At 41.1% G+C, this 70,771-nt stretch overlaps 5 protein-coding genes and 1 long non-coding RNA gene across 7 annotated transcripts in view; 2 read left to right on the forward strand and 4 right to left on the reverse strand.

The window, feature by feature from the left end:
• Positions 1-11,156, reverse strand: part of rpe65a (retinoid isomerohydrolase RPE65 a) — a 12,710-nt gene extending 1,554 nt beyond the window's left edge. Inside the window, exons 1-9 of one of the 2 annotated variants that reach the window (XM_085388046.1) lie at positions 10,693-11,156; positions 2,506-2,588; positions 2,204-2,354; positions 1,765-1,872; positions 1,474-1,615; positions 1,242-1,389; positions 752-833; positions 287-419; positions 42-181 (exon numbers count right to left, since the gene is read on the reverse strand). In XM_085388046.1, the coding sequence (XP_085244172.1) occupies positions 42-181; positions 287-419; positions 752-833; positions 1,242-1,389; positions 1,474-1,615; positions 1,765-1,872; positions 2,204-2,250 (800 nt within the window). In that variant the 5' untranslated portion in view covers positions 2,251-2,354; positions 2,506-2,588; positions 10,693-11,156. Of the gene's footprint in view, positions 1-41; positions 182-286; positions 420-751; positions 834-1,241; positions 1,390-1,473; positions 1,616-1,764; positions 1,873-2,203; positions 2,355-2,505; positions 2,589-2,979; positions 3,506-10,692 lie in introns of those variants that run through there. The other variant, XM_085388045.1, reaches the window with a different exon arrangement.
• On the reverse strand, positions 7,788-9,300 carry LOC146648035 (uncharacterized). The gene is made up of 2 exons (XR_014908538.1): positions 8,065-9,300; positions 7,788-7,817 (listed from the first exon to the last, which is right to left on the reverse strand). It is a non-coding gene; the product is annotated as an uncharacterized LOC146648035 (long non-coding RNA).
• A 7,141-nt stretch (positions 11,157-18,297) lies between the features above and the next one.
• LOC146648036 (uncharacterized) lies at positions 18,298-27,377 on the forward strand. The gene is made up of 12 exons (XM_085388048.1): positions 18,298-18,603; positions 19,986-20,119; positions 22,950-23,065; positions 23,787-23,864; positions 23,950-23,987; positions 24,152-24,285; positions 25,375-25,453; positions 25,559-25,678; positions 25,783-25,872; positions 26,205-26,288; positions 26,414-26,576; positions 26,699-27,377. The coding sequence occupies exons 1-12, from the start codon at positions 18,482-18,484 to the stop codon at positions 26,888-26,890; spliced, it is 1,350 nt and encodes a 449-aa protein (XP_085244174.1). The 5' UTR covers positions 18,298-18,481; the 3' UTR covers positions 26,891-27,377.
• Positions 27,378-28,377: 1,000 nt separating this feature from the next.
• On the reverse strand, positions 28,378-40,161 carry LOC146648037 (ankyrin repeat domain-containing protein 13C-like). The gene is made up of 13 exons (XM_085388047.1): positions 39,355-40,161; positions 39,221-39,262; positions 37,567-37,671; positions 34,997-35,082; positions 34,730-34,775; positions 34,461-34,527; positions 34,164-34,308; positions 33,930-34,061; positions 33,207-33,368; positions 33,042-33,121; positions 32,800-32,898; positions 29,842-29,942; positions 28,378-29,743 (listed from the first exon to the last, which is right to left on the reverse strand). The coding sequence occupies exons 1-13, from the start codon at positions 39,713-39,715 to the stop codon at positions 29,613-29,615; spliced, it is 1,557 nt and encodes a 518-aa protein (XP_085244173.1). The 5' UTR covers positions 39,716-40,161; the 3' UTR covers positions 28,378-29,612.
• Positions 40,162-40,204: 43 nt separating this feature from the next.
• znf830 (zinc finger protein 830) lies at positions 40,205-41,915 on the forward strand. The gene is made up of 2 exons (XM_085388050.1): positions 40,205-40,798; positions 40,885-41,915. The coding sequence occupies exons 1-2, from the start codon at positions 40,297-40,299 to the stop codon at positions 41,439-41,441; spliced, it is 1,059 nt and encodes a 352-aa protein (XP_085244176.1). The 5' UTR covers positions 40,205-40,296; the 3' UTR covers positions 41,442-41,915.
• On the reverse strand, positions 41,682-49,802 carry efcab14 (EF-hand calcium binding domain 14). The gene is made up of 9 exons (XM_085388049.1): positions 49,093-49,802; positions 48,389-48,537; positions 48,092-48,237; positions 47,269-47,367; positions 47,056-47,163; positions 44,747-44,899; positions 44,521-44,629; positions 44,291-44,422; positions 41,682-43,229 (listed from the first exon to the last, which is right to left on the reverse strand). Exons 1-9 carry the CDS (start codon positions 49,266-49,268, stop codon positions 43,051-43,053), a joined length of 1,251 nt encoding a protein of 416 aa, XP_085244175.1. The 5' UTR covers positions 49,269-49,802; the 3' UTR covers positions 41,682-43,050.
• Positions 49,803-70,771: the final 20,969 nt, after the last annotated feature.

The following is a 70,771-nucleotide window of genomic DNA, read 5'->3' on the forward strand; positions in this document are numbered from 1 at the left end:
GCTGGATCAAACAAATGCGGTCGGTCGAATGCTTCAGTTACCCTTTCCAAGCACAAAGGTCAACAACAATGAACCCCTGGTCCTCGAAGGTATTAATATGATGAAACATGCCAATAGGTGCTCCTTTAAACTTGAGATCGATGTACTCTCCTGGGTCTTTCTTGGCAATGTGGAACAGGGTCTACAAGAGAACATCAGAGCTTCAGATGAGATTATAGAAGAAGAGCAGCCAAAAACACCAGTGTGGGTTTTTTGTGGATTTAAAGATATTCGTTTGGCTCCTTACTCCTTGGCTCTCATTGGATTCGAAGCAGTCCATGTAGTTGCAGCCACGGATACTCCAGGCACTCAGGAACTTCAGCAGGTTGATTTTCACAGGAGTCTCCACAAAGACAAAGTAGTTGTCTGTCTTGCCGAAACTGAAGTAGATAAAAACACAAAACAATAAAAACCCATCAACTAAATTCAGTTCAATTCAGTTCAGTTTTACTTACATAGCTCCAAATGACAACAACAGTTGCCATAAGGTATTTTATATTGTAGGGTAGAGACCCTTCAATAATACAGAGAAAACAATCAGTAGACCCCCTGTGAGCAATCACTTGGGCGACAGTGGGAAGGAAAAACATTTTTTAAGAGGAAGAAATCTCCGACAGAGCCAGGCTCAGGGAAGTGCACCCATCTCAGAGTGTGAGGCAGGACAAAAATAACACTGAATCACGCACACAGACTCACAGACATGTGGACACACCTGTGCACGTAGGAAGGCTTGAATCTCTGATAGCTGGGGAACTGCACCACCACCTTGGACTTGTCGATCGGATCAGATTTATCTACAAAAGAAAAAGTTGTGGTGTTTTAAAGGGATCACTCACTGTTTCGAAGTCTCTGCTTGGTCCAACACTTCATAAAATCTATATGATGTTTACACTGACAGAAAATACAACCTTTTTCATAATTTATATTTTTGCACTTTAACCTTACTTTCTATGTCTGGGGTACTCACACTGTTGTATTTTAATCCGTGGGTATATATATATATATATATATATTTTTTTTTTAATAAAAGGTAGAAATAGCCATTGTAGAGTAGATTAAGCATCATAAGTACATTTACTTATTCATGTTATTTGGAAAATAACCATCTTTTTAAATTCCATCTTATTTTTTGTACAAAATGAACTGAATTTAATGAAAAACCAAGTGTTTGTGTTATTGTTGCATGCGGGGTTTATCTAAACCTTTCTGCGTGGGTGGGATCCTGACAATATTGTAGGCCAGTGATGCTCCTTTCCCCATGCAGTTTCCAATGTTATACACAGTACCGTCCCTCTCAATATGAGGGTGGGCAGTCACTCCATTAATATTGACATAGCTGCACATATCGACCTGCACAGAAAATAAAGGCGAAAGCTGTAAAGGTGAAAAGATTGCTCGCTCTCGTCTCAGATTCAATGTACTTTATTGATGTACCTTCTTCAGAGTCTCCAGCGTATCTGTGTTGACTTTAGTGATGTAGTTGGTTTCTGTTGCAGCATAATAATCCTCACCAATAGGGTAGACATTCACCAAGCAGTTGTCTGTGACCTCAACACCTTGGAAGTAAGTGAAAAACCTGCAGCCGAAGAAAAAACAGGAAAAGACTGCAGTCTATACAGGATTGTAACAAAAAAAAAGGGAACTTGGAGGTAAAATACTGCAAATATTTGCAAAGACATTGAGACATTTCTAATTTGCTCTCAAATGTGTGCATGTGGAACCAACCTGGAGAAGATATTCTTGCAGGGATCAGGATATGCGAATGTACCAAACTCAGTAATGACCACACGCTTCTCTGTAATGGCTCGCACATAAGCATCTGTCCTGATAAACCTAAATGGAGGAAAGAGAGAAAATGCAAAATCCACTTTATGGGTCATTGACTACCCCTCAGACTTCCCATACATGCAGCAAGTGGACGGGAATGTGCTAAACGAAACAATCATGTGTTTGCAGGAGTGTTTCATGCAAATGTGTTTGGTATCTATGAGTCAAAATCTCATGTCAGGACTCAACATGAGCAAACTGGCTCGACTGTGTTAGGTAATCCATGACACCATCCAGTCTTATGGCAACATATGATGTTTCACACGAAATCACACAGCACCGGCTACTCAGCTGCAGTTCAAATGCAATATGTGACACTGATAAATGACCGCCTTACTTCCGGAAGTAGGTGACCTGGCCATTCTTGAAGTCAAATTTGTGCATGAGGGCCTGGCCATCGAAGAGGTGATAGAAGGGTTCATCTCCGACCTCAAAAAGCCCGGGTCCCAGACGGAGAAGGCTTCCCTTCAGAAACGAAGGAATCCGGCCTGCAGAATGAACGTGGATCACAGAAAGTTTTCAGTGTGCTGAGTTATAAACTAGAAAGTATAAATTTCCAGAAAAGTGCAGTCGATATGCAAATGTCAAAAGAGTTATTTTCGTGTCTAGTCTATTTCTGTCTGAAAGATGTAAACAAACCTGTGACTGTTGTGGGAAGAGTCTCAGACAGCTCTTCACATGTCTCAAAAAGCTTCCTGTAGCCACCAGCTGGGTGTTCAAATCTGTTAGCAAAAAAAAAAGAAAAACAAAAGAGCAAAGACATCAAGAAACACTGCCAAAGAAATTATTGCCGATGGGTTTTCAGCAGGTTAAAATTATATATCTTTCAGCTTTAAGTAATTTTAGGATTTCTGATGACTCGTTTTTGGTCAGAAACCCAACCTGCTCCTGACTACCTAATCCTGTGAAAAACACCACAGGATTAGGTTAAAGATTTCTCTACCAAAAGTCGAAATAATTAATTGCATTAATTTCCAAAAAGTACTGAAACAAACATCACAGTTTTCACCTAACAAATCTCTTTAGTTCATTTACTAAAAAAAAAATACTACCCTGGTTGTCATTCAATGTAATAAGAAATATGAGATACAATTGAATTCATTAGAAACTGACCGGCTGACCATGGTTCCTTTTTGCTGTTGAATATAAAACAAAAAGCAAACTGTAACAAAAGCCTGTGGTCACTGGTTTAGTAACTGGAAGCCTCTGATCTCCCACTGGATTTGAGGTATTTATTCATCTGGGCCTCCTCGGAGTCAATCTACGCAATCAGCGCTGTAAAGCTTTGTCCCAGCCAATCATGTCACATGGGGAACAAGTATCCCATTGTGCCAATATCCTCTTTTGGGTGACCCAATGGCTACACCTCTCAACCTGGATTTATTGCAGAGAATATGCACTGCAAAAAGTGATGCTTGGCAAGAGAGTTGCGCTTGTGTGTTGGATTTCTTTTTCTTTCTATTTTTAACTGTTCTGATTTATGTGTTAAGATAAAATTATGCTGAGTCACAGACAGTTTATTTTAGCACTCATGCAACATGTAGGTCAACTACCCATTATGAAGAAATATCAAGAGTAGGAACTTTGATCCACATAACACTGGTTTTGCACATTGTGTGAAATAAAGACAAACACCTTTCTCATCTAAACTGCAGCTTTTATCCCAAGTGCAGTCCGTATTAGTGCCAAAACGTTTATTTACTACACTTTCACTATTTTAATTATGTATGTATGTATGTATGTATATATATATATATATATATATATATATATATATATATTTGTAATTTCAAGTATACATAGGGTAAGTAGAAGCTAGGTGCTGCTAATCAAATGAACTCTAAATGATCATCAGTAATCTGTGAGCATCTCTGTTAAAGGTTTTGGCAGTTTGCAAGTGTGGAGCATTGAGATGTGTTAACACAATGCCACAATTTTCCCAGGAGTGGACCCCAAGGTCAGACTGTGTGCCTCAGTTAGCATGTTAAATGTTAAAGTTCATGGCAGTATAAGACCGTTTGGAAGCAGTAAAAAGAACATGGTAGCACAGTTTAGTTCAGTGTCCTCTGAACAAACCATAAAACTCCTGGAATGCTGTCCCGTATATCATCTCAAACACCTCATACTAACCGTGTAGCACAGCGGTGGAGGGGTGCTGATTTTGGCTGTTTTGCAGTCACAGGACTTGGACAGCTTTCATCACTGAGTTGACCATGAACTTCTCTGTATATCAAAGTGTTCTACAGTCAAATGTGAGGCCATCTGTTCAAAAGCTAAACCTTGTCCAAAACTGGGTCATGCAACAGTATAATAATCTGAAGCCCAGCAGCAAATCTACAACAGAATGGCTGAAAAAAAGATGTTGTAGTGGTCCAGTCAAAGTCCAGACCTTGACCTGAGTGAAATTTTTGTGGCAGGACCTTTAGAGAGCTGCCCACAAACCTCAATGAACTGAAGCAACGTTGTAAAGAAGAGTGGCGTAAAATTCCTCCACAACAGTGTGAAAAACTGATAATGTCACACAGAGAACAATTACTTGCTGCTAAAGGTGATTCTACAAGCTACTGAACTATATGGTGTAGTTACGTAGTCTCATCCCAGGACTGCAGTCAGTAGTCAGTATGTGGGGAAAACAAACAGGTAATTTTGACCCAGAAATGAAATAAATGAGATAAACTCACTGCTATCTGCACTTTAACACTATTTTTTTCCTTTTTGGACATTAGTACTAAATAAAAATAAGAAATGTTTTCAGTTAAACCTCACTGCCATCATTAGGTGGGATTGTACAATGACTGTTATACAAAATGCTACTTGGATGAAATGTGGCCAGTTGTTCTTTGCTCTGAGCACAAAATGCCTTAACTTGCTTGTCTCAGCGCCGCGATAATCCAGGTGAAAAGGATTATCCTGAAGACAAACGCTGTATTGTTCCTCCTGGGGGAAAAAACATCGTTAGGAGAGAGTTGTGTCACTGCTGTGTGACGTAGCGGCCTCAGCCAACACATGAACTGAATGAATGGGAAACGCAAAACATTGTTGTGATAATCTCTCGGGAAAGAAACAAAGCATCTCTGAGTTCTACGGTGATAATCGCAGCTTTAAGGGGTCGGCACAAGTAACACATCAAATATAATCAGCACCCAAAACAGTGAGTATAAGAAACAAACAGCTGATTAGACCACAAACAAGTCAAGTAAATGCAAAGAAACAAAGAACAAAGAACACCTTTTAACCTCCGTCAGTCTGCAGACTGCTTTACGATGTTTGCACAGAGCATCAAAATGGACTAATATCGAGCACACTACAGCAAAGATTAGAGATTTTTTGAGGATTGATGCCTTAGAGCATGCAGTCACAGTGAAGCAGCTTAATCTCTGCGATCACAAGCAGCAAAGGGTCTTTGATGATATCGCCAATACAAATGAGACAGTACTCGTCTTTGAACTGAAAAACAGGTGGTAGACTGTTCATTATAATTTCAGCCTAATGAGACTCTGGGCTTGAAAAGAGATCTTTTAGTGTATGATGTTGCTGCACCTTATTTTATCCAGGCAACAGAGTGGATCGATGCTGAGAAGCTGGTCGGTTTTAAAAAGAGTTTTTAAAACAGAGCCTTTTTAGGATGTGATTGCATTTCATTGTGAAAATATAAAAAAGATACACTGGATGAGCTTTGGAAAGAGTCGATGCAGCTGATAACTATGATTTGTTACTGCAAATGTGTTCATGCTGATACAGCTGCAGTGTCTGCAATAATTTAACTTACCAAATCCAAAGTGCGCTCATTCAGCTGTTAACACCGGAAGTCTTTAAACGAGATCTCACAGCTAAAAAAAACTGTTAGAAACGCAATATGGCCTCAGGGAGGATCTGCGACAGTAATTTGGCTTCATATTTTTTCTTTTTTGTATTTTAAATTTAATGATTTTGTAAGAAAAGAAAGAGTAAGATAATGTTTCAAAATCAAAACCAGATCAGTGAGATTTTAGAATAAGTCACGAGACTGCAAGTATGACTTAGATCTGGAGTTTTTCATTTTTGAGGAAGTTGTAAGCTTTGGAACAAAATAGTTTCAGCTTCATTGAAAAAACAATGTTACTTTTCCCTCCTCTGGCTCTCAGCTACATCCCCCCGGTGGCGTTTGTTCAGATGTCAAGTCTGCAGGTTATTATCACCAATCAGATCCATCTCCAGACAACTTCACCAACTTCTTCCACTTGCTGAGGCCATTTAAACCACGCAGTCTACTGAAAGTCAGTAAACATAGTCTAAAATATCTGCTTTAGATTAAACTCATGAGTGAAACAAGTCGTCACACCACTCCCACTTTTATATTTTCTTCCATCTAGATAGTAATGACTGCAAGGTGAGGATCACCATCTTTAATTTCTCGAGTTCATGTAACAAAAGCCAGGAGCTGCGACTGACAGAGATGAAACATGTCCACAATCTCATGGATTACTGACTACCTGACAGGTAGGCTGCAGTATGTGAGACTGTCTGTTTTATTGATGGGCAGTACATGCCACCTACAGAAATACTCTGACTGATTGTGGAGTGGATGGATCTATTAGTGATGAGCAGGAAAAAGAGTACAGAGCACAAGTTGATGATTTTGTTGAGAGTTCTGGGAGGAATCATCTGCTTCAAATCCGGGGTGGCTGTAGCTCAGGTGGCAGAGCAGGTCAGCCACTAATCAGAAGGTTGGTGGTTTGATCCCAGGCTGTCTCCTGGCTGCATGCCAAATATCCTTGGGCAAGATACTACCGTAACCCCATGTTTGCCTACTGGTGGTCAAAGGGCCCGGTGGCGCCAGTGTCCGGCAGCCTTGCCTCTGTCAGTGTGCCCCAGGGCAGCTGTGGCTACAATGTAGCTTGCCATCACCAGTGTGTGTGTGAATGACTGAATGAAGCGCTTTGGGGTCCTTAGGGACTAGAAAAGTGCTATACAAATGCAGGCCATTTACCATTTCTAAATGTGAAATGGAACAGAGCGATGGTGTTTGACTTCAGAACAAAGAGACATGTCCCACGACAAACACGGGTCAAGATGTTGATGTGGTGGATGAGTACCTGACGACAAGAGGATGAATTTGAAGACTGACACAGAGGCTGTGAAAAAAAAGTGGATGAGCAGCCTCTTTTTCCCATGAAACTGAAATCCTTCAATGTGTGCTCAAGGTTTTCTATCACTCAGTTGTAGTGAGCACATTGTACTTTGCTGTGTTCTGCAGGGGGAAGCAGCATCTGAGCTGGAGACACCAGCAGACTGGATAACCTGAAGAGGAAGACAGGCTCTGTGATTTCTTGCAAACTGGACCCTTTTGAAACTGTGGTGGAGAGGAGGTCACTGAAAAAACTGTAATCCATCATTGTAATCCTGACCACCCTCTGTACCACTTACTGCGACCGTGGCTCAGTAGGTTGGGAATCGCATCTGTAACCGGAAGGTCGCCGGTTCGATCCCTGGGCTCTCTGTCCTGGTCGTTGTGTCCCTGGGCAAGACACTTTACCCTACTTGCTTACTGGTGTAGGCCAGAGGGGCCGATGGCGCGATATGGCAGCCTCACTTCTGTCAGTCTGCCCCAGGGCAGCTGTGGCTACAACTGTAGCTTGCCTCCACCAGTGTATGAATGTGAGAGTGAATGAATAGTGGTATTGTAAAGCGCTTTGGGTGCCTTGAAAAGCGCTATATAAATCTAATCCATTATTTTTTTTTTTTTATTTTTTTTTTCTAAATGACATCAGAAACAGCAGTATGCGACATTACGTGATGGCAGAGCTTCAGTTCATCCTTTGTGATTTTTTTTTTTTTTTTTTAATAAATAGGACAGGGGGAATGAATGAGAGAAAGAGGGGGAGAGAAAGAAAGAAAACCAAAGGGGAGAAGAGACGGTGAGAAGGGGGGGGAAGAGAGAGAAAAAAAAAAAAAAAGAACTCCTGGGTCACCTGTATGGAGAAAAAAAAAAAACAAACAACAAAAAAAACAAACAGAGGAGACAGCAAACAACAAAGAGCAACATAATAATAGAGAAAACAAAGCACCATCACAATAAACTAGCTAGTCATAGATATCAATATTTACTAAATAATAAACGATATTGTGCAGCACGCAAGATAGACAGCGCACAGTGTGCTTTGAGGCAGCAGCCAAGAAAGCTTTAGTCCGCGTCTGTGAATACCCATGTGTGCATACCTGTGTGGATCAGCATGCTTGCATTCCAAAGGTTTCTCCATGTAATGATCTGCTAGGGAGTGTGGGGGGGCCACAGCCCCGTCCTCCAGGGTGTGAAGCGGGTATGGAGGAGATCAAAACTCCAGACATCCAGAGGCCCCCAGAACACAAGAGACCATGGAAGACCAACAGAGGGGCAGCCGCGCCACTGTTCCAGTAAGAGCCGAGGAGAGTCCCAGATGAGGGCTCGCCCAGCAGCCGCGGAGCAGAAGTCAGGGGGAGTTGCAGTGACGCGCCCGTGAGCTCCGCCGGCCCCCAGCTGTGCCTGAGTGACCGAGCCCCAGGCCGAGAGGCCGGGGGCACCCCACCTCCAAAGGGGGCCCGAGCGAGCCCCAGGCCCCGACAAGCGGCCGCCAAGGAGTGAGCCGGTGTGTACCCGGACGCCCACCCCCAGACACAAAGAACCACCAACACACCGACACCTGAGGGAGTCCGCCACCGGCAGGGGAAGTGGTGGTGGGTGGAGATAGGCCTCCAAACCTTGGAGGGCCTGAGGTGTCCCCAGACAGGTGGCGTCTGATACCCAACCTGACATATAGACACAGACATACAGGCACACACAGACACAAACATCCATTCCCACCCTCATGCTCTCATATGCACTCACTCCACACTCAACCAACGTGGAGACAGACATAAAGAGACGCTGTACACACAATCACACTCCCCAAGCGTACTCTACAAACCGGGTCTAGGTACCCTTGCCCCTGGAGGGGGGAATTGCACCCAGACCCAGGTGGTGTTACCCTTTTCCCTGCGGTGGGGAGAGGCAGACCGCCCCGACTCTGCAGCAGCAGGGAGGCCCCACACCCCAGACCGCAGTCGGACGGCCAACTCCTCCTACTAGCCCTCCCGCTCCAGCAGGCCGCAGAGAATGGGGGTGGGAGAAGACTCCAAACCTCCCTCCACCCGCTCATTGTAGTGTTGATGCATATGTGTTCTAAGGTGCAATTAAAACCCAGGAGGGCATGGAGCTACCTGCCAAGGAGCAGCAGGTAAGCGCATAGTCCCTCCTGCTAGCCCTCAATGACTAAGTGTATTTAAAATTGAGAGGTGGGCAACGACGTCAGGGGTGAGGTATACACCCTGATGGTACTTTGGACTCCGTGATTGTGCCCACCCCCAAGATCCTATATGTATGTGTAATGAGAGTGTGAATAATGTGAATGTCTAAGTTGTGGGATAAAATTGAGGCAGAGGCAGCCAGAAGGGGACGGGGGGGGGGGGGGGGGGGTAGCCTCCTCTGCACCCTGGTGACATACCCCCACTCCAAGGCCCTGCATGTATGGGTGGTTGTGGAGGAGCGGGAAGAGGGAGGCAGCTGGAGATGGGGAGGGAAGGAAGGGAGGGGCAGGTAACCCCTCCCTGGGGCCAGCTCCCCCGCTGACCCCAGTAGGCACTCCCACCCTTCGCGACCCGCCAGGGAAGGGGGGCCCAGGCCCATCAGACCGGGGCCCAGTGCAGTAGCGCCCTCCGGCTCCACAGAGCCCTGGACAGTCCACCCAACCCCACCACAGAGAAAACTGCACCCACCCCACCATCCACACATCTTCCAGACTACATAAGACGGTAAACGCCCAGGCTGAGATCTTCCTCCACCTCTCCTGTATCTCCCCCTCCTGCAGAGAGTTCCTGAAGAGAAGAAAGCTCCTGCAAGATGTGACCATCCCCCCCACCAGTTGAAGAGCCCCCCAGGCGGCTCGACGCACCGGCGGCACCCTGCTCCAGGGCCGGGCCCCCATGCACCCACCCGCCCACAACCCCGGCAACACACCAACCAGGACACAAGCCCCCGAGGCCCGGCCCGGGCCCCAGCCCAGAGACGGAGCGCCCCCAGAACCTCACGCCCATCCCGGACCCACCCAGGGGCAGCCAGGTTGCCAGGTCAGTAACCCACGTCCGTCAGCACAGACCCTCCCCTAGCCCCGCTGGAAGTGATTGTCTGCCAAAAACTGATTTCCAGTGTTTCTGTGTATTTTTTATGTGTAATATCTTTACGTATGTTCGTAAATAGACTTCGGTGAACAGGGGATACAAAGGGGTTACATAAAGAATTAAAAAATTATCTGTTTTTTAAGTATCTTTACAACTTGTACTTACATTATAACCAATCCGGTCCTTTATCCCCACTTAAAATATTTTTACAGAACTATTGTAATATTTGCTGCCATTTCTGCTGTCCTGTTGGGCAACTTACTCTTACAAAATACATTTTTAATGTTAATGAGATTTTTTTTTACTGCATAAATAAAGGTTATATAAAAGTCGCTGCCAAAAACTGATTGCGGCTTGTATCTTGCTACACGAATGTTGTTTGTGGCTCAAGATGACTTTATGTCATCCATAAGGGATGCATTTGACATATGTTTAACATATTATAGCCCAACAAGTTACTTATACCACTTTAAATATGAGCAATCGCTTTTTGGCAAATACCGGAAATCAGTTTTTGGCAGACAATCACTTACTATACAGGTCAACTCCGCTAGCAAGAAGATCGAGGGAGATGTAGGAAACTGCTTTACCGAACCTTTATTTCTCCTCCAAGGTACGAACACCGCGTACAGTGGGCTGAAACAGTTTACTCACAGCGGGCATCGCCGATACAGCTCTGGCTGTCGAGGGAGTTATTATATTCCTTTTATTTACTTTCTCTTCGTCTCTTCTGTAGTTAACCGTTACTCTTCCTTTTTCCTTCTTTTTTTGCTCTCTGCCCCGCACACATTTCCCATCAGGCTCATCCTTAAAGGGCCACGCCTGTAACAGGTGTAAAGCACGCTGCCACTGGATTCTAGATCAGTGGAGACATGTTCTCTGTCGTGACGAATCACGCTTCTCCATCTAGCAATCTGATGGCCGAGTATGGGTTTGGAGGCTGCAAGGAGAACTGTACTTGTCTAAATGCACTGTGCAAAAACTAAAATTAGGTGGAGGGGGCATTAGGGTCTAGGGTTGTTTTTCTGGAGATTTGGTCAATCTTCATCATACAATGAAGTATTACATGCTCCCAACTTTGTGGGAACGGTTTGGGGATGGCCCCTTCCTCTTCCAACATGAGTGTGCACCAGTGCTCAAAGCTAGTGTAACAGAGTCATAAATAACATTGTTATAATTACACAAAATGTGTTCTAAACCCCCAAACTTCTCCTTTTATACCTGACTTTTAGGACCTCCAAGCCTGTAGTTGTGTTCATTATCAGTTAGAGCCCCTCCTCATTCTTTTCTTCTTCTTTGGTGCAATACTATAAATACAGTGTACCCCTTTTGCCTCTCCCCTTTTTCTACAATTCCCCTGTGGGAGAGGTGGGTGTCATTTCTTTCCAGCACCTTAAAGCACACATAATTCATATTTAACCACCCTGATGTTTATGATTGCGATTTTAATTCAGTTATTGTCATTATTGAGCCTGTTTTTTGTAAGATGTTATAAGTGTGTAGTATGTGTGTGTCATAAATGTGTTTTAGGCGCCATAAATGATAGCATGAATATGTATTCCTTGCTAGCTTGGGAGCTGTGGTGGGTTGAGCTAATCCTCTTCCCCACTGTCTGTATTTGGTCGTAGGAGCTGGAGTGGGCAAATTATTTACTTGGAGGTCTTTCTTTCTTTTACCTTTTTTATCAGGTATGTCAGATTTCATGTTGTTTTTGTTTTATCTTATGTCAAATATGTTACGTGTAAATGCATATTTTATGTTTAATGTAAAAATAAATGCCAGCCCCTTTTTCTACAATTCCCCTGTGGGAGAGGAGCTGGAGTGGGCAAATTATTTACTTGGAGGTCTTTCTTTCTTTTACCTTTTTTATCAGACACAACGCAGAATCACACCGGTTACACTTGGTGCCGTTGACCCGTCACATCGCCAATCCGCGATCCACCCCTCCTCCTTCTGCTGCCGCTGTTTTCCCGCCTCCTCTCTGCAGCTGTGTGCCAGAATCCTGTGCCCTGCGCTTTGACTCACAGGTTTTTATATCGCGTGTGTGATCGATGCCCCGTAATTTGGCTTGCAGGCATCTCTGTCACGTGTGAACTTAAAGGGCAAATACGTAGGTGATCATTTCTGTCACTGTTTCATATTGTTGCCTCAAATTATACAGGCACGGATTGTAATTTTTTTTTCTCTATTGATATTGGCTTTTACAGCCTGTTTTAATTGAGAGGAGAAAACAACATTTTATTTTCTATGGTGTTTTGATTCTTTGATGTTTTTTTTTCTTCTCCCCACATTTCATTGTTTTGTGAAGTTTTGCATAATTGTGTGTGGGGGTTAGGCTCGTTTTTTTTGCTGTTGAACAGTGATATCTCACTTGGGCCAACATGTTAGGTGAGGAAACTGTGGATAGCGCTTTGCCTGATCTGTTCTCTTTCTTGTACCAACATTTGTGGTTCCTGGGCAAAACGATGAGCTCATCGTGGGGAGCAATGTGATCCGGCCCATCATTCAGAAGATGAAGGCTGATACAAAGTACTGGGAGCTTATTAACTCCAATTACACTGGCACTGATTGTGAAGACTTCCTGCAGTTGCTGAGCTGTATCTCACGGTGGTCTGCTCCTGTGTTGCCAGATAAAGTAGGTACAGTCAGGTTGCGGAAGAGTGTCACTCTCCTGCCACAAAAAGAATATGTAGTTTGGGGAAAGCTGCCACCTTCTGCCCTCGTGTCTCCAGGAAGTACTGTCGTTGTGGAACCCACGTCAGCCCGTTCCACTCCAAAGAACATAATGGTGGGGCGCATTATAACACCCATGTGGGGAGATCGTTGGGTCCCTATGAAAGTCCTTAACCCAACAGAGAGCCCTGTGACACTTCGTCGCAATGCTAAGATTGCGGATGTCTTTCCTTGTATTGCTGTGGAGGACCTGCCCATCACTCAAGGTCTCTGCGAGACTCTGACTGACCAGCATACCAGTTTTCCCCCCTCATCAGACTCTGTGCCTGACTCTGCACAGCTACTCAAAGATGCTGGGTTGGCTGACATTGATATTGAGGGCTGTGAAGTGTCAGATGGGTGGAAGAGGAAATTGGTGGAGCTTGTGTTGACTTACCAAGATGTGTTCTCTAGAGACAAACTGGACTGTGGTGAGGTGAAAGACTTTGTCCATCGTATCCACCTCACTGACGACCGCCCTTTCAGGCTTCCCTATCGCAGAGTACCCCCGGCTCACTATCACAAGTTGCAAGAGGTGCTGTCAGACATGGAGATGAAAGGCATCATCAGTAAGTCCACCAGCGAATACGCCTCGCCACTGGTAATGGTTTGGAAGAAGTCAGGTGACTTGAGGATATGCACTGACTTCCGCTGGCTCAATGCCAAAACCATTAAGGATGCTCACCCACTGCCCCATCAGGCTGACTGTCTTGCTGCCCTTGGTGGGAATGCTTTCTTCAGCACCATGGACCTCACATCTGGGTTCTACAACGTTCCCCTCCATGAGTCTGACAGACGGTACACTGCTTTCACTACACCTCTTGGCCTGTATGAGTACAACAGACTTCCCCAGGGTCTATGCAACAGCCCAGCATCTTTCATGCGGATGATGCTCAGCATCTTTGGTGATTTGAACTTTTCCAGCCTCCTGTGTTATCTTGATGACCTGCTGGTGTTTGCGCCTGCAGAAGAGGAGGCCCTAAGACGTCTTGAGATTGTTTTCTCTCGCCTGAGGACCAGCAATCTGAAGCTGGCGCAGAAAAAATGTCACTTTCTCAGACGCTCTGTGAGGTTTTTGGGTCATGTCGTGGATGCTGGTGGTGTCTCGGTTGATCAGGATAAAGTGAGGGTTATCGCCAATTTTCAGAAGACTGACCTTATGGATGGTGACGGTTGCACCCCTTCTCAGAGGAAAGTGAGATCCTTCCTTGGCATGGTGTTGTTTTACCAGCATTTTATTCCAGGGTGCTCTCGTATTGCGAAGCCACTCTTTGCTCTAACTGCCGGTCAGAAGAGGACTAAAGGCTGCCATGGGAGTCGGAAACCTGGAACTTTTCGCAAGCTCACCCCTCAAGATTGGACTCCTGCTTGTGAGAAAGCATTTGAGGGACTCAAAGGTGCACTCCTCAGCTGTGCGGTGCTGGCACATCCTGATTTTGAGAGGCCATTCATCCTTTCAACTGACGCTTCCATGGATGGGCTGGGTGCTGTCTTATCCCAGGTGCCAGCTGGTGAGGAGAGAGCAAGACCTATAGCCTTTGCTAGTAAGTCTCTCAGCCGCAGTCAGGCCAAATACCCAGCACACCGGCTCGAATTTTTGGCTCTGAAGTGGGCTGTGTGCGATAAGTTCAGCCACTGGCTCAAGGGTCATCGGTTCACTGTCTGGACTGATAACAATCCTCTCACATACATTCTGACTAAGCCAAAGCTGGATGCCTGTGAACAGCGTTGGGTCTCTAAGCTTGCACCATACTGCTTTGAGATCAAATATGTTCCTGGAAAGCTGAACATTGTGGCAGACACCCTGAGCAGGGAACCGTTTGTGAGGCCGTTGGCCCAGCGGCTCCTGTCGGAGCCCTACTTTGAGCTGCTAGAGCAAGTCAGTGGTGTGAAAGATGCCAGTGTCCAAGATGCCTTCCGTTTGACCTGTCAACCTCAATCGATACGCAGTGCTCCACCCTCTGCTGTGCTTGATGTGTCTCTGTCAACTGATGACGTGTCTTCTCTCATGTCTTCGCTCTGTGAGTGGGAGTCTGCTTCTCGCCAGCGTGCAACATCCCTCGCTGGTCACCTAACCTCCATCAGTCCACCTGACTGTGATGTTACTCATGCGCTGTCCCGTGCTGATCTCCTGTCTCATCAAACAGGGGATCCTGTGATCTCCAGAGTAGCCCGCTATGTTGAGCGTAAGCGCAGACCCTCCAGACGTGAGCGCTGTCATGAGAACCAACATACGTTGCGGCTCCTGAAACAATGGGATAAGCTCACATTCCTCAATGGTGTCCTCTACAGAGTCGTGAGGGACCCACTGACCAAACACAAGAGATTCCAGTTTGTGGTACCTGACTCCCTAAAACAAGTGGTGCTGTCTGGCATACACGACAATGCTGGTCATCAAGGTCAACCTCGCACACTCTCCTTGGCTCGTCAGCGTTTTTTCTGGTATGATATGGAGAAGGATGTGCGCGGTCATGTGAGAAATTGCCGCAGGTGTGTTCTCAGCAAGACCCCAGAGCCAGCAGCTAGGGCCCCGTTGGAAAGCATTAAGACCTGTGCTCCACTGGAACTTGTGTGCATTGACTTCTGGTCAGCTGAGGACAGCAACAACAAGTCTGTGGATGTCCTTGTGATTACTGACCACTTCACAAAATTAGCACATGCATTCCAATGCCAGGATCAGACAGCTAAGAGAGTCGCTAAAAAGCTCTGGGATGGATTCTTCTGTGTGTATGGCTTCCCTCAGCGCATTCACTCTGACCAGGGAGCTAGTTTTGAGAGTGAGCTGCTTGCAGAGCTTCTGGTTTTGGGTGGCGTTGCCAAATCCCACACTTCACCATACCACCCCATGGGTAATGGTACCACAGAGAGATTTAATCGCACCCTTGGAAACATGTTACGGTCCCTCCCCCCCAGATGTAAGCAGAAATGGCCGCAGATGATACAGTCCATGACGTTTGTGTATAACTGTACGGCACACGAGACCACCGGCTTTGCGCCATTCTACCTGATGTTTGGGAGGGTGCCAAGGTTGCCAGTTGACCTCATGTTTCGGGATGTCCTTCATGATGACACCATTTGTGACTATGATACCTATGTCAAGTCACTGATGGATGACCTGCGCTCTGCCATGCTCCGAGCCCAGGAACACAGCACAATGGAGCAGAGACACCAGTCTGACCAGTACAACAGAAAAGTGAAGGGTCTGCCTCTTTCACTAGGGGACCAGGTGTTGTTGGCAAACAAGGGAGTCAGAGGAAAAAGGAAGCTCTCTGACAAATGGGAACCTGTTGTGTACACGGTAGTTGACTTGGATCCTGCTCTTCACATCTGCCGTATCAGAGACAAAGAAGGTCATGAGCGTGTGGTGCATCGCAACCTGCTCCTTCAAGTTAACTTTTTGCCCTTGGACACAACACTGAATGACGATGCTGCACATCCTGCTGTGAGCGTTGTCAGTGGCCCCGCTGAGTCTGACCTGGATGGGTCTGTGACATCTTTTGGGGGCACAGGAGCTGTACCTCCTGCCACCTGGACTGTGGATTCCGTCTCCAGCATTGGCGAGTGTGATGACCGCACACTATCATGGATCCATCAGCAATCTGCCGCTGACCCGGTCGAAGATGGCGTTCATGGGACCCCTCCCATAATGGGTGTTTCTGATCTTGGTGGGCTGGCTGGTGATGGAGCCTCCCCAGGCTCCCCTGCTGCTTTCCCGTCCCACACTTTTCATTCTCTTGAACCCAAAAATGTGGACGTGGATCAAGGACTTACCACACGTTTTGGTAGAATCATTAAACCAGTTCGTCGCTTGATTGAATCAATGGCTCAACTTGAAACACTCCTTGGTGTTGAACCTGTTCAAGCAGCGGTTATTGATGTGTGAATTTGCTTATTTCTGTATGTTTTTAATTGCTATTGTTTTTGGAAAAAAATAATACAGGCACAGAGTTCATTGTATTTTGTCAGTCTGTGCAGTCTGATAGTGACGCCCATAGATATTATGGCCTGTTTTGTGTGGTGTAAATGGCACCTCATTTTGTCTATAGAAAGTCCTGGGATCTTGCTAGGCGCCGAGCAGGTCTCAGGTCTCTTATCCTCCTTGGAGGAAGCTATGTTGCTGATCTAATTCATTGTATATGCGATGTGAATTTGTTTGAGGCCACTGTATCTGTTATTGTGGGTTTATATTTTTTTTTGGTGTACCCTTTAGGATTTTGTGTAATTCTTGGGGGGTGAATGTAACAGAGTCATAAATAACATTGTTATAATTACACAAAATGTGTTCTAAACCCCCAAACTTCTCCTTTTATACCTGACTTTTAGGACCTCCAAGCCTGTAGTTGTGTTCATTATCAGTTAGAGCCCCTCCTCATTCTTTTCTTCTTCTTTGGTGCAATACTATAAATACAGTGTACCCCTTTTGCCTCTCCCCTTTTTCTACAATTCCCCTGTGGGAGAGGTGGGTGTCATTTCTTTCCAGCACCTTAAAGCACACATAATTCATATTTAACCACCCTGATGTTTATGATTGCGATTTTAATTCAGTTATTGTCATTATTGAGCCTGTTTTTTGTAAGATGTTATAAGTGTGTAGTATGTGTGTGTCATAAATGTGTTTTAGGCGCCATAAATGATAGCATGAATATGTATTCCTTGCTAGCTTGGGAGCTGTGGTGGGTTGAGCTAATCCTCTTCCCCACTGTCTGTATTTGGTCGTAGGAGCTGGAGTGGGCAAATTATTTACTTGGAGGTCTTTCTTTCTTTTACCTTTTTTATCAGGTATGTCAGATTTCATGTTGTTTTTGTTTTATCTTATGTCAAATATGTTACGTGTAAATGCATATTTTATGTTTAATGTAAAAATAAATGCCAGCCCCTTTTTCTACAATTCCCCTGTGGGAGAGGAGCTGGAGTGGGCAAATTATTTACTTGGAGGTCTTTCTTTCTTTTACCTTTTTTATCAGACACAACGCAGAATCACACCGGTTACACTAGATCCATAAAGACATGGATGAGGAAGTTTGGTGTGAGGAACTTGACTGGCCTGCACCTGGCCTCAACCAGAACAGAACACCTTTGGGATGAATTATGCGTGTGAAGGCAGATGAAGGCAAGATAGATTGATAGATATTATTATTCAACTTTATTCCACATTGAATGGCAATCATATTCCCAGTTAAACGCAATAAATCCTTTTAGAAATGTCATAAAGGGATGGCTTTTTCTAAATAGCTTTAGTTGACCAGACTGGATTAATTCATGTTGGTTGGTTGAAAAGCTATGCTTAAGTAGTTTCCCCAAAACTTCTCATCAATACTGAATGAGGCGCTTTGGCCACGTCTTGTATGTAAAAATGAAAATAAAGGGCGCCCTCTGCTGGTAATTAATTGCAGGTCAAAAGTATTTCTACATAGTACAAACCTTGTAGTACGCTTCTTTAAAGGACGGTCGATTTATTCCATGAAGGTAAAGTAGCCTCCAGACTTGATGATGTGCTGTTTTAATAATTTACTTTAAAACCGCCAGTTTCGCTACACGCATGCGCATTTCAATCCATAATTACCCAAGATGGCGGCGAAACGCTACAGTTTGCTGTAGTCGCTAGTTAGCGCATACCCAGAAAAAAATTACCAAACAAACCCAAAATTGGTTTTGTAACCAGCGGATAGACGGTAGTGTGGTTTAATACTAGCAGTTGGCGGTTGTGTTACAAAGGTTTTAAGTCGGGAAAATGAGCTACACAACGAAGGTGGTGCAGGTGACGAACGTGTCGCCGAGCACAACGTCGGAGCAGATGAGGACACTGTTCGGTTTTCTGGGAACCATCGAAGAGCTGAAGTTATTTCCGCCAGAGTAAGTTAAATAATTGTCTGTGGGCTTATTAGCGGCTTTAATAGTGTAGTCACAGGCTGTTTGGTCGTGTTTCCTAGTAGACTCGGTAGACTGGTTAGCATGCACGCGTAGGTCCATGCTAACCAGTGACCTGGCCCGCAGTCTTTTATAATGTCTTTGTCTGGCCTCATGAACCACGCGTTAATCCTATTTATGTCTTTGATAGTCTGCTTATTTCCTAAACAGGGATAAAAACGTGTATTTAGGCTTAATATGTCCCCCTCGGTGTTTATTTGGTTCTTAATGTTACCGTAGTGTCTTGTTTTTCAAAGTATGTAAAGTCTCTTTTTATCAATGAGAGGAAATGCAGCAAAAGTGATTAATAATTAATATAAACACGCCCAAGTCGAGCTTGTGAGGAAGGGAAAAATTAGTTGTATTAACTTTAACGGTCTCTCCGATGTTTTGTTAGGGTTAGGATAACTCTACCCCTCCTTTCCCCAGTCGTTTTTATTATAATTGAGTCTTTCCAACAGTCCACAGTAAATTTTCTTCTAAAGTATACAGTCAGGGCCTGGGTACTTGTATTTATTTCTGTTTAAAGTGTATGTTATAAATCTGCTTTAAACTCTGTCTGCATATATTTGTTGTGTGTCAAATCCACACTTAAGTGACTAACACAGCATGTGGGTGCCACTGGACCACATCAGGTTGTCAGAACATTTTTCTCCAGCTGCTCCCTTTAGGGATCCACAGCTGACCATCTGCCTCAATCTCACCCTATCCCTAGCATCCTCCTCTGTCACACCAATCCTCTGCATGTCCTCCTTCACTACATCCATGAACCCCCTCTCTGGTTTCCCAATTTTCTTCCTGCCTGTTAACCCCATATTCAACATCCTTTGTCTAATATATCCACTGTCCCTCCTCTGGATGTGTCCAAATCATCTAATCCTTTTTTCCATGTGCTGTCCCTCTGATGTACTCATTTCTGATTTTGTCCATCCTGCTCACTCAAAGTCAAAGTCTTAACATCTTAGCGTCAGCCTCCTGTCTATTTGTCAGTGCCACTGTATTTAAACCATACATCATAGCAGGTCTCGCTACAGTTTTATGTACTCTTTCTTTCACACTCGCCACCATCCTTCTGTCACAAATCACCCTGACATTTGTCTCGATCCACTCCACCCTGCTCCAATCTTTTCTCCACCTCACTTGTGAACCGTTGATTTGGACGGTTGATACCAGGCATTTATACTCCTCTACCTTTGCTATTGCTGCTCCTTGCATTTTCAGTGTTACATCGGGATGTCAAAAGAGGCTGAAGAAAGCAATGTTTAGATTTTGTAAAAATGTTTTTTATTGCAGTTTATTCACATCATTCTTCTTTACCACTTCTATAGTGATTCGCCGATGCCGGTGACATCCCGGGTGTGCTTTGTGAAGTTCCAGGAGCCAGAGTCTGTTGGTGTGTCTCAGCATCTGACTAACACGGTGTTTGTGGACAGAGCGCTGATAGTGGTCCCGTTTGCTGAAGGTTTGTATAAAAGCTCATTGTTGAATGAATTGTGATGGTGCAAGACTGTAAAAAGGTTGTTGTTGGTTTTTCCCGTCTCCTGTGAATTCACCCTGGCATGCTTATATGAGCTTTGTAAGATAATTTTGAATGAAAGTGGTATTGCCATTCTCCTCCCATGGCTCGTGTGTTTAAAGCAGACTTCTGCTGTCAGATTTGTGGTGAACTGTTTTAGCGCATTGCACATCTGTTTTAGCACAACAGCCCTTAAACAGATCTTTGTTACCTGGAGTTAAGTTGTTCGGGATATAGTGAGGTGTTTGTCTCTGACTAAAACAGTAATGTGCTCTGCGCTCAGAAAGTTCAGTGTACCAAACTCTGCTTTACACACCAGGACACGGACATCTGTGGGCACCACAGGCACGTCAAAGTTCAGAAGTGATGTACTTGAAATGCTTAACCAAATGCATTTTTATTCTCACCATATATTGGACTACCCCCTGTTAAACTTCTCTCTGTTATTTGTGTGTGTATGTGTGTGTGTGTGTATGTGTGTGTGTGTAATTTTTGTAGTGAAGAAGGCAAAAGCAGCCCCCTCGTTGATGGCTGAAAGTGGTCCTCTGCCTGCCAACAGGGAATTGTAGACATTTGCAAAGGCCAGCAAGCATACAAGCCCCACCACTCTCTCTCTCTTCTCATTTTGTCTCCTTTTTTTTCTTTCTCTGCCTTATCTTTTTCTTTCCTTCTGTCTAAATTGTCTTTCCCAGGTGGTTTTGAGAATAAAGTTCAGATTTCTAGGGCATAACCTGAAACTGTGCAAATTCTGCACTATTTAACGACACTTTTGAGGGCTGCTTGGTCAAGTGTTTTATGGTTAAGAAACGGTTCCTTTGCAGATAAGGCTGCCTGTATTCATCACTTTTTAATGTCAACAAATCCCATGAAAACACAGAGGCCATTCAAGTCCACAGACTAGTAAATGCTTGTTTGTTCATTAGGGTAATTGCAGCTGATGCAGTTTATTTAGAGTCGGTGCCTCAGGCACCATCATGCTCTTTTAAAAGCTCACTAGCATACGCAAACAGATTTTAAACAACAGCTGGAAGTAGTCCCCAGCAGATGGACAGTTGTTTGAATAACACCACAGTACTTTACGTTTACTGTATGTTTTTAAAGAAACCACTTCGCCTTCTATAGAAGTCAGACAATATATTTCTGAAAGTTTTACACCTGATCAGCTGGAAATCTGTGTCGGAAATCTATGCTATCACATGATGTTATGATAACATAATGAAATACAGCCGCAAGTACGGCAGTTGGTCTGTTCAGCACCGCCGATTCCTCCTGTGCATTTCAGAAGTTGGAGGGAAAATATGTTTGCATGTGATTTAATAATGACCTAAACAAAGAACAGAGACCCAGGAGGGGGAAAAGATCCCCGAATTTTACACTTTTATATCAGCTGGGACTGCATGTAAAACACGGGGACATGATTACACAGTAATTTACACATAATGCTACAGCACTAGCATAAATGCTGGTAACGCAACCACTTGTGTAGGTTGTGTTGTAGCCCCACAGAAGTCTAAATCAGGCATGAGATGGTATTCACTAGATTTGTGGACAGTAACAAGAATATTTCCAGCCTCATCCTTTTTTAAAATGGCTTTAAAAAACATCAACTTGGGAGTGACACCAGTTATTTGGCTCTGGTGCAATAATTGTATATGTCAGGGGTCTGGGTTATTTTTTAGTTAATACAGAAACACACTAATGCCAAAGTAGCCTACTCTGCACAGAGTAGATTTAAAACATTTTTTTAACCTCACAATGTAATTTCAGACTTGACAAAGGGAAAACTAGTCAGTGATTTAATAAATACATGGAACTAAAACTCTCTGGTATAAATCCTCTGAGATAGGCGACCGACATGACGTAGTGTTGGTCCAGTATCCTCTTTAACAGTGGTTTTCTTTTGTTGTTGTGTTTTACAGTTCTTTTTCCTGGCTCAGCCAGTCCTGTATACCAGGCCCTGCTGAAAATACCATCCAACCGTTTTGTCTCCTGCAGCATTTTCTCTCTCCAGTGTGCTCTTGTGTTTAAGTGTTGTGTGTCTGTATTTAGGTGATGTCTCTTTGTGAATGGATTAAGTGTGAGGAGATGATGATGATGATGAGCTATTTAAAAGATAAAATTGGAGGTATTTTGCATTTTAAAATAAACAGCCCACCATCCTCTGTCCAGGTTTGGTTAATTGATGCAGTGACAGGTAAGGATACTGAGATAATGATGCAGGCAGCATCTAGCCTGAATTTTGTTATTGCCATTTAGCATATAAACTACTTAATTCTCTGAAATGTGTTTGTGGTGAGTAGACGCTGATGGTTTGCATAGTGTTCTTGCCGAATCCCTAAAATTCTCTCTGTTGTGTGTGTATCTCAATTTTTCTCTGTGTGCTTTTAGTAGCGAAGCCGCCAACGTGAATCGCTTGTTTCAGTAAACGTCAAAAATGAAAATTGAGGGCACACCGAACTGGAGAAGCAGCTGTGCTTGCTAACGTTTGGTTCATGACTTAAAAAACACATTCAGGTGATCTATTCTTGGCAGTGTTCATTGGAGTAGTGTGATTTATTCCAGCAATAGTTAAGTCACTGCAATGATTATGTTGAATTAAGGGAACTCTTCTCTGATGTATGAGGTAAACATGTGAAGAAATGTGAACACTTTTCTTTTTTTTTCTTCTTCTCCAAAATGTCTTCTCTGTAGTGTGTGTGTGTGTGTGTGTGTGTGTGTGTGTGAGAGTGTGAGAAACCTTTCTTCTCTCCTAATGCCTTTTTCTTTATCCCTGTAGGATCTATTCCAGATGAGGCTAAAGCTTTGTCACTGCTGGCGCCAGCAAATGCTGTTGCAGGAATTCTGCCAGGGGGAGGCCTTCTTCCGATGCCTAATCCCATCCCCAATCCACCTGTAAGACCTCACTGTTTAACTGTGTTGGATGTTACATGGTGACATAACCAAAAGTCTTAACATTTTTGCTCTGACATGACAAAATGTAACTTGAAGCCTTTTTTTGAAAAAGTAATTATGCATTTAAAGACATACAGAAGCAGAGTGTAAGATAACATAAAAATACGACTCACAGATAAACTGGCTTTTGTTTATTTTTGTTTTAAAGTTGGATCATTTCAAAGTCCATCTGGTAGTTTGTATAGTTCTTTAAATCTGTTTTTTCTCCCTGTGTTGTATTTCTGTTTTTTTGGTTATTTGTAGGATTGTGGTAATGCAAAATTGTATTGTGCTCATTCACATCCTTTTAGTATAAATGGTTTGAAGCAGTCAGTCATGTTGCCGAGTTACAGGTCTCTTGCCAAGTTGTGACCAAGTAGTATCCTGTCTATGGTTTTCCTTCATCCACTCGCATATCCATCAGTTACTCCTTCGGCTCTGCCATGTTTCTGTCATTTCAAGTCGAAAGCGTATATCAGCATCGGTTAATGTACAGCGTGTCTGCTTACATCACATCTTTACATGCCTCGCTGGCCATTTACTAATGAGAGAAATTAGTCTCCTGCACATAAACAGTGATTTTTAGCCCAGTGTATCAGATAGCACCAATATAATTACATAAACACTTGTTAGGTGTTCGTATCTGGATATTCTTGGCCTGACATAAATTTGTTTATTCCAGCTTGCGAACCCCTTTGGTGCACCCAATATAGACGCAATGGCAGCGTTTGGATTCCCCGGAGCTGGTATGAATCCCCAGGTGAGAGGTTTTCTGAAATGGCAGTGAACGAAGTTGATGTTGAATGTTTTGAACTGACAGTCTTTATCCTCCCGTTTCCACACAGGCTGCTGATCAGCTGTTGAAATTGATGACGGATCCAAAGTAAGTCTCTTTAAAGATTCTTCTTTGAATGCTGTGCATTAGGGTTTGTTTTTTTTTTTTTTGTTATTTTTCCCAGGCACTGTAGAACAACTGAGGCACAGGAAAGAAGCAGTTGTTTGGTGTTTTGTAGTAATGAGTCAACTAATTAATATTTATTTGTTTAGACTGAATCCCCTGGCGGCTGGAATAAACCTGAATGCTGGGCTGAAGGCTGACGCAGCTAATAAAGAAATCGAAGAGGCAATGAAGAGAGTCAGAGAGGCCCAGTCGCTCATTTCTGCTGCTATCGAACCCGGACGTGAGTACATTAAAGTTCAGAAGCTCTTGTTGCTAGGATGTTGGCTTTGCGGTATAAAACAGTGTCTGGATTGTCTGCACTGCTGTCATTACAAACACTTATTAGGTCAGCTTACTTCCTCAGATGATTTCCTTGGCAGGTTTTCATGTTTGCAAATAGTTTGTTTTTGCTTTTGTTTTCAGTGTTAAGAAAAAACGTTTGTTAACCCTTTAAAACCGGACGGAGCAGGCACGCTCCGTTTTGCGTAACTATTCTTAAATCCCTGTAGAACCGGAACCACGTAAGCTAGCAATAATTTTTTTTGCACATGAAACCGGAGGAGTTGTACGTACTTCTTATGCTATCAGCTCGTCCTAGATTACGGTTTCCTTCCACATATAGTTTTGCAAAAAACAGCATAAAAAGCACTTGCAGCAACAAAAACATAATATTCCAGAAACACGCTTTGCCAATTCGATCAGCTGTTCATAACACTTCCTACGTTGGAATAGACGTCAGCGCGAACTATCGTATGTCCGCCATTACCTGGCTGAAACCGGAAGTGGCATCTTTTTTTTTTTTTCTTTTTTTTTACCATTTCCTCTTTTTTGTTTTTTACCTTCGGGGCCTTATATGCCTATACTGGTGTTTTTAAAAGTCATGTTTGACTTCATGCTTTTCTGAATAGTTTCTGGGATGCTTAGAACTCAAATTGCACTGCTGGAAATGGTTTATTTTGATGCACGTGCTGTTTTCTTTGCAAATTTGCATTATAATATTTATTTTTGTTTTTCCAGCAGTATATAAAAATTGGTGTATCTCAAAAATAAAACTATGAAGACACTCAAAAAAACAATTTTCAATTTTTTGTAGTTTATTGCACTTTTTTGCAATTTATGTAGTTATTATAGACTTAATGCTTACATCTCATTAAAATTTGGGCTATAACGGTTGTATTGATGTATAGCAACTTGAAATGCTCTCAAAAATGGCACTACAGCATGTAAAAATATAAAGATAACTCTGGCGGACTTGGTTCTATGGTAGGTCTTAAAGGATAAAACACAGAGTACTGGAACTTGACCTGTATTTCATTTTCCTGACGTGCAGATAAGGAGACAAAGAAGAAGCGCTCTCGGTCCAGGTCCAGATCCAGAAGGAGGAGGTCCCGATCGCATTCAAGACACAGGTGATTTACTAAAACTTATCATCTGCAGAGCTGAGATGAGGAAACTTTGTATTGTTTGTTTTCACATGAACAGCAAAGTTAAATGTTGTGAATGAATGGTTTCAGGCGAACCAGAAGCAGGTCGAGGCGCAGATCCAGATCGAGAAGCAGAAGACGCTCCAAAAGCCCGCGCAAGAGACACACCCACTCTAGAGACAGAGGGAGGAGATCTCCCAGCAGATCCAGGTGTGCTAACTGTGTAAAAACCTGTCCTCGAACCTGTACTCTGAGGTCTGCAGCTGGGAAACCTGAGATCTAAATCTATATGCATGTTTTCTTTTTATCTACAGAGAGCGAAAGAAAGAAGATGCAGGGAGAAGGAAATCCAAAACACCACCCAAAAGCTACAGCACAGCAAGGAGGTCACGCAGTGTGAGCCGGTGAGTACAGCCAAGGTCTTCAGCTGACAAGTGCTTGAATTCTATTCTGGTAAAGACCTTTTAATATTAAGAGAATTTAATGACTGTTCTATGGTCAGATTTACCAAAGTACAAAATCAACAGGAACAGAATAGTTAAACGTACGTTTTTAAGTATAGTACTTCCCTAATCACGATAAAGCTGCTAATGCTTTAACAGGAAATAAGATTTAATGCATATGACAGTTATTAATGAAATACTAGATTTTTGGTTTTCAGTCAAATGTATTTATTTCAGCTGCTTCTAATATCCTGCGTATGTGCAAAACTTAAATTATTTTGTTCTGTTTGCAGGAGACGCAGGAAAAGTCGCAGCGCCAGCCGTTCTCCTAAGAAGTCTCCTAAAAGGAAAAATTCCCCGTCTCCATCTCCTCGAAGGTTGTCTGATGTGTTTAATACCTTCTGGCTGCACTGAATGTGTATTTTTTTTTTTTTTAAAGGAGAAGTAAACATATATCCATTACTAATCTTATTCTGGACTTTTCACTTTCCATCCTGTTCAGACACAAAAAAGAGAAGAAGAGGGAGAAGGAAAGGGACCGGGACCGTAGGAGCGATAAAGAGCGCGGCCGTGAAGAACGGGAGCGCTCCAGCAGCAAGAAAAAGAAGAGTAAAGACAAAGAAAGGGAACGTGACCGGAAATCAGATGCAGAGAAAGATGTTAAGGTTGGTGTGTTGTGGTTTTGGACCCTGTGAGCATCACTCTTCTAATGTTAGCCAGTCGGAGGGAGTTTGTACTTTTTTACTTTTTTTTTCGAGGTGTCTCATGCATCGGCTTCTTTTCCCAGATCACCAGAGACTACGATGAGGAAGAGCAAGGATACGACAGCGAGAAGGAGCGAGGCGACAGGAAGGACTCGGACGATTCTGCTTTGTCTCCTCGGTCGGTAGAAGGTAATGGCACAGCACGTTCCGCGAAGCAGGCCAAAGTTAACGGTGCCGATGATCGCCACGAAGAGGACATGGACGTCAGCGACTGACTCGTCCGTCCCGTCCTTTCCCACATTCTCCCTCCATGTTGGTTGTGAAAAAGCTACATCTTTCCCCCCTTCCTACTGGGCTGAATCTGAAAATGTGAATTGTTTGAAATGTATCAGTTTCTGTCACAGGAGGGAAGCGTGCCCTTTTGCAAATGTTTGATGCTAAAAATCGTCTGCCCTGACATTTTTCTCGGTTTGTCACATTTACTGTAAGTGGTCTTTCTGCTCTTTGCTGCTACAGATGTAATAGATTACAACTGGAAGTAGGCTTGCTTTGCGTTTCTTTAGCTTGTGTTACCAGATTTCTTTTTTTATTTGTCTTTACATATGAACCTTTTTCATTTCTGTTGTGTGGGGTGGTGTGATGCACGGGTCTCTTGTCTTCACCAAAAATGCAAGCTTCTTAGCTTAGCTTCTTGTTATCTGAGAGTACTGATTGTTTTATCAAGGATTTCTTTTATATATTAAAGCTTATTTAAAGAGCTAAGACTGTGAAAATTTATAACTTCCACCTCAGGTTGGGGGGGCTAATGATACAGATATGAAAATCCTCACATCTGGTTTAAAAACACTTAAATCACAGACATGGTTCAGCTGTTTGATCACAGAGACAATTTTGCCTTCAAACTAGTCAAAGGCAGATGCTCCTAAATTAGTAATGCTAACCTTTGGCATCACGTAGGTCCAGTGCAGCAATACTACATAAAGTCTTTATTGGCATAAAACTAATGCTGATGGAGGATTTCTAAACATAAATTTTCCAGTTCAGTTAGATCATTTTACATGTGGGCCACATATAGCCCACTTTGATGTGAAGTGGGCAGGACCATTTAAATAAAGTTGTGTAATTATAAATTTAGAACATATGGTTTTCATGAATTCACAGAAAATGCTTGTGTACTTCGGTGTCGTGGCTTGATCAACAGGAAAAGTGGTAAAACCGATGATAAGACAGGTAAAAGTTGAAAATCTAAGCATACCTTCACATTTTCTTAAGCTCGGCCAGAATGGAGTCTTTGCTGGGCTAATTCTGGTCTCTGGGACTTGTGTCTAAAACCCTAACTTGGACTAATCTGGCATAGGTTTCTAGACATTTAGGATGTTGAATATATTAAATCTTTCATATTAAAGTGAAAAGAAGCCCAGGCTCTGAGAAATTAAATATTTTTCAGATAAAATGACGAGTTTTATTTTCCAATGTCTGCACTAAACACTGAAGCCAAACGGACAGTGCTCTGCTAGTTTATTGCGTCTTCACACACTGACGATAAATCAGGGGAAATTTTATAATCTTTAGTATCTTGGGATAAAACCAGCTCTCCCTTCTTAGCCTCACCTCTTTAATAAACAGACTACAATATTGTCTTGAAGCATCGCCAGATTTGACCTAAAATACCCACTGAAGCGATAAGAATCCCCAATATATCAAAATATTTGTCCACCCCTCTGGAAGCCTCATAAAATTTTTATTACAAACACGCAGTCAGTTGAAAGATGATGCTGGTGCTTTATTTAAAGGGAAGTGAAGTAGGTATGGTTGCAGTACATATTAGCTGAAGCCAGACAGCTCAATGGATCAGATAATGTCTTATCTGGAGAGTTGAGAGATCCAGCAACGATCAACTTCACAGCTTAGTTCCCTCTACTTGCATTTATATATGTATACATATAGATATATATATAAAAAGATAATCATATGCAGACAACAATCAAGGAGAATTTATAAGCACTAAAACATTTTCTAAGAGTCAGTGTTCTAATTTCCAGTTTCTCCTTAAGTACCAGCCAGCCAGCAGGTAGTAGAACAGAGAATATACCTTTAAAGAAGCATGTGATCCAGGAGGCCAACACAGCCAGAGCATGCCTTAAATATACTTCTTATCAGTGCAGTGTTAAACTAAGAACAGTTTACCTGATATCTCACCTGGGTTCTCCCATTCACAAACGTACACACAACAACCCCTGGTACAGTACAGTTACTCACTCACACACTGAGCACATACGATCACGACAGACATGGAGAGACAGCCGAGAGGTAACATGAGCTAACCTGAAGATGCAGGAGACTGCGTCCCTGCGCAGGGAAAAGGCTCGGATATCGTACTGTAACAATGGAGGTCTTCTTTAATGCTAAACCTTATCCCAGCTGGTTAAAAACATTCTTAAGTACCGGAAATGTATTGCTACACAGTGTTACTCATTTGAGTCCATCTCTCTCTATATATTATAGATAATATATAAATGAATATTAAGCACAGTTTGAGGATATAGCTATATCTGCTATTCTTTTTGTTGTGAAGTACAGACGTGAATTATTTACAGACGAGGGTGTCAGTGCACTTTCAAGAATGGGAAGTCAGTTCTCTGTCCTTGAAGATGAGGGGAAATATTTAAATAGTGACGATGAAGTCTGACAGCTTTCAGAGTAGAGAACAGCAGCATGGAGCAGTGGGTTTAACTGCTCTGTTGAACAGCGAGTACAATGAAAGCTATCATCGATTTCACAAAAACGGCTCCCGAAGCATCTACATGTGAGGTGGCGCTCTAACACCTGCTTGCATTGATTTGCTTTGGATCCATCAGCCAACAGAGCAACTGATCACTAAGACCGGCCCCCACCCGCCCCTTCCTTTTCACAGCTAATAAATACAGAATAAAACAACACAATATTCCTTTTTTTGTCTGCACTCCCAAACTTGCTGGCCATATCCCCATTTACAGATCAGAGGTCTGGGAAACGACTGGGATCTTCTTTGTAATCGGCGGGGATGAAGAAAATGGACTCTTCGAATTCGTCGTAACGGAATTCCTGAAAGGTGACGGTCGCTGTGATAGTGGGGAAGACGGGGATGTCTGTGAGGCAGGAAACACACGCAAAAAAAGGTTATTGGTGATCCTGCTCCTGAAACTCATCTACTCACAGGAATGCAACGACAGGTCGCTTCACATACCGAGTTTGACAGGAAAACCAGGCGGAAGTTTCATCTGGACAAACTCTCTGAGTTTGTTGAAGTGCTTGAACGGAGCTATGACCTCCAACACATTCAGTAATCTGGAAGCAGAAGAGAGTAAATCAGAACCTCACAAATTCTTACAAAAATAAATAAAAAATTAAAACGGATTCAATGCAATTCGAGATTTTGACTGAATTGCAAATCTTGGTAGAGGTTCAGCCACTTTCTCCACTCGACCTTCAGCACACACACACACACACACACACACACACACACACACACACACACACTTTCAAGTCATTCTAAGTGGTGATCCTCTGAATTTATTATTCATAACAGACAGATTCACATTTGATCACGATGTCATATGAAAGGCAGATTTTGCCTGGTTTGCTGTAATAACTTCGCCTGCTGATACAAGATTTCTTCGTCATTTCAAAGTTGCAGTCTTTGCGTCGCGCTCCTAAGCGGCATTCTAAGGAAAGAACATTTCCCCTTTAAAAGAAATATTCACTTGCTTTGTCTAAATGAAACTATTCCAGCATCAGCATTAGCTCTAAATGACCCTTTGATTACACCCGAGCTGAAACTAGATCACTTAAATAAATTTAAAAACAACAAAGTGATGCCAGTATGAACAAGAAAGGTAATCCTGTAAAATGAACACAAAAATTTAAAGATCTTATATATTTATGGACTTTATATTTCAGGTTAACAATTTCCATATATTATATAGTTTCATATAACACATAAATAACAAGAGGATAGTTGATACCGGCTATCTGCCGATATGCCGTGATCGGCATTTAAAAAGTAAAGGGAAGGCGGGAGAAATAACCTTTAAGCATGCTATGAGTGTTGATGTTTCATAGTTTCTCCACTAGAGGGCCTTCTGCAACTTCCCTGTTGGCAAGACGAGAAATCCATGACTTGTCGCAATAATCTTCTTATCTTGTCATTTTATCTTAGTAAGGACTAATAAAAAATAAATAAATAAATAAAAATAATAGAATGCTTTGTGTTTAATGTCTGAAAGAAATATAAAAAAAATATCGTCCTATATATCGGATTTTTTTATTACAAACTATCAGCCTTAAAAATTCTACATCGGCCTGGCTTTAATTTCTGTGAAGTACTTTTTTGTGCTGAAGTCTAAGGAATGTTAGATTTCCAGACTCAGGAAGTTATTTGTGCATACTAACTCATTTTTAGGACAAACGCACGATAATATAACACAATTTAACAGGTAGTAAACGCTCCCATTTTATTTACCCCTTCATTCATTCATGCACATATCAACTTTACCTCACTTCCATGTGTGGCGGTAGCTACAAGTTAGCCGTCCAGGTCTTTTCTCTTTCATGACTAAAACTGCCTTTCATGTAAAAGTTAAACCTAAAACACTGGAGTGACACTGATGGCTGCCCGTGATGATAATAAATCAGTTTCTGTGAACCCCCAAACCGATTCACAAGAAAATAGTCCAGTGTTTTATTTCATCAATCACACAAATCACACACACATGCAGTTTAGAGTGAAAGGTAAGCGGGCTGGGGAACTACCAGCACCAAGGCTGGAAATGATGCAAGAAGTGCAAAAGGTTTATCGTACAAATTATATTATTTATCATCAACAACTAGAGCACTGTCTATTTTGGGTCATTATGACATTAAAACCGAAAACGATCAAATACTAAACATAGCATATTAAACATTACAAAGAAAAATATGCAAAGGGGAAAAATTACATTAAAAAAACATTAGCTCTGATAAAGAGAGGTTTTTATTGCTGTCTCCATTAAGGTTCATTCAGTAGACAAGATAAAGCAATTTATTGCCTTTACTAAGTTCCCGTAATATTTAAACCCGAGCCACATCCCGCCTGAATCCCAAATGAGGGCAACGTGAAATGATCTTTTAAAGTGCTGGATCTTTTTTTATTAGTTCTTTCGTACACAGTCGCCAAAAGACTACTTGTGACCGCAAACAAAACCAGAACAGAAGGGGGGGGGAGCTGGGAACGTGCAGCAATAACACTGAAACCAGTGCTTCTTAGACATGAAACATGTAGTTGATTGATGATGGAATTAAAAGCCAACTTTCTGATGCACAAACATGCAATGCACTGAAAGGATGGTTTTGTTCATTACATCCCAAAGACAATAAAGTATCTTTGGGATTAAGATGATTCCAAAGAGTTCCTGAAGAATTTCCTGACACATACAAAACAGTTTATCAAGGATTCACACCTTGGCTCATCTGAACACTTGCATGATTAGTAGAGGGACAGCAATCCTCAGGACAAACCCCAACACCTGTTAAATACCTGGGAGCCTCCCATCAGTGGCTTTAGAGCTAATTAAGCCTCTTGAATGAGACGTGAAAGTTTCACAGACTAAAAAGAAGAACCTACACTGACATAACCAAGTCAGATAAAATATTTTTTGGGGAAAAATCTTTTCCAAAATTTATTATCAACTCTTGGAAAAAAACAAGGTTTAAAATATATATATATATAAAAAAAAAAAAAGATTTAAAACTGAAAAACTCTTATCAGCCAGGCCCATCATTTGGCCCGACTCTGAGAACAAGTCTCGACACACGAAAGCCTTGCAGCTCCAAGGTTACAGGTGCATACAGTAAGGCATGAAAAGAAGCGAATAAGAAATTTTAACTTCAAACAAACCGTGCCGGGTTCCCATGGTGGCCAAGCTGAGCAAAAGAACATTTTTGGTGAGGGTGGTGAAGGTGGGGGAGTGTTTGAATTTTGTAATCTTCTCATCAGTGGCTCTCTCCCACAACCAGTTGAAGCCCTTTTGTCTACCTGGCCCAATTATCTGATGTGATTCATCTCATCTCTGCACTACCCTTTTCTAGTATCCCAAGTGTATCCACCCAGGCTCAATCTGCACAGAAAGCTTCGCAAATAGATCTAAGGAGCAAGGGATGTACTTACGACTCAATGCCTAGAGGGAAATCCTGGCTCATGGCTACAGTAGCTTTGAAGTTCTTCTTGCTTTCCTTACAAACAAGCTCTCTGCCAAGATGAGGTGGCCTGAAGGTGAGAAGAGGCACAGACGAACACAAAAAGATGTTATTTCACACTCAGCAGTTATACATATTTTCTTCTACCTGCCCTGAATAAATTCCTAATTACAGTGAGGACTGATGACATCGTAGAAAACACAAGGTGCTTACTTTCCGTGCTCCGCGGTTATGTACTCCTCCCATGAAATTGTATTGGGTGCTGGAGCTGTGAGGGACTGCCTTCTCACGGGCTGGAGGGCAGAAAAACATCCGTCAGTGTTAGCACCATTCACCGCTGGCGGATGAAGCCACGGCCCTGAATTCTTTCCTTCTCACCTCAAAACTCTGCTCACTGATGCTGCCTCCTTTACTTAAGCTCTCCATGATGGCTTTGTTCCTCAGGATGTCTTCTTCACTTAGGTGCTCCCGCCGTTTCCTTGACTCCAGCACCAGACCGTTCACTGCATAGAAGTCAGCCAGGAAGTTTCCAACTCTCTCCTGTACAGGAAACAAACAGATGGTGCCATACTTCCAATGCAACAGCAGTAAAAACAAAATTTCAAACTTGGGATGTGCTGCACAGGCTGTATGGAGGATCAAAGTGAGGCTTGTGATGCCTTCAAGGGGTCATGAGGTAAAACCTAAGGGCTAAGTATGTTTATTTCCCACTGTTGTAATGTGGTTGCTCAGTTTTCTCCAGAATACTGTAGGATTTTTAACCTTACACTATAAAACGCCTCGAGGCAACTGTTTTTGTAAAATGGGAAAGGTCCCGGTGCTTAAAAACCCCAAAGTTCCTTTAATATGTTTTTTCCCCCCTTCTTCCTCCTAATGTTGTCCCATTTCTTTTAATGGATTGGATTTATATAGCGCTTTTCAAGGCACCCAAAGCGCTTTACAATACCACTATTCATTCACTCTCACATTCATACACTGGTGGAGGCAAGCTACAGTTGTAGCCACAGCTGCCCTGGGGCAGACTGACAGAAGCGAGGCTGCCATATCGCGCCATCGGCCCCTCTGGCTTTTGCTTTAACCATACTGTGAAATAAGCCTTACTGTTTTATCCTCTCTGAAGAGCCAGCCGATCTGACTACGGGAGAAAGTGATGGACTTGGTAGAAAGGGTTGCAGAGTAGACGTCGCTGCTCATCAGAATATCCACCTCCTCTTCTGTCTCCATCTCTGACTCCTTGGGGCAAAAACACTGAGTCAACTTCTTGCTGTTCATTTCTTTCACATCTTTCTGATAACATGATGTGAAACAGAGGTCTCCTTATGCCCCCCCAGTTACCTCGTGGTGTATTCTTTGGTACACTTTTGCTTCATTGTCCAGAACCACAAAGGACTGGGACGGTGCGGCATCGCCGTTGAAAATGAAGCTAAGATCGCCGCGCTGACATTTCATATCGGTGAAGTCTATGAGAGTGGTGTCAAGTCTAAATCAAGAGAGAGGAGGAAGAGTGTGTGAAGATAGTTACGTCCTACTTTTCAGAGCTAAAAGAAGTTCTCGACCTCAATAGGAACCATGCTACATTAAACACACAGTGGTGTAGATGGGGGCAGACTTTAGCTAGTATTTATATCTTACCTGATATTGATGCCCTGCTTGTAGATTTTACAGGCATCGGATGGCAGCATCCGGGACAATAAAGGCACTACAACAGATGAGACGTGCATTTATTCAATAGTGACTTCCTGCTGTGTTCGCACTTAATGGAGGGTTTTGGGTGAGGTTACAGCTCCGGAAATTTTCAAAGGATTTAAAAATCAAGAGCAGCCTCAAACTATTACACGCTGTAGCTGTGTGTGAGAATATGTTGCAGAAAATTTCACATTTGTGTGAAAGTTAAAACTCACCCCAGCTCTGAAAGTCCCAGTGCAGCTCCAGATAAAAGTCACCGAGCTGCACCAAAGCATTCAAACACATCAAAAGGTCAACGCACAACATAACAGAAAGTTCAGATTATACGTGCATCATCACTTGATATTGCATGCTCACGGGTAATCAGCAGACATTTAACCAAATCAATACAGAGAAGGTTTTTCAAACTTTATGGGACTAAAGGTTTAACGATGTCAGTGGAAAACCTGAGTTTGTCATCACAGTGTTTAAATGAGTCTCACCTCTCTGAGAGCTTTGAGTAATTTTGGCCTCTTGTCCTCCACACTCTCCCTCGACTGCTGCTTTAGTTTCCGCAGTATTGCTGTGACTGGGGGGAGACAACAGGGATGGATCATAATGGATGTGTATTATAAAAATGTGGTATGACTTTCAAACTCATTTTTTACATTGTGTGCCACATACAGGCCTCTGTGATCTTAAGTGGGCCGGGCAGGCGAAACTGTCCTTTCTGTCAGCGTAAAGATGTTTAGCTACACATTAAACCCCTGAAATATCTTAATATAAGAAAAAGCAGTGGCAATTTTAACAGCATGTCTCAGTTTTTCTAAATGATTTCATTGTTCAGCTATTACTTAATTCCTCTGGTTTGCATGAATGGTCATAAGGCTATCTTTACCAAGACTGTAAAACATATAAAAATAAAGTTAAAGGTCCCCAAAATGTATGCCCTCCTTCACATTTTCAGCCTGCCAGTGGGCCAGACTGGAGTCTTTGCCAGGCCGATTCTGGCCACCTGGCCTTATGTTTGACCCCGATCTAAAGTCACAACTGTGCATTTTAACAGGAGCTGCTGAGTGCATGTTATTAATACATTTTTAAACCCCTAAAGCATGAGTATTGGCACAAGCCACAAATATTTTATGGTGGTCACCCTCTCTTCCAGCATTTTCAGATGACCTTTCGCGCTGAGGGAGATATGAGTGCCAGGATATGCATATTTCACAACCAGTCCACAGGACTGAACTCTGTCACCCAAACCCCGACACACTGATTGCCACAACGCGTCAGTTAAAATTGTGTGATTTTCATAGATTATTACATAACACAAAAACACTGAATCCCACCCAGCTTTATATAATTTATATAACTGTGCAGACACCACAGCCGTGTTTGGATCGGCTGATGTAACCCGTTGGCTCGTGAAGTGCACGACTTCCTCTCACAAACTGACCAGCGTCCTCTCAATGATACCAGAATGAACCACAAAAAAAAAAAGAAGAAAAAAAATTATATCTCAGCATATCTCACACGTATCCTTGGTTATTTCAGCCAGGGGAAATATTAGGCAGAAAATAGACGTGACCGAGGAGAGAAGTGCTGACGAGGCACACGCTGCTGCACTCGGGTAGTTCATAATCGCACGTCCAGATAGCGAGCTGCTGACACGATGGGCACATGTGTAAAAGTGAAAGCTGATGACCAATGACAAGACTGCAGTGCTTTGTGACAAGCTATAACACACACAAATAGACACTTGACATTTGGCAAACCCCATTATTATTCCTTGCTCTCTGTCTCTCTTTAACACCAGCTGTGCACCGGCTGTAATTTAGCCAAAGATTTAAATCTAAATATCCTTTGTCACTGGATTATGAATTTCTATGCATGGTTTAAATGCACCCGGCCCCCTCTCTGCCCCTCTGCCACCCCTTCACCCTTGTGAGTGATGTGACCTTCTCAAAAGCAAAGCTCCCGGTCCCAGTCCCAAGACAGCCTGCCACAGCAAGCACAGAGAGCCGAGACGCATACTAACAAGGCTGAGGGTCATTATTCAAACTACCAGGCCTCAAACGCTTTGTCGCAGGCTGTGTAAGAAAATGATGCTCATAGCTCACTCGTATCATCTATAGAGCCAAAAGCAAGAACTAAAAATGTGCAGCTCAGCACAGCTACAGAAACTAAAATAAATTATTTACTATTCAGCCCTTTTAGCAGACAATTTATATGTTACTTTAGCTTGAACAAATCGCACTAACTTAACCCAAAACCTACAAGGACAGAGGAGCGAATATATCTCCAAAGCATTAGCTGGGACCTTTTACATGTCATTTGACCTATTTCACTAGATGTCGAACCTAAAAGCGGTAGCATCGTTAAGCAGGGCAGTGGCAAGCTTTAAGCTTGGGGCTAACACTAAGCCATTGCTAAGGCAGCGTTCCAGCCCATCTGGATGGTGAGTGCTCAGAGAAAATCCCCACCATAGCTTTTTAGATGGGATGGCCAGACAGCACTTGTTGTGGTTAAACACTTACATGACTAACAAATGATCCTTTGAATACTAACACTTATCTCATTACCTTACGACAATACTGGAGGAGACAATTTGCTAGAAATTCTACATCTTCAGCCTTATTACACAAGTTTTATTTGTCAAAAAAAAAAAAGAAACACTGATCTAACCCTCATTTAATGTAGACATGTTCTCTGAAACTTAAGATTTCATCTATAATCAGAGTAACTCATTTGATTCCTGATGCCAGTGCAAAGCATGTGGGGAAAGAAAATCCAACCAAAACACTGCAGCTATCAAGCTGATGTTCAGTAACACCACTACAATATGAACATTCATACAGAACACCTTCCCAATTACCGATATGACTGAATAACCCACAAATACTGTCTAAAGAACACATTGTATATCTATATAACCCTCAGATAGGCAGAACTCAGCCTAACTGTCAAAACAGGGAGTGTGTATGATTGCAGGTGTGACACTGAGATTGCAACAAACAGATCCAAATATGAAAAGCTCAAGTCAGTCTACAGCTATTCAGAGTAGTTTTAGGCTTACTCATTTGCCTGTCGCCGTAGCTGATGGCTTCTGCTAGAGGACTCCATCCCTGTGCATTTTTTATCTTTACAGGTGCATTATGGGCCAACAGGAGGAGAGCGCACTCTGAAAAGGAGGAAAAAGAGAAGAAAACAACCAAACAATGAGTGACAAATGTGATTAGTTCTACAGTTCTGTTACTGCTGCACTATCACTACATGCATTGTTATTAGAAACAATTTTAATATTTGCAAAAGGCCACTATATAGTGTTCTGCACATGCTCAAATTGCGCTCATTTACAGGACCATGATTTGAAGGGTTGGTAAAACGGGTTTACCCACAATAATGTTTCTCATGCTGTATACTGCTGCAGCACTCTGTGGACTTCCTGACTAAAGTGCTTCTCTTTAAGGATCCTCTCCCAAAAAAAACCAAAACAGTTTGCTTTAATCGGTGAGCTGGCCTGACAACATGTTTAGAGCTGTGGGTGCTGAAATCACACCACAACCATTGCCTTTAACTTATGTGAATGTAATCTCATCCATTACAATGTCAGGGTTTTAACAGCAGAGAGCAGCAGGTTCAAAAATGGCTCGAAAGCGACATGTGGTTGATATTAGGCTGTGTTTGTGTCACTGTTTGACAACTGAAATAACAAAGTGTACATCAGAGCAGCTTCAATTTAGAGTAATTTCTATAAAGACACAGTGCATGGGCGCAGAGAGAGCAGGAGAGAAGCAAACAGATGGTAATGCTGGCCACATTAGAGACAGACACATGCTTACGCTAAACATTTCCTGCATGTCGGCGGAGTTGCCATAAAAACTAAAAGTAGTACACTTGGTCTTCAGTTACTCAAATGACAGGAGTGCATGAAGACTCTTGACTTTACTCATTCCTACAGTTATACTTGGCAGATTTGGCTCTAGCAAGGAAATAATGGCAGACTGTGAAACAGCTGTCTGCATCTGGATTAAGTTGAGGCAGCTGTTCTGTCTTCATTTGATGGCATGCCAAACTAGGCATCAGACAGCCACTTTGTTAAACAGTGAAGTAGGTACGGGGCAGCTGTGGCTCAGGTGGTAGAGCGAGTTGTCCACTAATTGCATGGTCGCCAGGGCAAGAAACAAATTCTTTTCTAATAGTTCAGTTTAATCTGTATCAAATTAAGGTTTCAGGACTAGAGGACTTTGCGTGGTACACAGACTACAAAGAGCTTTGAGTCAAATTTGTGTTATAATTGACACATAAATGAAATTGTGTCTCTATGCCCATAAATTGGCTTCTTTGTATGCAATTACTGATATATGTGGATTTCTCTGAGCCTAACTAATGTGTCATACCAAGATTATGTTATCGCTGCTCTGCAGAGGTCAGATAAGACACGGTTATGCGCACAAAGGGTATGTGGGCTATTCCAACACAGGAATAGGGAACTGCTGCGTTCAAAGGGGGCTTTTAATGAGGATTCAAAATACTCTTTTAATAAAGCCATGTTAGGCCACGGAGAGCACGGCAGATTTAGTCAAATTTCCTGGGCTTAAGCAGATACTGGAAAATTACTTTTTCAGAGTGCTCTTGGTAATTTTGTTTAATCCAGTGCAAGGCAATAATAATAATAACAATTTTAAAATGAGGTTATTTCATTTTACTACTCTATGGTTCAGCATTACCTTTGTGGCCCAACATGACAGCCAAGTGAAGAGGTGTGTTTCCTGGAATTAAAAAAATAAACACATCAAGTAAATATCAGCCTCTAGCACAAACACTGTAAATGGAAATGGAAACATGACAGCAGAAAGCTTACCATGCACATCCTTCTGGGAGATGCTGTGGGTCCTGATGAGAGAGGAGAGCCTACGCACATCTCCCTTAAACACGCATTCATGCACAGGGAACTCCAAGTCGTCACTGGTCAGGATTATTGGGTTCTTGTTGTTGTCGCTGACAACTGATGAGTTACCGTTGATGTTGTTGGCATTGAGCTGCTGCTGTTGTTGTGCCGAGGTTTTGATTGACTTCTGGAAAGCCTTGTTGGACTTGAAATGCTTACCGGTGCCGTTAGAGATAGTCCCGTTGGAGGTCTCATCGTACGTGTCCATTATCTCGTCATTTTTGTTCGGTTTCTTGTGGTCCTTTCTCATGGTGCGTATCTTCTCACCTGTCATGATGTCTATCGTGCGGTAACTGGTGAACTACACACGAGGCTAACGTATGGTGAAGATGCGATATGGTAGTGGGCATTAGCAAAAACTCCACAAATATGAAAAATGCTCAGTCCTATTAGAAATTTTGAGCTAACGGCGACGCTTTTTCGCAACGCTTCTGTTATTAAAATAGCGGTACGCGGTTCCTAGGACACGTTAGCTAGCTGCAAGAAAATGAATATGGTTTGATTTATCTATGGGTGCGGCGATGAAAACAAAAAATAATGACAAACATTAAAAAAACCACACACACAAACAATGAATCGGGATAATAAGAAAGAAGAGCAAACGACTACATCGTTGTCTCTTCTACCGCGTCTCTCGGATGCAGGTTTTAAAACGGTATCGACGCTTTGCGGCTGAATTCAGGAGAATCGGGCGATACAACAATACTGAGCCTCAGCTAACATCTCTGCTAACCCCGTTAGCAGGCAACTGACAGATCTCGCGAGATTATTGTATTGCGTCATCTTTATGAGACGCGCGTACTTCTCCAGAAGCAACTCGCTGGCTAGCTAACGAGCTTGTTTTTGTTTACAAGAATGGCGACCTCTAAGAAAGGGAAGAAAGTTGTTAATCAAGAGGAACTTCGACGGCTAATGAGGGAGAAACAAAAGCAAGCCAGTGACAAGAAACGCGTCGAGTCTCCGTTTGCTAAATACAACAGTCTCGGCCACCTCAGTTGTACCCTGTGCAATGTGCAGGTGAAGTCCGAACTGCTGTGGTCGGCGCATGTTCTTGGGAAACAGCACAAAGAAAAGGTTGCTGAGCTGAAGGGAGCAAAAACTCAACCGGTGACACCGCAGAGTCAGCCACTGAAGCGGAAAGCACCCGACGACGAGGACGTTAAAGGAAAAAAGGCGAAACCCGCAGCGGCTCCTGGTCAGCCTTCGTTAGGACTGCCAGGAAATTTCTTTGAGAAACCCAGCGAGAGGGCAGCTGCTTCTTCACAGAAGACTGCAGGACTGAGCCTGCTGGCTGGAGTCTATGATGAGGACGATGATGATGATAATGAAGCTACTGGGGAGACATACAAACATAACAGTATGTTTGCACTGAAGCAATTTCCTAATGTTGTAAACCCGCTCAACATTTGGCAATAAAACCCTTTCTGATTCTGATTCTGACAGGTGAACAGGTGGCCACACATCCGCCTGCTCAGAAGGATGAAGCTGCAGGACTACCAGCTGACTTCTTTGACAGCTCCATCCCACCCACGCCTGCAATCTCCCATTCAGGCTCCATCCTCAAAGCAGACGTTCAGGAAAAGATCCCAGAGAAGAAAGACAACACAGCCGAGGCGCTCCCGGAGGGTTTCTTCGACGATCCGGTTAGAGATGCCAAAGTGCGCAACGTGGACGCTCCTAAGGATCAAATGGACAAGGAGTGGGAAGAGTTTCAAAAGGAGATCCGACAGGTGAACACAAAGTCCGAGGCCATCGTGGCAGAAGAAGACGAGGAGGGGCGACTTGAACGTCAGATTGATGAAATTGATGAACAAATTGAGTGTTACAAGAGGGTGGAAGTACTGAGGGACAGACGGGATGTGGTGAAGAGCAAGTCTCTGCCCAGAAAGCAGGAACAAGTGGACACTGGCGACAGCACTGAAGAAGAAGAGGAGGAGAATGAAGAGGAGTTGCTGGGGCTTTTGTCGCAGGACTGGAGAGCCAAAGGAGCTCTGGCCTGACTTTCTCTTGATATGTGTGACTGACCTCAGTTTTATTCAGAATATTGTTATAGCCTTCCTCAAGGTGGATGCCAATTTGTTCCAGTTTCCAAAAACTGTGAAGTTTGTGAAAATGTCTATCAAATCTTTCTCCCTTTGTATATTTCAGACTGGATTGGATATAATTCTAGTAAAAGACCTGAGTGCCACAGACACATGAGAATTGCCACTTTTGTCTTATGACACATGGGAATCCAACAATCAAACCTTTAACTGTATGTTTATTCATTGGTGCTCAAACAAAGACATTCATAAAATCTCTCATTTACATACAGTAGCAGCATGGACCCAAAATCTATGCAATGGCGACCAAAGCCAGCTAACCCATGTCCCGCAAAAACAATTAGTCGCCTACGTTAAGTTATAAATAATGCGTTCATGTTACATAAAAAGGAACATGCAAAGCACAACAGAATTAAAAAATGCAACATGTTGGATTATGTCTCTAAAGCAATTTTTTTTTTATCATCCCAACCCCATTTACAAGGTAACTAGATTAGAATACATTTTTACAGCATACAACAAAGTCTGAATATGACAAATTTATGATGTAAGTACAACATTATGAGGCCATTTAAATGGCATAAAATGAGTCAAGTCCAGAGTGACGATCAGTGCTTCTTATACTACCTGTTACATATTGTGAGCTATGTCTTCTGCCTTTCCACTGCAATTCTACACAGGTAACATCTAAATCATTTTGTTATTGCTACATATGCCTCATGAGTTACGGCTTTAAAAATCTTTTACGTGACTTTAAGTGTTCGTAGCCCTTCAAATCTGCAAAACATCAGGAAAATGCATAAAACAGAACCACAGTCACTAGATATACATGTACAGATGGATAATATACATGATCCAAACCATCTGAATAAGGTAAATGAGGAGGAACAATCAAACTTGTATCCAGCGTAGAAAATAGCATACAAAAGTATGTTTTTGGAGAAGTAAGGAAATTGTCTAAAACCAAAACAAAAGCCTGACAAAGCTGTTTATAGTAGTCATTTGTAAACATTCATAAAATTCTATCTCATGTTCTATAAATAAAGTTTACGTGAGTTGTACCAGGTGCCGGCAGGAGGAAAGTCTGCTATACACTGACAGTTACAGCCTCAGTAAAAGCTAAATACACAAAAACTTTACATCAAGATGAGACAGTTGGTCCAAGGAACGAACAAACCAACCAACAAATAAAGACAAGTACATGAACACTGCAAGTCTTAAGATTCAGGGTAAAGCAAGAGAGTCAAAATAATTCACACTTATTTTCCATGGATTAATAATATAAACCGAGCCGTTTGTTAACATAGGAGCTGGATGTTCTATATACAGATACTCATTTGGATTGCTGTTAAAATTTAAGATGCTTTGGGGCTGACACTAAGTCGAAATGGACTCGAGGATGGGGAGCGAGTACGGGGAATGTCAGTGTCACTTTTTCCACAATCAGTAAGATAAATATTCAGTTCAGGAAAGTGCAGCAATTACAGAAAAGAGGCGGAAAACCCAAACCCCACAGACCCAGCTGGGTATTCAATACTGTTCACTGCTCTCGGTGATGATGATGTGCTCACAAACCTAAAGCAGCTCTCAGCTCCTTCATCGAATACTTCTGATCCCCGTCAGTGTCAAAGCACTTGACGATACGATGGCTGGGTGTTGATGTTCCAAATATTTCCCTCAGGTCCTCGTAGGTCAGACTCAATGAATTTTGTTCAGCATCTGTCTGCTGGAACATGCGTTCCAAGTCTGTAACAAAAAATATTTTAATTACAAACAAAATTTGTACACTTTGGAAATATTTAATTTTCTGCTAAAAGCAAAGCAACAAGTTCTGGAGCCTCCTCACTTCTGTCCTGTTAGTTTGTTTTAAAACATCACATAGCTTATTAAGATTTAAAGAAAAAAAAAATCATAAAGAACATCAGGATTCAGCATTTATGATTTTAGAGTTAGAGCCGAAATACAAGGCATATACAACCACCAACAAAAAGTTGCCCAGTCTTCAGCAGATACATGTACTGCACATATAGTGACTGGGTGGAAATGCAAACTGCAATTTCCTAATTGTAAACAAATATGGTATATAACTGCCATGGTGTGGCTCAGTTTACCACACAAAACTGAACCTGTTTAATCCAGAGGTTGTGGCATCACTGCTTAGAAAGTGACCGTTCACAGTAGTGTCCTTCTTCCGTCCTGCAATCAATACCTGCACTCATGAAATTCAATTATTTGCTCTTAATTATGTTTCATTTCATGCCAGGACATTTGACAGAAATCTAATTTCATAGGTTTAGAGCATGTCCACACATTTACAGTTTTCTAAGAAAAATGCATTTCCGCACCACTCTAGCATTAGGAACCCTACAACTGAGTCTTTTAGAAATGCCTGATATTAGGTTTGCTAGTATGTGTGGAGATGCTAAAACATTCTTCTGACAACAGATCATTTTCATATAAGTGTGGATTTAGCCTCACTGTACTACAAGGATATGAAAGGACTGCGATGGTTTTGTTCTTGCAGCGCCTCGAAAGCTCATTAACGCAATGTATCCCTTTTGCTGAATCAATGCAAAAAAAGTATCAAAATAAGATTAGGGGATTATGCGCTGGGCTATTTGTTGGCTGAAAGGTAGTCTTATCATCTTGGTAAGGTTGCCAGGCAACAAGCAGAGACTCCTTTCATTACAGCGAAGAATCAATCGTCTCATTTAACTTCACAATAAAGCCAGCGTGTGTAATTCCCAATATTTTGATTTTTTTTCTTATGAATGCTGAGATATGTATTTTATAGTGTTAGAGTGCACCTGTCAGAGAACCGATGCCAGGCAGTGACACAGTCTTTGGACATTTTGTCCAAATATGTCTCCTCGAGCGGTTTGCAGTTAAAAAGGGAGGATGCCTGCTCGTCTGTGGCTCTGTCAGCGGGGTGGTGATCTCTGTCAGAAAATACATAAATAAAGAAGAAATAAGCATTAAAATGCAACACGGGGCAAATATGACCTCTGTGATGAGCTCCCTTTTGTCTACACTTTACCCTGCACATCCCCCGGTGTTGCTTTGGTTGTTGTAGCTTCGTTCACCGCCTCAGTTGCTGGACTTTCACTGCTGACTGCTGCTTCAGGTGCTGGGTCATTGTTGTTCAACTGTACAGCAGAAGATAAAATAAAAAGTGCTTACAGTGTTCCTGTAAATCCTGGTATCAACACAACGCCACAAAATCATCAAAGGGAAGGGAAAAAAAGGCTCATCATATTACTGACGCTTTGTTTTGAGCCGTTCTCTAATGAGGCCACTCTCTGATGAAGATCTGCCACTGTAGAGAGGAGGATGTGGATCTGCTCATCAGTCCATGTGTGGTGCTGCTCCTCTGTCTTGTTAACCTCACTCATGGCTTTTCTCAGGTCTGTTATGTCCTATAATGATTAAAAAGAACATGTCAACCATCTCATAGTTAAGGGAAAATAGATTTTATACCAAGGTGTTAACAGGTTCAGGTTGACAGTGTACCTCATATGACTGCTGCAGTCATGGTATCAGGTAGATGGAAGTGTACAATTACTTTCTGTGTGTCTTTTATCTTCCTGTTGTGCTAATGAAAAATAATGTGGAGAAAACATTCTGCAGTCGTCTCGGATATTTGACCTAGTTTCACTCTGCAAACTAAAGCATCTAAGCTCCCAAAATAGATTGGCACTTGTTTCATGTATTATGGATGGAAACACAAGGCATGAATCCAAGAAATGACAGGACCTTCTTAACCCAGCAACTCCGTCAATGTAAGCTTGACAAGAACTGCAAAAGCATGCATGCATTTGTGGTTTAACAAGTTAATCTCGCTGTGGCGAAGTTCACCTCAGCTTCTGGTTTGGATCTGTGTAACAGTTAAGCAGATCAACTAACATTTCATCGACTGAAACGCCTTGGTCATGTCTGAGTAGATATGTCTCAATTCTGAGTGAGACTGAAAGTACATTAGACAGCAGGACACCAAGTTATTTAACGCATTCATTCCAGTGCGCGCAGTACTTGTTTTATGCGCACACCTGTCTCTATACGTCCATACATAAATAATAAATAAGATCTGCAGCCTTCAGCAGCATTTGAAGGGAGCAGAGATGTAAATAAAAACAGACAAGCTGTCAAACAACATAAGTGAAATCCAACTTTGACATTGACTCATAAAATAATTTTTCAGCTTTGCTCATGTGAAATACTAAAGCTTGAAGCCCTATCCTATTTCTGAAGGAATACAGCTACTGATTATTCTGTGATGGTTGTCAGCTGCCAACACTGCATTAACCCTTCAATATTTGTGAAAAACTGCTGGGAAGGCTATACTCATGGACCCTTCTGCCTCTCATACAATTTATCAACATTGAGAAACAGTCGTAACTACTGAGACACACTGAGATATATAACCACTGGCTACTTTATTAGGCATATCTTGATAGTGCCAGCTAGGATCCCCTTTTTCCTTCAGAACAACCTCAGTTCTTAGTACATAACGAGTGGTTATTTGAGATACTGTTGCCTTCCTATCAGCTCAAAGCAGTCTGGTCATTCTTTTCTGACCTCTGGCATTTTCACCCAGAGAACTGCTGCTCACTGGATATTTTCTCTTTTTCACACCATTCCCTGTAAACCCCAGAGATGGTTATGAGGAAAACTCCCAGTAGAACGACAATATGCGAAATACTGAGACTAGCCCATCTGGCACCAACAACCATACCACATTCACTTAAATCACTTTTATCCCCCATTCTGATACTCATTTTGAACTTTCGCTCATCTTGACCATAACGACATGCCCAAATGCATGAAGCAGCTGCCACGTGTTTGGCTGATGTTCCTAAACATGCAGTTGAACAGGTGTAACTAATAGAGTGGTCACTGAGTGCATGTGGATAACACATGCACTCAATAACACAAACAAGAGGGTTGTGTACATTCTAGAAGGAAAGTAAAAAATTAAGAATAAAAATAGTTACATTTAAGTGACTAAAAATGTTTTTTGCATGTGTAATTACACAGAGCAAATTATTAAAGGGAATTTTTTCTGTTCTCTCGTTTGCTTAAATCTGCATAATTAACAATTAAAACAAAACGTAAAACCTAATTGCTTATACCTATATACACTTTCTGAATCAAGTAGCTTTAGCCATTTTCGCTTCAGTTTAAAAGACATTTTTCCTTCAGAAATATTAAAGATATCTGTGCTCCCTGACATGACACTAAGACAAAAGAAGAAAAACTGAGTGTTTAAAGCAGTCTCAGATTTTTGCTTTCAGAAATTGTTTGCGCATTTAATGTAATTATTACCTGAAATCTTTCCCAGGTTTATTATCAACATACATTAATGTAACTGCATGCAAACAATGGCCAAATAAGGAAAAAGTACAATTAGTCAACTGCAAACATACACAAGCAAGAAGTACAAAAGCAATCTGAAAGTGTGAATGTGTGGAGGAAGCGCTTTCAAGATCTGATATGCTCTTTAGTCACAACATGTAGTTGTACCAACTGTCAGTTGTTCAATCCAAACTATTACAAATGTCACTGATAAATTTACCACTGTCTCCTTCAAGTCGTCATCTTTCTTCTGAGTTTCAAGAGCAGCCTGCATAGTCTTCACATCGTGTTGTACACTTGTAAGCGTGCTCCCAATTGTAGCAACACTCTGGAAAAGAAAAATATTTGTAAAGTCACTTCTAACAAAATTTTTAAAAGGGGGAAAAAAGTACAAGGCATCTTTTTTCTGTTTTTATTACCCTTTTCTTCTCACCTTTTGAAGCTCTTCTACTGTTGTTGGAAGGCTAATTAAATCAGCAGCGGATTTCAAGTTGGCTTTTAAATGGTTTACAGCAGAGTCCAGCAAACTGATCTGTACAAATAAAAGACACAAACCATCCACTTTATTAGGAACACCTAACAAAAAATGCAATCTAATAGAACATCCCTCAAATTTACCATCACTAATGTTACAATATTCTGTTTGTTTTACATATTTAAAACAAATGTATGTGGTGCTTTTGGACTGTATTACTATTACATTATTATACTAGGTATGTTATTTTGTCCATCTTGCTTTGAATTTGAATGTTTCAGTAAAAATGTAACATGTTTGTTAATAAATTACTAAAAAGCTGACGTCTTAGTCTGGTGACTTCAACAAACTGGCATCTTTATATATTCAATCATTTTATCTCAGCAAACCTAAACTTAAGACTAAAGAGACTAAATAAATGTAAAAATCTTCTTCTTTGTTCCTACCTATCATTTCAGAAAATTAAAAAAAATCCAATCCAATTTGTAGGAACATAAATTATGCATTTTCTTTTTTACAAGTTAACACCACAAATTAAAAAAATATACTTTAACTACTACTGTTGGCACCACTTCTATTTCATGCATTATATCTGCAATTTCGAAAACTTTTCTAAAGCAATTTTCAGCTACATGGTATGAAAAGTGCATCATCCTGAGTTAAATCTCACTCTAAGTTTAACTACCACTCAGTAGCTTATCATTAACAGCTCAGTTTTGTATGTATGACTGAGTAAATGTCGAGGTGGTTTCAAAACCTCCAGACAGACATTATGACTGACCTTTCGGTTCATTTCTGTCAGATTGGACCAGAGTTTGTTCAGGCCTCTGCCACCGTTCTCAATATCATCAAGCTGTCTCTCCTTGTTTTTCAGGTCCTCGCTTAATTTTGGTATTTCACTTGACGAAACCTTCTGGCTGGATTCCACTGTAACAAAAAACAACATAAGTGTTAAAATAAAGGAATATGTGACTGTTTAACTAGCATATAAAATGCTTGTGTACAAAGTACAAGACCTTTTTTTTCTTTTCTTTTCAGTGATAACAAAAAGATAACAAGGTTTGTTTAGGAGTCTTACTGCTGTGCAGCTTTTCTTTCAGGGAGTCCAAATCTTCTTTCAGAGCAATCTGCATCCATATGAGCCCACCACAGGCCATGACACAGGCAGCTAATATGATGAACAGAAACAAGGGATAGCACACATTGCAGCACTGTGTGTAGCTTCTTCTGTAAAGAGAAGAAACACAGTAACGTGAGACAGCTTTACAGCCGTACACATTCTTCCATTTTTAATGAAGGAGATATTTTCAGAAAGCTGTGTGCTATGTTATGGGAATTATGAGGATTATTTGTAAGCAATCATGCTTCAGAAATCTGGATGGGTAGATTCTATACAGTCAATGATTTTCCTGATGCTCCGAGCACAGAAGCAGGAGAGTGAATTGATCTGACAATAAAGAGGTTTTCTTTTAATCTCTGCACTATAAAGGCAGTGTGCTCGATGGGAGCTGACTGTTGAAATGATGCTGAAAAACATATTTATTATTTTTACATTTTCCCATGTATCCCTGAAGTTTATAAAATAGTGACAAGCCAGTCCCAAAGCATGACACATTAAAACACAAGCACACGTTATTAAAAGTGAATTCAGAGGTAGAACTCACTTTCAGATTTTCTTTAGAAACTCAAAGTGAATTTAAGGCATCTTATTAATGAGGTCAATTGCGTAGGAAAAAACATGCTATACACACGTAACAAAATCTCGTTAAACTGCTTACTTACTTCCCAAAGTTGACTCCGCCGTTCATGCCGTTGAAGTCGTCATCGTCGGAACTCGAGTCCGATTCCGAGTCCGGAGGCTCGGTTCGGAGAAGCCGGTGACCGGAGCCCTTTTTGGTCTTCTTCCTCTTGCTGTCCCCGAGACCAATCAAAGCATTTAGCTCCTTCCTCTTCTTCATCTTCTTTTGAGGGGTCAGCGAACCCGCCGAGCCCGATTTAAACCCCACTAAATCCAATGTTTTGTCCAGTTTGGTAGATGTTAAGTTTACGGAGCGGAGCTAAGCTAACTTAACGTCCTTTTGCTAGCTTAAATTTCAACCAGGCAATGGTGCAAATAGATAAAAACACATCGGTTTTTTGGATTCTTTACCATACAAATAATGCACGAACAAAGTGTTCGGTGTGACGTTACCCTCCGACAAATAAAGGAGCTTCTCTAAAATAACTTGTTAAACGCGCTACCGGTTAGCTTCCTCGGCTAGCATCTGACAGCTTGCTAACGTTTGCTAATGCTGGTCGCCGCTGTGCTCTTACAACGTCTCATTGAATTTTAAAATTTGCTGCTCTGACCTGTGTCATTTCCGAAACACAGCATTCAAGTGTTTAAATAAATCAATACAACCTGTCGGTCATATCGTAAACATATTTCCAACAACAATTTGTTCTGCTGCCTGTGTTGTTTGGGTAGGGCGTCCCAGTAATCTCACAGCTCATTGGTCCAAAACGGTGCCACTTCCTGCGCTCCGTTTTGACAGGGAGCGAGCCATGGGAGCAAAACACCAGCCGTCCCCGACAGACAGACAGCAGTCGCACGGTCGTGTCAAAAAGTGACAGATAATATTTAAACTGTTGTAAATGACTTATACTCTGTCACTGTGAGCCAGGGTTTTGCAAATCAAAGAAGACCGATAACAGTGGAACACAGAGTAGGTGCAATAACGCTGAGTCATATATAAATATATATGAAACAAAAAATTTGATGGAGCTTTAAAGAAAACAGACGACAGTCTATGAATATTTAATCATTTGATTACAGTCTATTATATACTTTAAAAGCACCTGTTGTCTTGTAATGTTCCTACCTTTCATGCTTTGCTGAGGGAGGTTACATGCAAATGTGTCAGCCAATTGATTCAGAAAATCTGGTCATAATAGTTTTAACTGTGCCTTCTTTAACTGATAAGTGATGTTTTCCTACTTCTCAAAACACTGGAAAATTTCACGGTGTAATCACTGATGATTGTATTTTTGTGTTGTCTTTTATTACTTTTTTGTTTTTTGGTTTCAAGTGGACTATAATGACTGAAATAAATAAAGTTCACTTAAGTTCAGGATGTAAATTACAGTACAATAATTAAGAACAGTGTTGTGCACATGGCACACATAATTTAAATATCAGATAAATATAATACAATATAATTCTCTCTCTTATTTTGTGTATTTGTGATAAAATTGGGACAAAGTTTATAATAGCATAACAATAGGGGTTTATATGTTAACTTCTTGGTTCTTTCATTTTTCCATGTTTTTAGATGAGGCACTGTTTTAAAATATAGGCTTTAATAATGTTGCTAAAATACAAATCATGATGACATTTTATAATTAACATGGAAAAAATTCTTATTGCAAATTAAAGATATGCTGTTTAACAACAGGAGGAGTTGTTGTGGTTAAAAAATAACTTAGCAAACACTTGCATCCACTTACACCTACATTAGAGATTGTACTCGTTCAGTTATGATATTCTTTTATAAGATCCTATTTATACACTTTAAAAATAGGGACTTAAAGTAGTGATCATTTTCATCCACAAGTAAAAGAGTTTATGCTTTTTAAAAAAAAAAAAATTCTTTGTACTTTTATTCCCTCAGCAGTATTTACTTATTCATGTATTTATTCTTTTTTTTTTTTTTAAATGGTAACATTAATGATTCTGGGCAAAAATTAAAAATTAAAACTACTACCAGGTAAAATGAATAACACTGATTATTTTTCACTCACTGTGCACTGCTTTGCTGGGAAACATTAGGTTCTGGCTTTCATATGGATGGTATATTGACACCCACTTACACACTAGTGAAGATCAATCACACACCCTGAAGGGAATGGACTCCCCAAGCAGGACAACATACCCTGTCAGCCAAACCACAGAAAATACTAAGGAATGGCTGAAGGGTAACAATAATAATTCACTAATATTCTAAATAAATATTTAAAGGAAAAATCTTTAATTGAGTCAGAGCATCTGGGCAACATTATTCTCACTGCAGGATTAAATTCCCTGAAAACTTGGCTTCAAATCTTACAATTCTCCAAAGAATTAAATATTTATGAACAAATAAGCAACAATCAAAGTTAAGGCAAAGAAGAAGAAAAAAACCCTCAAGTCTGCTCTGTGTTGGTGATATTTTATCAATGTCATCATATTTTGATGGAAAATGTTGCCAAGTTGTGATTTGTTAATAAAAAAAATTCCATGCTACCTTTTTCCTCACAGGTTACCTGCTGTGTCAAACAAATGAGAAGACTAAAGAAGAAATACATTAATTACAGTTTCCCTCGGTCGCTTTGGTTCAATTCTCACAGCACAAAAGTCATTCTCACTACTCTTACTGCAGTGCTCCAATCAGTGACGCATTTCCTCACTTACATTTGACATTCTCATTGTTTTTACACACACTGCTATTGTTTCTAGACAGACTTCACTTCTAAAAGTATTCGTTACTGTGTTCACACACTTCTACCTTGAATCTGACAGCTCATCAAAACAGTTTGTACTTTTGTCACAAGTCTAGATTGCTCGCTTTCCCGAATACTGTCCAGCATTGCATTAATTTTTTCAATCAAATTACTTTAAACTTTTTTCAGATATGTGTGAAAGAATAAATGCAGTAACACACTGTCAGAGGTTTTCTTGCAACAAATAGAAATGTTCCTCTGCATAGTTTGCAGGCAACGAGTGGAGTTACTGTTGCCTTCCTATCAGCTCGAAGCAGTCTGGCCATTCTTCTCTGACATCAACATTGTACTTTCACGCAGACAACTGCTCCTCACTGGATATTTTCGTATTTCAGAAACCCTAGAGATGGTTGTGCAGGAAAAACCCAGTATATCAACAATGTCTGAAATACTCACACCAACCTGTCCGACATTCCTTATTCCGATGCTCGGTTTAAGCCTCAGCAGGCTGTCTTCACCATGACTACATCTCTAAATGCTTTGAGTTATGCTGGATTACTGTAATGAGCAGTGGAACAGGCGTACCTAATAAAGTGGTTGCTGAATGCATGTTGTTGACTTTACTGGACTGTACAGTAGTTGATGCTATGTTCTCACTATGTATATTCTTTGGCTGTTTTCTGTTTCTGAGCACTATTTTGCTTTTCTTCATCAGTTTTATAAAGTTGTTTTTTTTTAAATCCTTCACATTTCATTTCCAGAACTCTTTCCAAAGTAAGTAAGGTTTTGAGAAAAAACCTCAACATTTCAAATACTCAGTCTTTAAATGGTGTTGAAGCGATTGATGGACTCTTCATGCTTTACCAAATGGCAAAATGTTTGATTGTTGGAGTGTCTTTTGCACAGGTGAGCTCTGTTATGAAAAATTAACTGTTTTGAGAACTGCACGAAGAGTGGTGAGTCTGACTTCTCTCTTATGAGAATTGAGCCAAATCAGCCTTGACACAGGCTCTAAACTCCCAGTCACAGCCTGCAAACAAAGGGATTTACTGCCACTGTGTCAAAGACCACAAGACACACGCTGTAGGCCACATGACCATGTCCCGACAGCTCCCAGTTGTTTCTGCACTGGTGCTGTGCGACACTGCCCATTTTGGTATCGATCCTCTACCAAGTAAATACCAATACTGATACTTTCATCTTATTAAGGCAGCTTACGGAAGGTGTTGTGTCAGATCTAATGAGAAGTTAGATGATTATTATATGTATTATTTCATTATTACAATTAATAAATTCTGAACACATTTTAATGACCACTAAATCTCTGTGATTCTTTCCACAACAACGAGTAAACACAACAAAACACACCATTCAGCTCCTCATATATTTTGAAGCTGTGTTTTTTGGAGACCTGGAATGTAAATGTGTCTGTCTCTAAACAACTTTGGCCCAAATTCTGCTGTTTAAATGTGCAATAGGCTATAATTAAAATAGACATGGCAGTCAACACAAAAAAGATGTCTGAGGTTTATTTTTTCATTTCTAAAAGCAATAATTTATTCAACACAATTCAGTGGGCTACAGACTGAGCCTAGAGGATAGAAACAAAGTATTGGTCCTATCATGCTAGTATTAGTCCAATACCGATACCAGCATTGGTATCGATATTACAGATATTGCCTTTATTTGCCTTATCGTGTTGTGGATCAAAATCAGAAAACATGTATATTAATTTCAGGGCCTCTGCGAGTTGCAACAGTCTGTGATTCATAAATTAAATAAGTTTGCCGTACTGTGGCGTAGAACGAAGAAAAGCTGCAAATCCTCACATCTGAGAAGTCTTGTTTGCATAATATTTTCATGAATTCAACTCAAACTATAAAACACAGTTTAAGTTTTTGTTTCAATTTGTCACTTCCAGCATGGGGTCTTCCAGAAATCCAGCTGACCTGGAGTGCTATTGGGCTGACCCAGCAAGACACGTGAGTAGACGCTGGGCCTCTGCAGACTGGCCTTTAGCTTTTTCTTTTCTTTTTTTTTTGCACTGAAAACAGACTCCCACTGGTCTGCTTTTGGCTTTCAAATATGTTCTTTTATGTGTCTGGCCCCCATACTAACACAGTACAATACTAATAATAATGATACTGAAAGAAAACCCCTACACTGGATGAATTTTCTCACACACAAAGGGACTGAGATGCTCCTTAGCACCCCAGTATGAGTTGATTATTGAGTGCAAAAGATGAGGCCTACTGCTGATGCTTTATTATCCCCGAGAAAAGAATTTCTCAAGGCAATGCTTGTCAGTGCACAATAATAGCACAATGCCATCCACGGAACTACAAAGCTTATATTATCATAGCTTAGCCAGACTATGTGGCTGCCCTGTTATTTAAGTGCATTAAAATGGAAGGCAGTTACTGTATTGTTTTGAATGCATTTGCTGTGAGCCCAGCAGTGTTGTATAGGTAGCGAAGCAAAATTCAATCAGTGGCTCGTCTCCACTAAGAACACCTGGTGAGAGGACAAGCATCATGCTGCGGGCCTGTGCAGAACACTGTCAGTGTGAGGCTGCAAATCAAAGCATCAGAGGTGTTTCATCTCTCCACTGCAATCTCCAGTTTTTTATCGGAGGTTGCGACTGAAGGGATGACACTTCAACTTATGGCTCCTCACATCTACAGCCATGAGGTGGGGAGCATCATGCATTAGAAGCCCACGTCTCTGATTATTACAAAACACTTGTTTTCGCACTTTGTTCACAGCAGGGTTACTCATATTCTCACCAGGCGTGATTCCTGCAACGTTCGGGCATGGAGCTGCCTTGGGTGCTGACAGGGAATGTAAATAGTGGTGGCATGATAGAAAATACTGAATAGAATTGACTGCTAATTGAAGGCTTTCATCTGACTTGGCAGACTGTGTGAATACAGATTATTATCATTTGGAAGCACGACTGCTGTTAGAATACCAATTTTTTCCCACCGGGCGATTTTAACGTTTATTTAGAATCTTTTAGCCATTATGTTGGATGACTCAACGCGTATACATGAAATTTTAATTCATGCTTTTCTGGCTGACACATGAAATGGGATCTACATGGTATTTATAACTGTGACAAATGCTTGAACTTATGAACCGGATTTTTCTGACAGCTCCAGTATGATGCCTTATCAGGGCCCAGGCATATAATTTACAGTAAAGTACATGCATGAGCTTTTCCTTTATTTGCCCAGTTTGCACTGCTCATTTCCAAACTATTTTTATGTTGCTGAAAGGCATTTGAACCATTTTTAATTCAGCTTTTATTACTACATAAACACATTTTTGTGCCAAAATTATAAGAGTTTGGATTGGTTTCTGTTTACCAACTCTGCCTCTTGCATGAATCACTGCTCTCACCTCTGATATGTTTAGTAATTGAACCTTTTATGGTATTGCAGTCATTGGCTACCGTCTTTTCAATGCACTGATTGTGAAAGTCTTAATACACCACTACTAATGTTTAAAATCAGAATCTGACTGATACCGATACCATTTTTTTCAGATTTCCTCTTTTGTGCAAGTAAAACAAACAAACTTTATTGTGACATCGAACCTTTCAGTCAGCACAAAATTAATGTGACACAACAGCTAAAATATCGGCCACTTATTTGTCTGATATCAGTCAGCACAGCCGATATCGGTCGATGCAAATGTTTGGCCAAAGTATCTGTCAGCCAATTAGAGCTTTGCAGAATGCGCACATACTCACAGCAGCTAGCCCCAGACACGAAAATAGCACAAGAAATATGACAACAGGCAGCAGATTGTGCTGATGCAGTTATACAAGCTGTTGTCAGGGAACCAGCTGGTAAACAGTTGATATGAACACAGTTGCCAGATGAACCTATATGGAACAGAATCTGGAAAACCTGCAGACAATAATGTCCTGTTTTCTCTAATAGGACGCATCTCAAACTGTTATTTACTCAACTTGTGTCTTTTTGCTGACATGATGTTTTCTTGATAGAGACAGTGCTTAGTTCTTAAAGTGATGTTACATAAATGTAAAAGTAGTGTGGCCTTTTTCGTGAGGTACAAACAGTTGATGTAGATAAATATATAAAAAGCAAATATTTACTGCAAGGATGTTTTTCTCTTTCGTTTGTGTATGATTGCATATGCAGGGTAATTATAGTAACTGTGTGCAAATGATGGGTATGAATATTACAAATGCCTGTATGTGTGTTATACAACTTAGAGATATGGGAGTAAAAAGAAGAAAAATATGTAAAAATGCAAAATATAGGTAACACATTATGCATAATGTTTGGTAATGAGTCCAGTGCACAATTCTTTTATAGCTTGAGCAAGTTATGTGTGTTATTGTAACACTTGATTTGTCTATAGGCCCTTGTCAGTGTCCTGGAGGTACACGGGTCTTAAAGGGACTGCAGATTGCAGTTAATCCACCTTCTCAGTCTAATGTATGACATGATGACATGTTTATTCAACCATCAAAACTAGTTAGCCAGAATATTAAACCTCTTTAGAGCTTAATTTTAGATCACAAATGACTTAAATTTAATAACATTAGATCTGTGGATGTGGGCATTCAATTCAATTCAATTTAATTTATATAGCGCCAAATCACAACAACAGTCGCCTCAATGCGCTTTATATTGTACAGTAGATCGTACAATAATAGATTCAGAGAAAACCCAACAATCATATGATATGACATTTGGTCAGTACTTGTTCTTCTGGTTCTTCTGGTTCCTGCTGCTGTGTGGAGGAAACCCCCCCACTGCTCCGGGGGAGTGCTGTTGCCACGGGGGGTCTTCTTTGTGTGCAACAATGTTTAGGTGGGCGGTCTGTGTCAAAGTAACATACACATGAATGCCACCACCCAAAAGGTGGTGTCAAATATTTCCATGAATAAATCAGTTTTATTATGGAGCAGTTTGGGTCAGTTTTGAATTTCTAAACTCTAAATAATAATAATAAAAAACTTCAGCATGTTTTCCCCTTTTCAACTTTGAATGCTGTGTATTTAGTCATGAATATTTAATGCTGTAGAACTAAGTCAGATTCGAAGCCAAGTTTTTCAGCACCCTTAACGCTGCAGCGAGAATAAAGCGTTGCCCAGATGCACTGACTCAATTAGTGTTTTTCCCGTGTTATAAATATTTATTTGGAAAATTACTGAAACATTTACAGTCCTGAGACTTTACCCCGTTTTTGGTTTGTAACGTCCATAAAAATATCGGCATCATACTGAGAACTTGACGTGCCTGCTCCAGCAGAGGAAGCTCAGAAGAAGATGACACCAGCTTTGTGACAAGAGAGCAGAGAAAGGAGTGAAAAAAAAGGCATCAGAGATAAGATGGATCGCTTTGCAGCATTTGTGTGACCCCCCCCCCCCCCCCCCCCCCCTCCCAATCCCACATGTCTTCTGTCACTCAGCTCCTTGCTTGTAAGGGTTTTTAGATAGTGTACAAAATGGAATCAGCAGGGGGCAATGTTCTCACATCAAAAAATACCAGACACGTAGCATAAAGGCAACACTTGAGTCAAGGACAGATGAGCCTGGAATCACAGGCTTGGCTCTGATGGTAACAATGCTAATATTTTTTTCATATCCAGCAGAGTGGTATTCAGTGATCATGTTTATGCTGTGGTATTGATTGCAATATCTTGTACAGAGGTAATACAATCACAAAGAGCTTGTAAACCTTAATATTACACACACATTAGGCTCATAGGCACAGAGTCAGCTTTGTTTAGGAAGCAAAACACATTTGAGACGGTGCGATTAATGCATATGTAGCATTTGCCTTTGTGGTCTGCTTAGAAACTGTTACAGGATGAAAGCAAAGACAGCACCCTTGATGGCTATTTGCCTCTTTCATCGTAACTCCCATGTGTGCAGAAGAGTCAGCTAAAATGCCTCACATGTTAAAGGAAACATAACAGACAGGACTACTGTGTTTTAGTGATTCATTCTCTGTCCTCGGCTTCATATCGCACAGTGGCGACACATAACTGTATATGCTGCCACTGCAGTGATACAGCAACTGCCTGATATCATCTGATATGGATTAAAGGGAATAGATTAATATATTAAGCAAATGAAAGGGGTGAGAGAGGAGGGGAAAAGCACACAGTGAGATCGCTCTTTGATTGAATTTTGTGGAAAGTTGAAGGCTAACGCACAGTAAACTCCAGAGCTGCGCCACTTTTATTGTTCGGCGCTTCTCGTATATCACACACGACTCGTAAACATGTTTATAAATCAACATGGGAGCCTGTGTGACACAACATATGCTATTAATAAAGTAATAATAGAGAGTGTAGAAATATCAGACATTTTAAATTCAATGAGATTTAGGGATTGGTTTCACAGAAAGACAGCCAAAGTTCTCTTTTTCAGTGTATTAGACCAGGATTAGTTTAATCCACGTCTGTGAAATAGGCCCTTCATTTTCCTGGTAATGTCTTCAGCACACTAGGTGTCTTCTATGGTTTTTCTATCATCCACCAAGGTGAAGAAAAAAAATGTGGACAATTCAAATCCATATGATCACTTTTTTCCCCTCCGATCTTTTTCTTAAAGTGGAAGTTTTGCTGGTTTGCAGCCCAGACGAGCAAAAGGACGGAGCGAGAATAAAAGAGAACAGACGGAGAATAAAAGAGACAAACACGAGGAAGAACAGAGAGAAGCAGCTGACATGCAAAGAAATCAGAGAACAGAAAATAGGTGTGAAAGAGGCCACGTGGAGTCTTTGAAGGGGGAAAAAAAATCATTGAAGTTTTGCAGATTTGATTAAAACTGTTTACGTGAGTGGTTTAAGCATGACAGAGGGAGGATTGATTTTATTGATGGCAGCTTTTCTGGTGCTAGGAGAAGAGGAGAACAATGCTAATTTTCCACAATTGTTTTCATAAGGTGAAACATGGTTCTGCACCTGTTTTTCCCCCTCTGAGAACACGCTGGGGGTAAATAGTGGTAAATAGAAACACTTCTGTGGCCTAGATTCCCCTCACACCCTGGCTATTTTATTAAGTACATCCAGCTTGCAGCAGACCAGACTCCCTTTGCTGCAGCTGATGGGCTTTGTGCTCTGAAATGCACCCAGCTGTTGTTATCAGGAATGGAAATGTGAGATTTTTAGAAACTGAGGTTTGTGTTTGCTGTAGTTTTTATTAATATATCAAGGCATGTTAGAGCTCTCTTTTTTATTTTGTTAGGTTCTCCACAAAATCTATTGTTAATGGCTTAAAAACCTCTTAAGAATGCCTTTTAGATAAATACAGAGAGCATGTTTTTCCGCCTCAAAGACAGGGAGTGAAATGTGACATCCTGGCCCACACATGTAATTTGTAAGTTACATTGGCACTTTTAAAAATGCTACTTTTGAGTCTTTGGGGGTATTTTGTTGAGAGGCTTTAACATTTGCAGAAAATGGGACAGTTTTAGTGGAGGCACGAGGAAGTAACAACATAGCAATTTTGGAAATGCTCTGACTAAAGGTGGTGCATTCAGATTTTTTTAATTAAGTAAAATATGCTGCCCAGATCACTCTCAGCATCAAAACAGCCAAAGTGCAGAAGATGTACTGCAACAAGTAACTTTTCTTTCTTTTTCTTTTTCTTTTTTTTTTTTTTTAATGTGTGTACCTCCTGCTTGCTTTAAGTGCTCTAGGTGATCATTTTCACCGCTAAAATCTAATTTTCCCACTCTCATAATTCTGCTAACTCTAACAGGAAAAGTGTGAGAATTTAATGATTGATTATAATCATTAATGATTGTGCTCCTAATTCTTGCCACATGCATCGTGGCTTGTTGTTGCCCGTTTTCATTCACAAAGACCTTTTACACATGTGGGGTTTGAACTAACAGAAACATCTGCCCAGTGTTAATGCAGCCTGCACCTGATTGGAGAAACTGGGAGTGTAACGGCTGCGCACGACTAATGGTCTAATCACATCCATACACATGGGCATGAAACAATTTAAGTCTTGTTACAGTATTTACTTATAATTTACTGTAAAATGAAGCCTGGAAATCTGCCTGGAAAAGTATAAAAAAAAAAAGGAGCATGTAAACAGTTGGTGTAAATGCAGTCATTTGGTACATTTTATGTTGTTTATGAAATATTTAAGATAGCTTAATAACATTGGGATGGAATGTGAGAAACCGAGCTTCCCAGTCCGTATTAGTTCCAGCATAAATAATCATGAAATTGTCAAAATTGTGCATGTCTCAAAGACAAAACTGTAGATGGGTTTAGGTAAGAGAAAAGAATAAACAAAAGAAAGGGGGGGAAAAACACATGCAGGCATTTTAAGCATGTATCCAACATCGTGCCGTTCCTCTATCTGAATGGCACACTGTGCTGTTATTTGCTTGCTGGTACTCCACCAGTTCACTTGATTCCTGCTAGCTCCTCTATCCTGAGCATTAATGAGCTGGGTTTTGTTTTTCTCTGTCTCTCTTTTTTCCTCTTTTTTTTTTTTTGCCAGGCTGGAGGTTTGTGGGTTATCCAATACGTGAAAAAGAGCAAAAGTGGTTTCTTTTATGAGATACTGGAAAGATCATGCTCAGCAAGGACAATCACAGCAGCACCCTCAGCGACGCTTAAGTCTGAAAAGCTTAGTCTGTCTGCTTTGTCCTGCGAAAACCACAGCCATGTGCTTCTGATCCACCGTCTGCAGATGCACTCTAATGGATTGCGTAATTTGTGTCTAATATTCTCACCCGTTTTCTAACTAGTGCGGTTGATGAGGATGTGCCCCAGTTATGAAAGTATTTTTATTTCTTAAGTTTAGCTCTTATATACCAGCATCATTTCTTCTCTGCACATTTCTTTCTAAATGAAATGTGCCTCATGCTTATGTTGAGGTGCAGGCAATGCTATTTAGGCTCTTTGTGCTTGGCTGCATTCATCTACTGTCAAGCTGAAGTTGATCTGTAATTCTCTTTGTACCAGATCCTCTCCCAGCATCTACGATCCAGACGCACAAGGGAGGACCCTGACGAGGCGCATGAGAGGAAAAGCAGCACATTTGGGTATGACTAAAACCTTCAAAGCTCTCTCTCCGACAGCCAGATCTTTTTTTGTGATTCATCCTATATAGTACAGACGTGCAGCACATGGAAAAAGATATTTTATATTTTTTGCAGCATGTGTTATTTGTGTTTCTGTGGACCTTGAGGTTCACGGAGCCCCCGCAAAAATGAAGTGTGAGCTTGCAGCAGCTGCCTGACGACTTGTAGTGTGGAAATACTACCTCTGATGAGGTCGAGAGGAAAGGCAAATTTTTTTAAAGAAGAAAGGAAATAAGAGGATTATGGCTGGTAATGTGTGTGAAACCTCCCACCAGGACAAGTGTGCATTGTGCAGAATACCTGTGGCTCATGTAAGGACTGTTTACAATAGATCTATAGACATTCACGAGACAAAGGAGGAGCCGTTGGATTGGTTGGTGCGTGGTGTGCGAGGCAGCTCTGATTTGATCTAAAATCCACTCGAGGTCTAATGTATCCTTAGACGTTTCACTCAAGCACATACTTTTAGTGACAAAATACAACCCAGTGTCACAGAGGCTGAATAAAAAGAAACAAAAAACTGAAGGCACTGCAACTCCGGAAAGCCTTTTGCTGTTACCACATAATTTGTTGTTATTCAGTCCAAATATTTCAACAAAGCGTGGGCAGAAACACGTTGGCTGCAGATGCAGAAAGATGCCAACATCCTCCTGAAAATATTTAAAAGAGAAATTAACAATTTTAATAAAGTGTGAAAAATGATCGAACAAGTGCCATTATCAAAATGAGACTTTGTGAAAGTCACTGCACTCTGTCGCTCACCATGTGCAAAGGATTTACTGGTAACCCTGTGTTTTTCTTTCCAGCTAAAAAAAAAAAGAAAAATATTATACTCAAGGTTATCCGTGTCCAAATTTTGCAATCGAACTAATTAGCCAACTCAGTGGAACACGTGTTTATTTACTTAAAGAGAGCAGCAGGAGCAGGCGGTTGCAATGGAAAAATGCCAGAAAACAAAACTAGTCCCACATTTGACCTATTATCAAATCTAGGTAATAAAAGGTTTGATTGATGAGAAAGTTGGCGGGGTGGTGAAAATGGCTCTCTTGCCATATTTATGTTTGGTAAATCACCTCCGGCAGAGTGAGCGATTTGGCATTTTGTGCCATCTTCAAACATTAATATGACATAAATAAATAAAATGAGAAAGACAGAGAGAGAGGTGATGTAATATATATATATATATATATATATATATATATATATATATTAGGGGTGCACAAAATTCACGGTTCGGTTCGGTTCGATACTTTGGTGTCACGGTTCGATATTTTTTCGATACAAAAAAAAATGTTCATGCCTTTTTAATTTGTCATTTATTAAAATTATAAATATATATTTTAACACAAAAGTACAGTTTTTAAATTTAACCCTAACCCTTGTGCGTGTTGTTTTTTTAGCTCGTCATATTGCAGCCACAGAAATTCTTTTGTCCATGAAACCATAAAGCTGCACTTTCTTTTTGCCTTATAGTCTGATTTGTCATAACTTCTCCGTTTTGTGGTAAGCTTTTCTTTGGCTGTCACTTCTTCACCCTGACCTGTCTTATTTGGCTCAGCAGAACTAAAATATATATCTGTCTGTGAAGGTTCTCAGTCATCCAGGTCATCGTAGTGAAATATATATCCTGCCGCACTCACATAAGCTCAGCGATTCTCTGCGCGATCAACCTCTCACATGTTTAAGCTGCGGGAGATTTCACTTGTCATGTTTGCATAGTAAGCTAACAATTAATAAGACGATGTCAGAGGAATTGGTGCACAAATTATCATCACTCACAGATCAGTGCTGTCGCTCTCTATACACAGTTCGCGCGATTGCAAAGTGAAAGCAAAAAAACAAGCGCAAATTCAAACACGATTTCAATATGTCACATATTGACAGTGGCTCACCCAATGACATAATTACCCAGCTACATTTCTGAAAGAATGCAAAAGCATTGACATATATTTTTCCTTCCTACAATAGCCCGACAGGCAGGGCAGAGATAGCTCCGGGACATCGGGTATCTGATTGAGGAATCACTCATCTTTGGAAAAGAGAGTTTATTACAGAGAAATGTCTCTTTCCAAAATAAAAGCTATACTATCCGCTTCTTCTGGGCTATATTCTCAGCAGCATATTAAACATATCAGGTCTCCATAAGGAGAATCCTGTGCTAACAGCTGTCTAAATGACTCGGCTAAAGTTTGTAGCATGCATGCTTGTTGTTTTTGTCTTTGCACTAGGATGATGTCGGTGTAAATGTGCAGTCATATTCGTTGTGTTCCCACTAGTGCTTTCAGGTTAATCTCGTTGAAATAACCTTAACGCCACAACACGGCAAATCTCCGTTAACGAGCTACCCTATACAGAGGGGCTAGACGGCCAACACGTTAACGAGCTAACTGCGCTAACACACTAGCTCCCACCCATGTAATTGAGCATTGCATGGCACATCCAACATACTGTTTTACTTTAGTCCATGACTCGCTTACCTTCAGGGTCATACGTCACATGAAAACCAAAATAATTCCAAACGCCAGATCTGAATGAGGGTGGGGAGGTCCACTTCTGTCTCGCTAGCTTGCCCTGCGCTCTTCCTTCTGACGATGCTGTCTGTGTTGAGCGCTCAGTGAATCTGCGTTCGACTACTCCGCCTAGGCTGCACTCTCGAGCCTAGGCGGAGTAGTCAAATGCAGATTCACTGAGCGCTCAACACAGACAGCATCGTCAGAAGGAAAGTTGATAAAATAAATTACAAATTTTGTATTGTTCTTTTTTTTTTCTCCCCTTTGGTTTTCTTTCTTTCTCTCCCCCTCTTTCTTTCATTCTTTCCCCCTGTCCTATCCCACAGTCATGTCTGTCCCGTTTGCAACTGAAAATAAAATAAATTCATAATTATAATAAAGTTCAATCAAATGGACCAATATGATGATCCACTTAAAATAAATCCTCTTGGCATCTTTCTTGGCCTCAAGACAACAATTCTGATGGCTATAGATCCAAACGGGACACAAAAAAAAAAAAAAAAAATTGAAAAAAATTGTATTGTTCGATACATATGCGTACCGAACCGAAAGCACTGTATCGAACGGTTCAATATCGATACGAATATCGTTGCACCCCTAATATATATATATATATATATATATATATATATATACACACACACACATATATATATATATATATGTATATATACTAAAGAGTCTGAAGGGACTCTTTAGTTCTGGCACAAGGGTTTTAGCATTTTGTACCGGCTCCCTCTCCAAGCCTCTATCAGCTCCCTAAGTCATATCAGATGTTTGGGCTTTATTGGGACTTGAAATAGTTATTAGTCTGAGCACCCACCCTGCTGAATTTATCTCCTGCTAAATACAGAGCCACACAATAATGAGCTCTGCTTAGTGTGATATCGATTCCTGCTATTCACTACTTTTCTCCCTTTAATCCAAAACTATGCCTTTTTGAAATATGACAGCAAGTGACATGGTAGTTAATATAAGATGTAACATATCTCTTGAAAAGATGAATATCCTTGAAATCTCACTTGAGATGAAAAAAAAAAACATTTACAAAGCTAGCCTTAAAGAAACTGCTTCTGCTTCTTCTGCATGAAAAGAAAACCTCAGTTAAACTATGATCAGTTTTCTATTCAGGTTTCCATTCAGAAACACGTGCGATTCTGAACTGGAACCTTATTGCTGTCTGCAGACAGTTTGCTCACTCTGCACTAGAAACCTCCAGCAGGAGGGTTTTACAGGGAATGCGGAGCGTTTATGCCGTCCACGGCATGTTTCCTAAATTACACTATGCGGGTCATTTCCATAGGGGGAGAAACTAGGCCTGCAGCATATCTAATTTGTCTGGAATACCAGCAGAAATGGAGAACCTCCTGCCAAGCGGCATCCCATCGCCTGCTTTTGTCTGACATCCGGTTGCAGGGATTGGAAACTTTGACAATGCAGCCCATGAAATGTAAAAATGTAAAAGCCAAACAAACAAAAACAACAAACAAAAGCTTCAGCTTTAAATTAATTAACTGATGATTTAATTACCTTTCTATTACAGATCCTGTTCCAACTTTTATGCTTCTTCTTTTTTCAATTTAATAAGGATGTTTTTGCACACACAGCCACAGACTTTGGACTTTACCAGAGCAACTAAACTGTGAAATATTAAACAGCTTTTTTTATTATTATTATTTTTTTGTATAAGTGAATTCATTTCTCTAATGCTTCACCCCCTGTTTCCCTGCACTTGGCACAATGCCTATGAATCAAACGCAATAGTCCTTGGACTCCATGGAAATCCTATTCATGGTGAGCAACAGTACAGAGAAAGCGAGCACAAAGAGAAAGCTTTTCTTCTCGATGAGGAGAAATAATAAAAAAAGAAACCGAACCAGTCATTCCTCTGCATGTATGAAACGTACAGTCATGGTGATTTAATTTAACACTGCTTCAGGAGTCAAAAAGCTAAATAAGTAGCAGGAACGGTGTTAACCGTTAATTTGTGCGTTTTCAGAGCGTCGCTGTGTTTGTTTGCCATATCTGCAAGGCGGGAAGAAAAAAAGCTTCTCAGTTTGCTCTGTTAGCAAGCTAGCTAAGCGGCACTAACAGTTCAGGTGTTGGTCAGAAGGTTTGGCTATGCTTGACTATTTCAACATGATTACAGGGTGAAGGATGGCCTCTAGTCCTAAATTTAGGAAAGCTTTCGCGTCTGATATGATTGATTTTAGGCTTTTCTTTTTTTCGTGTAGGCTACAGTCAGACTGCTTCCTGTCGCTCAGGGTCACAAGCTGCTCCTGTGCTTTTGTGGAGTTAGGCGCAGAGCGTAGATCACACCTAATGCAGAACGACAGGGAAGCCAAAGGAATGTCAGACTTTTCTTCTCAATGTCGAACTGGTGCGTTTTGTAATTTTCTGCCTATGTTATGAATTTAATTGTCTCTTCTTTAATAATCAGTGATATTTCTGCTATTGGCTCCTTTAGCCACACATGAAGATTAACCTTTGCTTGATGAGGCAGAGAAAAAAAAAAGATAAGAAGACAGTATTTTTTCCCCTTTTGTGCCTGCTTCCTTTGTGCCCTAGTTAACATTTATATTATAAATAAAAAACCAAAAATAGAGAAAATAACCTTTTGTTCTCACACAGTTTGAGACTTGAAGCCCTCTGACAGACTTTTTTTTTTCTACTTTAGCTTTTACTGTTTCCATACAGCTATATTTGTAGTTTCAGTAGGAGTCTATTAGTAAAGTAGTAGAGAATGATTTTTGCCATTTGCAGGTCTGTTAATTAGAGCAGTGGTGCTACATATATGTACACTCAATATTATACGTCTAACATTATATGTTAGAAAATTCTCATAATAAAACTGTGTACATCTTATATACACAGTTTTTTTTTTGGTAATCATGTTATGCCCTACAACATTGTACATTACCAGGCACATAATTGTACACTACCATAACAGAAAACGAAATAAAAAAAAATAAAAAATCAATATTATATATTAATTAAAACCATTAATATGGATAAATGTACACAGCACTAAATGGACCAGTCTTAAATTGAACAAGGCCAGCGTCTGTGAAGGCTTGGAATAAATTCAGCGGCTTTGGACTAATTATCCACAGCAAAAATTTTAACCCTCTGAAGTCTGGCAAAGGATCTTTAGATGTAAATAAACATCCTCATCACCATGTGGTCCTGGGAAAAATGATTAAATCTAACACAGAAAAGAATGAACAGTTTGTAAAACTCAATTTCCTCATTTGATTCATCTAATAGTAAATAATATCTCGCTCTACCTCAGACAATAAAAAATAGGGCGGGATCATTTTAAATCACCTGTGAGAGGTCACAGGACCATGACCGGTGGCAATAACATCCAATCACAACCACATCTTTCACAGACAAATAGCTGATAAATAATCTAAGAGTAGTACATATCGCCTCGGCAGAGGTCAGAATAATCAGAGCTAGAAAGACAAACGGGAAACAAGAACAAGTAAATGAAGAATGATTTCTCTAAAATGTTTCATGGAGTTAGTTAGATAAATATAACCCCTCTTACCTGATTAACCACAACGTGTCACATACAGTCTCTGCTATAAAAAAAAATTAAATCAGTTTCAGTGTCTTTCTCTGGCTCTTCAATGCTATTTTCAATTAAATGTTACCTTTATTTCATAAAGTAAATATTAGCTGTGTCAACGTCAAAAGTGCTCATAGAAATATTTACGTATTTTCTCGTTATTTAATTTTAATTTGTACAATCTTTAATTTGGGCTTTCGGTTTGCTAACACAGTAGAAAATCTTTTATTTTCTTACAAGTTCATGAAAAAAAAGGCTAGGTAGGTAATCTTTTACAAGCTGGGTAGTTAAAATAACAATTTGGAGTTTTTAACGGTGATAAGAACAACACAATAATTGTGACCGAAATATCTTTTGACACTCACACTTAAGGTGATCCTGAGTCCGTGCCATAATCCCTGCTCTGCTTATGTTCTTAAACGTCTTACTGCTGTAGAGTTCGCACCGCACCACTGCTGTGTGACATGCCATGTTGATAACACCGCAACGCATTTGCCAGTACACCCTGTTTAGTTTGTTCTTCCCATCATTCTGTGTTTGGATAAACATTTGGGCACTGTCAGCACGGTAAACTGAGTTGGGATACTCAATGGGAACTCTACTTAACATCGTTCAGCAAGACAAGGAGCGAAATGCAGCCACTAGGAGCCTGAACACGACCAGGATAACAGCAAAACAGCAATTGGCTGTTATTAGTGTCATTTCTCTTGTTAAGACGACGAGTGCCTGTCTTTATGTAAAAATCCACATCGCTCGATGTTGTCATGACATGTCCTTTTCACACTAACATAATTCTTATAATAGGTGTCCAGCGACTCCGGGTGTGTACTGTATAATCAATGCAAACAGCCCTAGGTGCTAAGCTTATTGTATACAATGAATATCATATGGACGGGTCAATCTCTAAAAGCAAAAGTGGGCTCTTATAAAACTGCAGAGCTGTGCTCTTGCTGTTCTTCCTCACTTTCTGCAGATAACTTAGTGAAGATCTCTACAGCTGAAGAGCAGATTCTGTCGCACTGTATGGTGCTTAAAAGCAAGAGGTTAGGATAACATAACCTGCTTGTCTGGGGCGATGTAGTGTGATCTGCCTCGACTCATTCTGAGGGCAAGAACATCCAAACAAGTAGAAAATATCAGCAGGAAAAGCCTCAGCCAGCGAGAGAAAATAACACATGTTGGTGGGTCTAATTCTGCAGAGCCGAGGAAGACAGCATAATCAGATAATTGAGTCTCGAAAACGACAAAAACCGAATTAGTAAAATGTTTGCATCACAGCCGGTGATAACCATGCAATTTTTGATTTTGACAGCATAATATTTTTATGAAGGTGTGCGAAGCTCTGCCAAATGGAGAGAAGTTAGCCCCTCCCCCAGAGTGTGCCAGTAACATAGTAGATACCCAAGGGGGAAGATTTTCAGTACAAGTGGCCACTCTCAATATTACTGTTTGTAAGTTTGGATTAAACGCGGTTCTATGGAGCTCAAAAAAATTTTTAAAAAAGAAAAACGAATGAATGAATAAATAATGTCAATTAGTTTTAAATGACATTAAATTAGGGGCGTTTTTTTTTATTACTATCAATAAACAAATCAAAGACATTTTTCATACTCTATTTAGTTCCTTACATTCCCAACACAGCACTTGTCCTTTCCTCCCAAGTTTTCATAAATATGCATGCAAATATAAGATGCATTTTCGCCTAGACTGTTAGCTGGTAGCTACACATTGCTCATAATTTTCACTATGTCATAAAGCATGCTTTTTTTAATGACAATGCTATAATGCCAATGTGCTAATCCTTGTCACATTCACCTCTGCAGTATGTCTAACCTTGTTTTGCTTAAAATTCACATCAGAAAACAGAAAAGAAAAAGAAAAGCAAAAGGTTGCCCTCTTGTTGATAGAAATGTATGCCGCGGTTTAGTAATTACCTATGCTCTGTGGAAATGATTTTGGAACGAAACTCTCTGCTTGATACGGAGTCATCCAATTATTTTTGTATAGTTTGCTGTTTATTAAAGGCTTAAATCATATTCAGTCTTAAATGAACCAAATGGAAAAGCCGGCTACTGCCAGAGGTTTGCTTGCAAACTGTGAAGTTGCATCCATCCCGGTAGAAACCTCTGGGCATTACCATGGGAGAGATTAACCCTGTCCTGCGCCGTTTGATGTGGTCAACTGACGCAAAGCGGCACATTCAAGAGGAACCAGTCTTCATGCTAATGCTCGGAGCTGTGTGTGCTGCATGTGGAGATGGTATAAGGAGCATGTTCTGCACTAACCCTCTTCCTAACAGCTTCCAGCCAGGGATGATGTCACTTTTTTTGCCCTGCAGAGGAGTAATCAGTCTCCTGCATGCCTGAAGGGCCCCTTAGGAGTGATCAGTCTTTGATAGTTGTCTCTATTGCAGCTGATTCAATCTGTAACACCACTTCAGGCCCTCCGCGAGCATATAACAAACATACTTAATCATTTCTGTCGTTAGAAGTGGAGAAAATCCTCACCCAGCCTCAGTTATGTTCTAGTTGCGCAGTATTAATATCAGAGCAGACAAAGTGCTACGCCTTGCAAGACGTATGATTACATATATGACAGAGAGAGTCAGAGAGCGACGGGGAGCGCGCGCAGATACGCACGCACACACCCGCAGGCTAATACAAGAGCACAGAGACTCACACACACAGAGCTCAGTGTGCCACTTCCTCATCTCCTGCTGCTCTGTCCTTAAACCTCTTCACCCTCCATGCAGGGAGCAGACACTGTGCTCTTTTCTCTTTGTCATGGTAATAACACTAAGCCTAACTGTCCCCCATTTTGCCTGTCAAGTTGCATTTATTTTGTTTTCCTTTTTCTTTTCTTTCTTCGGCATGTACTGTCAGGTTTCTTAGGATATGTTCAAGTCCCTCCCAGCATCATTCACCACTCCTGGAACCAATTATATTATCCAGCCAGCCTATTCAACTCCTACAGAGGGAAGGACAGAACAATTTGGATCTATTCTCTACGCCAGCCGCATCACACCTTTTCCTATCCTATTCATGAGATCCCACTCGAGAGGTTTTCATTCTTCGATCTTTTCGGTCTTCCCTTCTCAAACTTTTCGCTCTGTACTTTTTCATTCTTGCCATGACGCGTCCCCTGACAGCGTGAATAAGGGTCTTGTTGTCGACACCAACATACTGCTGCGTGACACATTATCTGGTGTAGTCTGCCATTGCAGCAGGATGCTTGCCTCAGAGCCTAACGGTATTGTCTGAGCTTTTCACCTCACCGCTGGCTATCTGCTGTGCTCTGGCTTAAGGCTTATCCCCAAGCCTCTGCAGAGCTGCTGGGCCAGTGAACACTAACAACTTTCCCTTTGTATGCTAGGAGAACCTCTGCACACCAGTGCTAGCACATTTACCTCTTCCATCTCCCTCCTGATGTTATTCTGTCTGTTAGTGGTGTAACTATATGCTTCATTGTATCTGATTGTTGAGTATCAGGTTCTCAGTTCAACATGTGCTGTTATAAACAACTGGCCATACACAAAGCAGACCCCATGTTTTGACATCATATCTAGATCCAGATGCATAAGCGTTTGCATATTTTCAGGAGTGAAGACTGCGTATGTGCAAAGGGAGAAATGTGCATATCCATTCTATGGCACTGGAATCTTTCAAGGATATTCTGCACACGTGCGCAAACATAATTTCCTCTCCAAGCATGTATGGATGTAGATGCTCCCCTAATTAGTCATTTGAATTAAAAAATGCTTTTTGCGCCACAAGTTGTTAGTCATGGCAGTGGGAAAAAAACGGCAAAGAACAAGAAGCACTCGAA

This window comes from Rhamphochromis longiceps, linkage group LG18, assembly GCF_057381845.1.
Source record: "Rhamphochromis longiceps isolate RC_006_pf linkage group LG18, R_longiceps_female_GT1.1, whole genome shotgun sequence".
Classification (NCBI taxonomy): Eukaryota; Metazoa; Chordata; class Actinopteri; order Cichliformes; family Cichlidae; genus Rhamphochromis; species Rhamphochromis longiceps.

Excerpts from the sequence above, each read along its gene's own strand:
- LOC146648036 (XM_085388048.1), top strand. The coding sequence starts at position 18,482 with ATGAGCTACACAACGAAGGTGGTGCAGGTGACGAACGTGTCGCCGAGC. Across the intron at positions 23,988-24,151 it reads AAATTGATGACGGATCCAAA|ACTGAATCCCCTGGCGGCTG; the intron begins GTAAGTCTCTTT and ends TTATTTGTTTAG. Across the intron at positions 26,577-26,698 it reads ATGCAGAGAAAGATGTTAAG|ATCACCAGAGACTACGATGA; the intron begins GTTGGTGTGTTG and ends TTCTTTTCCCAG.
- LOC146648037 (XM_085388047.1), bottom strand. The coding sequence starts at position 39,715 with ATGACAGGTGAGAAGATACGCACCATGAGAAAGGACCACAAGAAACCG. Across the intron at positions 33,122-33,206 it reads TCAGTGAGCAGAGTTTTGAG|CCCGTGAGAAGGCAGTCCCT; the intron begins GTGAGAAGGAAA and ends TCTGCCCTCCAG. Across the intron at positions 29,744-29,841 it reads TGGTTTTCCTGTCAAACTCG|ACATCCCCGTCTTCCCCACT; the intron begins GTATGTGAAGCG and ends CCTGCCTCACAG.
- znf830 (XM_085388050.1), top strand. The coding sequence starts at position 40,297 with ATGGCGACCTCTAAGAAAGGGAAGAAAGTTGTTAATCAAGAGGAACTT. Across the intron at positions 40,799-40,884 it reads GGAGACATACAAACATAACA|GTGAACAGGTGGCCACACAT; the intron begins GTATGTTTGCAC and ends TGATTCTGACAG.
- efcab14 (XM_085388049.1), bottom strand. The coding sequence starts at position 49,268 with ATGAAGAAGAGGAAGGAGCTAAATGCTTTGATTGGTCTCGGGGACAGC. Across the intron at positions 44,900-47,055 it reads ACGACTTGAAGGAGACAGTG|GACATAACAGACCTGAGAAA; the intron begins GTAAATTTATCA and ends TAATCATTATAG. Across the intron at positions 44,423-44,520 it reads AACACCGGGGGATGTGCAGG|AGATCACCACCCCGCTGACA; the intron begins GTAAAGTGTAGA and ends ATTTTCTGACAG.